Below are 72,089 nucleotides of genomic sequence, written 5' to 3' on the forward strand. Positions count from 1 at the left end.
AAAACAGAGCAGTGGAGTGATCTGCTCACGGGCGAGGGGTATATATAGGCATCTCATTGGTCCCGGTTCGTGGCTGGAACCGGGACTAAAGGACCCTCTTTGGTCCCGGTTCGTGGCTGGAACCGGGACTAAAGGACCCCCTTTGGTCTCGGTTGCAGCCATGAACGGGGACCAATGGTTGTGAGCCCGGAGCGAGGCCCATTGGCCCCGATTCGTGTTTGGAACCGAGACCAAAGGGTCCAGACGAACCGGGACCAATGCCCCACGAGGCCTGCCCGGCCCCCTAGCCTCACGAACCGGGACCGTTGCCCACATGGGGTCCCGGTTCGTGACTGAACCGTGACTAATGGGCTGGCCCGGCCTGGACCAAAACCCTGTTTTCTACTAGAGGATGATGACAGCGACAAATCCCTCTCTTCGGAGCCACGAACGGACTCCTGATTAGGGCTCTCGATGAAGAATAGGAAGTGGCGACGGCTTCATATCATAAAATGTGACGAAACTTAAGAGTGAATTTATAGCCTTGGAATTAGGCCAAGAGGGCGCTTAGGGGGCCCACATGGACACGTGGCATGGCCTAGGGGGTGGTCGCGCCACCTGTCCATGTGGCCACCCCTTGGCCCCTCTTCGTTAGTTTCTTGCTCTAGTATTTTTATTTATTCCAAAATCATTCTTCGCAAAGTTTCTTCCAATTACGAGAACTTTTTATTTTTGCATAAAAAACAACCCAAGGTAGTTCTGCTGAAAACAGCTCCAGCCCGGATTAGTTTCAATCAAATCATGCATATTAAGGGGCAAGACAAGAGCAAAACTGTTTGAAAAGTAGATACGATGGAGACACATCAATTGATACGTTCATTTTGCATCATGTTTTCCTACTATTATTTATTATTTTTGGATTGATATTTCACTTTATGATGCAATTCTAATGCCTTTTCTATCTTATTTGCAAGTTTTACATGAGGAGGGGGATTGCCGACAACTAGAATTCAGGACCTGAAAAAGGCTACATCAGAGATAACTATTATGCACAACTCCAAATGACCTGAAAATTTGTAGAGAATTATTTTGAAACATATAAAAAATACTGGAAGAAGAATTACCGAGGGGGCACCAGGGAGCGACGAGCTTAGGGGGTGCGCCCACCCCCTGGGCACGCCCTGTGAGCTCGTGGGCCCCCTGGCACATAATAATTCAAATTTTGCACTCGGCTATAATTTGTACACATATTGTGTAGTATGTGGGTGCTTACATTATAAAACAATGAATGAATTAACAACATTTCCCTTAAATAAGAAATAAAATGAAACAAAAATTAAAACAAAATCAAAAGAATGAAGTTTTTCTATGGAAGAATGGATTAGTGGCATTGGTATTGCCCTTTAAAAGAAAGGAAATTAAAAGAACCGATAATGAAAACAATGCACACAAATTATGCCGAAATTGCGCTTTTTTCATAATATGCAAGAATAAGTATATAATTGTGAAATTTTCGTGAAACTTTCTAAGGAGGCATGGATTAAGGGCATTGGTATTATCCTTAGAGAATATAGAAAAGAAATGAAAACTATAACAAAATCAAAATAATGAAGTTTTCTAAGAAATAATGAATTAGTGATATTAGTGTTATCCATCCAGATGTAAGAAAATGAAAAGAAAACAAATAAAAAAATTGGAAAATAGTTTTCACAAAAAATATGTTTTTTATAATATGCAGAAATAAACTTATAATAGTGAAATTTTCGCAATAAATAAGTTTCTTAAGAAGGAATTAGTTATTGGTGTTGCTTTTACTCTTAAAGAAGAAGAAAATCAAGTAAAACCAGAAACTAAATAAGAATATTTTTTTGAAGAAAATAGTAGCATTGGTATTGTCTATACATTTATACTCACCAACATCCAAAAATACTCATATAAAAATGACAAAAAGAAAGAAAACTAAAATCAGAAACACATACAAATGTCGAATATTAATGTGGACTATGTCTCATATCGGAGGTCCATCTTTGTCTCACAACGAACGCACACACAACACACACGCATGCATAAAAAGACTAACGCCCACAAAAATGAAAATAAAAGATGCAGCGTATACAGGCATGGCATCGCTTCATACAACGCGCCCAAAGCTAACCAACTGACAATCATCATCACACAATACACACATGCATGTTTGGAGGTAAAAAAACCCGACTAAACCAAAAGAAGAAACTGTTATATTATATATAGCTAAACTGATGAAAGAAACTAGACTTATAGCCAACCTTGCTATATAGCTGACTATAAATGATATGACAATATCATATGGCCAGCTGTTGACTATATTCTTAAGGGCATCTTCAATGCTGACCTGCAAACCGGACATTGCATCCGTCCGCGGATAGGGGGATCAATCCATGAATACGGATGCGGTAGACGGTCATCCAAAGCTATCCGCATACATTTCAAATCGGCTTTAAACAAACCAGACAAATTACATGCAACGCGGATGATTTTCATTCAAACTGGATGAAAACATTTATGTTTCAGGCATATTTTAACTAAACTATATCTGGCTACGGTAAACTACTCTACGTCGGCCGCGGCGGATCTCTACTTCCATGACATGTCTTCCCTATGTCCAGCGGCTTGCTCATCAAACTGTTGGGAACCTTTGAGGGATATGCTTCAGCGAGAGGGGAAGAATAGTCATTCTCCGCTTGCGTGAAGCACTGACCAAGGTTGATTTTTGGGTGGGGGAAGACGGTCGCCGTGGTCTACGCCCGCGCTCATCGGGCAAGACAGCGGCTATGTGATGGCGGTGGCCTTCGTGGGAACTAAACGGCGGTGGCCTCCCATGATCTACTTTTTTTCGCTGTCTGCGGTGGTCGTGGACGTGTAGGCCTCCATCGACATGGCTTCTTTCCCCACCTGCCCGACGCGTTGCCACCATTACTCGTGACGGATTTGACGGGAGACGATGTTGTCTAGCCTGGATGGGCGAGGATGGGTGGTGATGGCGATGGTGGTGGCGCCAGATCCAGAGGGTTTGTTGGCAAGCCAACCAGTATCAGCCTGGCTTGCCGGCAAACCCAGACAACTGCAATGTCGGAGAACTCATTCTTCTGTTCATTGGAGGCCATGACGAGTGTTGTACAACGAGGAGATAGAGAGATCAGACATAAGATGCAGTTCTTGCCCGGCGCCTAGACGCATTTATATAGCGGACAAATGCGAGGAGCCAGACGGAGAGGTGTTTAATGCGGGTCGGTACGATAACAACGTGTGGCGCTCGGAGTGCCGGAGTAGGTTCCTCGGCACACATGTAAGTTTAATGAAGGTAGGCGGGCGGGCGAGCGGATGTCGTTTTAATAGGGAGATAAGGCGTGCGTAGTCGGCGAGTAGCAAGCGGCGCTCTCAACCGGCGATCCGTTTCAATGCTGGCTCCAGTGAGCAGTCGTGTCCATTCTGGACCGACATGAATGTGGGCATTTTGGCTTTTTATGGGAAAACGCATGGATGCGTGAAATAATTTTTTGATGGGCTAGGTTAGTCACACACAGGGTGACAACGCTCCAGACACCGCAAAGTCTCAGCTTGTCTCTAATTTACGAGAATGCATCCGAACAATCAAAGGATCAATACAAAATCATGTTGGATGATAAAACATATCAAAATAGCGTGGTCTAAACGGTTGTGGGTGACCCTAATCATGTTCTTAGGGCATTTCTAGTCGCGCCCCAGGAAAACCTCCTCAGACGTTTTTTTTTGCGCTGGCGCTTAAAAAACGGTCCAGTCGCGTCCCCAAGAGACCGATTTTCGCCGGCCTGGGCCAAAAACAGCGGCGGCGGACCCAGGCTGAACCCGGCGCGCTGGGGGGCGCCCGGAGGCGCCGGGGCGAACTGTTTTGGCGCGAAAAAGCCGCGGGCCAGCCACGTCAGGGACACGGCGGCTCGTCTTCCCCCCAACTACCTCGGTTCCCGCGGGGAATCACTGGCAAGGCTGTTGCCAGTCAGCCTTGCCATTGATTCCTCACGGGCGGCGCGTCTCGGGACGGCGCGCCGACGCCCCCCTCCCTCGCACGCGTACACACGGCGCAGAGCGGCTATAAAAGTCGGCGGTTCTCGCCGGTGCTCACATCAGACTCGCCCCTCGCCGCCGCCCAGCCCCTCTCTCTCCGTCGCCGTCTTCCTCTCCCGAGCGCCACCGGCAGCCCCTCTCTCTCCCTCTCTACCACCACCGAGCCCGTCGCCATGGCAGAGCGCTTCCCCGGAGACGAGGCGGCGGCGAACGGCTTCGGCCGGCGTTCGCTCCGCGAACAGGAGTCCTACCTCCTGTTCCAGGCGAACATCCCGGCGCCGCCGGACATGCGCGCCGGGCCGACGGGGTGGCGGCTCAGCGACGGGGGAGTTCCCGTTCCCCCGTTACCCGACGCCGTGGCGAAGCCCACGTACTTCGCCGAGGAGGTCGAGGTCGCGCGCACCTCCCTGACCGACGACGAGCGCTCCCTCCCCCAGTACGCCGCCGGCAATCACGCGGCTTGGGCGGCGTACTTCCAGCGCCGCCAGCAGCAGCGCCTGGCCTCCACCAATGACGCGCCGGTGGTCGGCGGCGTGAAGAACAGCGTGGGGCGCCACCTGTGGTGGGGCGTCCCGGGCTGCACGCTGGAGGGCGTGCTGACGCACCTCGACGGCGGCAACAACCCGCCGTTGACCTATCCTGCGACGGGGGCCGCCCCGTCGCAACTCCGACGCACATGGGCGCCAAGGAGGTTCGCCTCCTCCTCGTCTTCCTCCTCTCGCTCATCTTCCCACTCCTCCGGTTCTCCGGCGCTTCTCGGCGTCAAGGCCGAGCCCGCGGCGGAGACGCCAATCGATCGGCGCACTCGCAGCATCGGCATCGTCATCAACGAGGGCGGCCGGCGCGCCCCCTCCTCGTTGGCTCCTCCGCACTTCGTCAAGCCGAAGACGGAGCCGGGGCTGGCGCCGGTGGAGGCGGAGTTCGACGACGACGACGCGATCCTAGAATGGGCGCGCCAGGACTCCATTGCGATGGAGAAGGCGCGCCGGGAGAAGGAGAAGGAGCGCCAGCGCGCCGCCCTGCGCCGCTTCGAGGAGTGCCGACGCGGCCGCGTTGAAGACGGGGTCGTCGTCTTATGCGACAGCGACGACGACGACGACGCGCCGCCGCCAGTCCGCCATGGTGACGCCGGACAGGGGTCCAGTAGGGGCGCCCGCGTCAAGGAGGAGAAGGCCAACAACAACGATGGCGGCGACGGCGGCGACGACTTCAGCCCTTTTCTTTTTTAGATTAGGTTAGTGTAATGAAAATGCGCGAATTTCATCGAAATTTGCTATATATGGCCAAAATTTAACTATTTTTTATCATAACTTCGCTGAACAGTCTTTTTCTTTTTAATACGCGCCTGGAGGCGGTCCTGGGGGCCGACGGCTGAGAACCGACTCGCCCCAGAACTATTTTTTACGCCGGCTCACCCCAGGCGGCACTTTTAGACGCCTCTGATGGGCCAACGGCTGAAGATGCCTTTGGGAGAGTGGGACACAGCAGGTCTGTGACGTTCTTCCTGCGCCGGCCCCGGCCACTAACTGCCACGGAGCGCCCTACGTGCTCGCCGCAGCGAGCCGACGCGTGCCCCTGTACTCCGGCTGGACCAAACCCCAAAGCTGTATACGCGGCGGTCGATCCGCGCCCTCGCGAGCGTGCACAAGGCGCCGTACGCGGTGACAGGAGCAAAAAGGACAGCCTCCAGGAGCTCCGGCCAATGGCCCGTCGACACGGCGTTGCTGCTCTTCTGCCGGACCTGTGGTCGGCGGAGGGGCCAAGCATAAAACGCGGCGAAACGCCGAAGCCTGCCTCTCTAGTTGGAGGTAGCGGCCGGGAGGCAGCCAAATGGCGACGCTCGCCTCCACTCCCTTCGTTCGTCCAGGCGTCGCCGGCTATGTGGTAAGCAAAATATCTTCTCCTCCCTGCTGATGTGTTTCCTTCCTGTTTCTTTTTGTCACCTTCCTCCTCCCATGTCTGTTTGCTCTGCTGCTGCCTCGATGCGTTCTGTGTTCAACTTGCTTTGCATCGTTTGGAGAGATCGTGTTTCGTCCCATGGTCCGTCGTTCGTACGTGACTACATGGCCTCGCTGGTCTAGATGTCGGCCAGGTTTTTGCCAACAAAACTGAAGCCGGCTCTCTGCGTCGCGTGTACACGGATTACCCAACACAGATTTGGGTACATGGGCGTCCGATAGGTGGAGGCCCCGGGAGAGGCGCAGGGATGGGCGTCCGTCGTCGTCGGGCGAGCGCTGCCGGCTGGATGGCGGAGCAGACATTGTTGATGTAGTGCCGGCCGGCGCGCCAGTCAGAACCGGGCGCCATGCCAGGGTCGGCAGTGGTGTCCGGTCCGGCCGGCGCCGCACGCGCGTTCCAGCCGCCGAGCCGGACACCAATGCCTCGCCTAGCCTCCGTTCGTCCGTCCGCAGGCGGCAGGTCGCGGTGCATGATGCTTTGCTTGTCCACCAGGTGCGTCGTTTTCTACCGCTCCGAGATTCCTGCAAAACGTATGCATGCCAAAGCTGTTACCGCCCGTTTCTCCCATCCTCTAGACTTTTCCAGCCCGCTTTGACCCCCAGCACATCTCCAAGGGGCGCCCGGCCGCCCGGCCGCCGCCATGGCTCTGCAACGGACTGGCCGAAAAGGCGAGCCATTGACTGGCCCGAGGAGAGGATATGCCCGATATGGGGCGTAGCACAGTGATATTTTTTTCTTTTAGGCAATGACCGCGGGTGATATGACGTAGGCAGCGTGACGTCTCCGTCCGGAGAGAGGGTAGAAGTGGACGGACGACGCCTTCCCCCTTCCTGGTGTTTGTCCGAGCTGTGTACGCCGCCGCTAGCGCCGTGTGGCGGTGGCCCGCTCCGGCGAGCGCCGGCCAACGGCGGATCGATGGGTCGATTTATATTTAGTTGATTCAGACTGATTACATTCATCTCAGGCATGCATCCGCGGCTGGTGACCTCGTGTGCCGCCATTGCCGGAGGCTGGCTGGGCGTCCGCGGCGCCGGTGTTACATCTCAGGTGTGGTTTCTTCCTGCTGTCGTCCCGTACTCGTCCCTCGCTGTTCTAAATTTTCTTGAGGCTTGTGTTTGACATCTCTCGTCGGTGCTGTTTCCATCGCAGGGAAATGTGTGCATGCCAAGATTCCTGCGGTTCCGGACTGATTGGTGAGATTACAGTTATAAGGTGGGTCGATTAGCAAACTCTGCCTACTGAATGCCTGACTGGTTCAGGTCTTTGCTTGCTGTTTTCAACTATGTGCCATGTTCTTACTCCACCCCATGATGGCAACACAGCCAACTTATACCATCACAATATATTTCTATTTTCTCTCAAGATTTTTATTTAGGGCCACAGAATGAAAAATTATACTACTCTGAGAAAGATACGTATAAAAAAATCAGCAGCATGGGATGGAATGAAAAACCAGTCTTAGAGGTAGCATCTGCTCTCGTCAGGTTATATAAGGTGTGTCCACATAAACTGATTTCTCACTCAGCTGCGTATAATCTGTGTGGAGAAGACTGACAACAGACTGATAGGTTAATAAGAACATCAAATAACTTAACATGGACATTGCTGGTGTTAACCCACCACCCTTTTATTGAAATTTCCCTGCTGGACCTTACAAGCAGCAGCCTTCACAACTCTTTCATAACCAATAGCTGGGGAAGAGATTGGCATCAGCAGCAGAGCTTTCCTTGTACCAAATGCATGCACATCATATGGCTGCTCAAGTCCTTCCTTCCTTCTGTCCCCTAGGACGACCGGAGTTCTCGCCGCTTGCACTCGTTCCCGCACCGCTATTTCGTTGCGCCAACATCTGCACTCCAGTGGCAACAAAGCAAAGCTTGTAAATAAGTCTTTCCACATGGACTCAGATAATACAGCAATACCCCGTTTTAATTTACACGCGAAATAGCCTTGCAATAGTCTTTGTGTTGACTGAACTCTCATGCCAGGCTCTATTTCAAAATTTTAATTTCCTGTTTGCAGGTAACTGACAGGATATATTCTGATGTCTCCATTTTGTCTGTCATTTCAGGCAGCCTGCAATACAAACAGGCTTACTAATGCCCTGGAATAAGCTACACAATACTCAGAAAAATGACAACAGAACCAACTTGTCGCTGTCTTATGGTAAACATCAATGGTAGCCTGATTCTTGTATAGCCAGAACATCTTTGACTTCACATCACAGGACAGTTCATCCAAGTACAGTTCTACACAATACAGGTCTATAGCACAGTAGCACATCTACCTTTATTGCTGAATTTAGAAAATGTACTAGCAGCTTACTTCCTCTGAGTTGTGCTGAAACAGTGAAACTATCAAACACAGCCACATGTATTGTGAATTAGCCAATGAGTTCTTTTTTCAATGTATTTTACCTATCATTTACCAAGATATAGGAACTGACACGTTCAGGACCATTAAGAGTCTAGATGCAACTACATCATTGAACTGTCTGTTGTGCTTGAGAATAGTCAATCCAAATGAAAAATATATGCCGTACACCATCAGGTAGGAGATTTTTTTGGTAAGGAACCATGGATTGCTTATGTCTAGTTGGAGTGTCAAGAGCGAGACTGGAGCAACTAAGATCATGCTAAAACTGTGAACTGCCTAATTAATGAAAATGGCTGAAAACAGAGCATTTTCTGATGGTGCAAGGGGGCAACAGGAACCAGAAACTTGATTCCTTGCTACGAAAGTTGGTTACAAATATCAACAGAATCATTTAGGTGTACCTTCTTGGATCTTGTATTCTTCAAAGCATCTGTCAGTAGTTTCTCCAGTTTCTCTAGCTCATTAGCATCTGAGTCATCAGCATTGTTTTGAAGAGACCTTTCAGGATTGCACATCATCAGCATTGCACTAAACGCGGTAAATAACATACTACTGTAGGAGATATGGTGTAAAGCCTCAAGGGCTACCAGGAAGTAATCTCTTTAAGCCTTGACTGTATATTTGAAGGATCTCCATCCTGGTTCAGAATCAACATATCATGTCAGAGATATGTGGGGATACAGACAATCTTGCTTAAAAAGAGTATATAAACAACTATACAATTTGGCTATCCTGGATACAAAATGGCATGATTACAACCTAGACTTAGATTATAAAAATAATCATATTTAACTCATTTTGCTGGTCCTGTGCATAGGCAACATAATTCTTGATAACAAACACTTCATCATGCATAGTGCATTTCCATGATAAATTCAGAAATACAGACTTATAAAATCCACAGTATGATGCTTGGCAGCTGAATGTTCCACACATAAACTAGATCTAAGCTATGCAATAAGAAAAGCTATAGTGATTAATGTACATTGTTGTTACTTGCACCAGGTTCATTCACGTCCTTTCCGGCTCTTGCAAATGCCTGATAGCGGTCATATGTACCTTCTATGCTGAAAATAAATGGATAACATTAACGTTTGGAAACTGCACTTTCAAGCTTTAGGCTATGGCTGGCAATTTTAAACACAGTTCTAAGTACTATGAGAAAACAGTAAAATAGAAATCATATCTCTCTGTCTTACCTGAATATAGGTTATGTCTCTACCTGCAGAAACAATATCTACCTAGTGTAATTTCAGAAGCTTTTGTACCACCTTTTTATTCAGAACTTGCAATAACAATAATTTTGGAGAGCATATGCAAATAGAGATTTTATGAAGATAAGAATTTTAGAAGTGACTTCACCAAGCTTATACAACCTACAAATTAGGGATTACTGAGTTCAATTTCAGGTAGTATGACTTTACCTGCATATAGATTATTTTGTTTCGATCATAGTTTGCACTAATTTTTGGAGAAAGGATGGAGTAATTAGAAAGAAAAGGGCTAGGGGCCTGAACAAGACCGACCTATTAACTGCCTAAGAGGTGGTTGATTTGGGAAGGTTCCCATTGAAAGTTCAAGAAGCCTTTAACTCCTTACTGAATGGAAGAGCCCAATATTTTTGTGTAGACCATGATCATGGCCCAATTCACTTTTCCTAAAAGAAGCATAATGAACAATATATGACATGCAGGAAAGCCCCTACATAGCTCAAGAACACGATGACAATGGCCTCCTGAAATTGATGTTACTACTTCAAGACACATCATATCGATTATCCAGTCGCGAACATTGGCATCTTTCCTCAGTTTTCCTACTTAAGTTGCCTCAGAAGAAATGGGCCACCGAGATGGCCCCAATGACCTTTTAGGCACTTTCATCGCAGGGGAAGCTCATAGAGTCCAACAAACCTTACAAGGTCATGCACACAACATTGCGTGTTGCCCTCTAGAGCTTTAGCATACCCCATCTTCGCTATCCTGAAAGGTCATGTATAGGTTCTTGCAAAAGAAGGCATCCTTCAAAGATCCACAGATGACGTAATCCATAAGTCATTAATTTCGGCACAAAAAGTCCAGCTGCTAATGTTCTCGCCGTTTAACAACTAGAAACAAGAGAACTTCCCTAGCAATTTTTCTTACCTTGCAAAGAGCTCGAGGAAGCAAACATGTAAAGAAAGATGCACATAAGGGTTAGGAGTTCTGCCATTACCGAAGGTACCATACAAGATCTTGTTCAAGGATTTTAGTTTGCTTTTGTGGCACAATTTAAACCCTTTGGGCCATCAATTTGAGCAAGAACATCCTAGAAGGATCAAAGAGGTGGATCTTAAGCCTTAACAAAAGGTGTGGGTCAAAGATAACAAATGATGATATTGTCCATGAAGGTGACGATGATGTAGCTAAGGAGCTTCCCTTCAAGCCCTTGTTCTAAAATGGTATCGTAAAGTTGGGATACTATAAGAACATGGCATCCTAGGGTCTTCTTGCTCGATGGAGCATGCCAGTGTCCTTCAACCTTCGACATATGGAGGCCCTCACTATAATGAACCTTGAAAAGTAGCACACCAACATCCTTCAACCTTCAGCATATGAAGGCTATCACCATGAAGAACCTCAACATAGGAGAATAGTATGGTAGAGCTTGAAGTACCTCCTCATCTGGAGCATACTGGAAACCTTAGGCAAAATAGGAAGGCCTCACTCGATCATGAAGTGAATAAAGGCATACAATATCACTCATGTATATATCCCCCTTCCATCACACATTTAGAAGGCAATATCGAAGAACTACTCACATGAGACCGGGGTATGAGGGAGTATATCTCTTGATCCACAACCTACTAGGATCATCATGAGGGGTTGCACCCTATTTGCTAGCAAAAAAGAAAACATATGATATGGGGGTGCTTTGCACCACGCTTCTTCCTGCAAAGCCGTATGCCCTATTGGTGTTCTTTCAAATCCTCAAACATCTTGTGTCGCCAATAAACAAGAAATCTTACTTAAGTTCTGAGCCTCGACTTAAGGAAACACAAAAGGGTAAGCAAGACTTTTGAGGAAGGTTCATGCCAGAGCTATTCCCTGGATGTGCGCACTCCATCACACAAGCAACTACTACTATTGGGCAACATATGCATTAGATTAGGTCGGTTACAAGATCACGCTATATTATTTAACTGTGCAAATTTCTGATGAAGATGAGCGCAAGAGCAATAGGCCCACGTGAAGGTGCTTTAAGAACGGAAGGAAAGACTCCTATATCTATTGCCACGTAATGGAAGCATCATCAGCGTGATGGTCCATAGTGTTAGAGTTATCTTATGTTATATGTATAGCATGTATATCTTCCCCATTGTATGAGGTTTTTGTCATACTTATCACCTATACATGAATATATATGCTGGTCACTGGCCCTTAGGAAACACAAGTTGCATATTCCTGACACACAAGTTGCATATTCCTGACATGGTATCAGAGCCTAGTTTTTTTTGGCACGTACAACTCATGATATTGATCCACCATCACGCACCATCATTCTCTCTCTAGTCAACCCTGCCTTGTCTCTCTTGCCACCATCAACTCTCTCCCAGTTGCTATCTCCGATCTGAGTTGACCTATAAAGATCCGATCAATTCATTGTTGGTCAACATTGTTGTTCTTATTGGTCCACACACGCCCGACTGCTTCGCAGCACCTGCGTCGCTTTGACCCCGTTCGATCTGGTCAACATTGGGTCAATTCAAACCGCTCGCTGCCTCTCCTAGTCTGCCGTCGCCCGTCGGTTGTATCACCAGCTCGATTTGGCCGCATTGTCGCCTGATTGGCCCGCCTGCCATCAACTCGATTCGGATGTGTGCCTGCATGCCCGCCCCAGACGTCCACCTGGCCGAGCTGCTGACTTCCTACGCCCCGTTGGTCCGTTGCCGGACTGAGTGGTCGATAAGGCCGTGATTTGGTCTACTGGCCTCCTACATGACCGCCGGTCCGGCCCCTCCATGAGCACGTCTACCGCTGAATCAATTTGGTTGCCTGTTGAGTTGGGCATCGGTCCAAAAGAAGAGTAAAAAAGTTCTAAAAAAAGAGGTGCAATGTCTTCATCATCAAGTTATGTCACCATTCCTCGGTGGTTTGTAATTTTTTAGGGTTCTAATTCCACCTAGTTCGTTGCCTTTATGCGCATTCAGATGTGTGGATGTGTCTCTTGGTGTTCTTTCTGGCGCCCTCTGTCTGCCACATACGGTTACTCTTGTGGCTCCTACCTCACCGATGCCACCGTCTCTTCCTGCGAATGCTCCTCGAGCTGCTAAGGGTGCGGTTAAGCTTGCTGACGAGGATGCAGTTTGTGCTTATGATCAAGAGGTTTTGGCCTATGGGGAGGTCTTGCCACTTACCATGAGGTTCACTTTGCTTACACTTAGTAGTTTGATGATGATGTGTATTGTGGCTGTTCTCACTTAGTGTTTTGCCTCGGTTTGCATCTGAGTTTATGGGCCTCGCTATTATATTTGAGATGTGGACCCATCTTGAGCATCGCTATTATATTTGATGTGGACCCATCTTGAGCATCGCTATCATCCCTCTGGTGATGCGTCATACCAGTTTGTGATTCGCCATGAGCATGCTCTTCAGCAGGGTGACTCCAAGGCTGATGAGCTCTGCTACTTGGCACCGGTTTGAGATTTTGGGTGAAATGGCTGGTGCATGCAACTCTACATGGCATCAGAATGCAGCTTGGATTTTATCTCCCCAAACTTAGTGTTGTGGATCCACCCTGTGTTTTAGGGGAGTGTTAGAGTTATATTATGTTTCAAGTATAGCTTGTATATTTTTTCGTCCTATGAGGGGTTTCCTGCATATTTACCACATGTCATGTATATATATACTAGCCATTGGCCCCCCAAAAATATAATTGCATATTTCCTAACACATAGAACATCCTATCAAATGAGTCTCTAAGAATAACCTCAAGGGAGATGTAAAAGGACAAGATTTGTGGGTGGTGACTTCATACTTTAAAGGGGTCAACCAATCTTCAAGGTGGAGCATGTAATTTCTATACATGCAAGGCTGACTTTTTCAATCCTGGAATAGGGTAAGCGGACTTGTGGGAACAATTGCATTAGAGTATTTTCATATTGAACCCTCATTGAGGAAGTTGATCAAGGGCATGTTTCATTCGAGGCACCTTTTGAGATTGGTGGGAGGTAAGGAACCTTAGGAACTATCCTACTACCCCGTTCCAAAACTAAAGACCATCCAGGACAAAGCCCCTCAAGGGATCATTATCCAACCAAGTAATGCTTGAAGATTTCATGGAGAATATTTGAAGAAATTGGAAGCAAAATTTGTTTTGCCCCAAAGTTTATAAGCATGCCATGACAATTTATCTATTTTGCGAGATCAATGTTCATCTAGAATAGAAGTTATCCCCTCCCTATCTCACGTTTTTTTGTCCAACGTTGAACAGACTCTCAAAGTGAGTTGGCAGATTGGTCTTCAAGCATTAACATTTGGCTCCAGCATAAACCTTTATCCTTAGACCATCATCATGGACACACATAGGAAATGTGGGACAAACCTTTGACCAAATGCTTTAGGCTAGATCTTTGATGAGAGCAATAATGGAGCATGCTAGAAAAACTGAACTTATACCTTACATAGATCTCCCATGCAATGGGCTTACTTGATTCTCGAAGCTCAAGTGCCCACATCACAAACCATGACTCAATGGGAAAGACTGGTGAGGAAGACTTTGAATGCCTTTGACAAAGCATTAGCACCTTTCGACTTCGTGCTCGATGGCACCAAGAGGCGCCGTCTTGGTCCCTTTTTCGAGGCATAATTGTGGTGCTTGCATAAATGTGGTGGTGTGCTGGGCTATCCATGTGTTATTAAGGTGCTCCATTATAAAGCTTCGAAGTGGTCCAATTATTTGACATCTGGCAACTATCCATTCTGGTCTTATAGTTAGTGGACTTTCTATATCATATATCCATCTGCGAAAGAGTGTTATGTCTAATAACTTTAATGGTGTCTAAGATGATTCCCCTCAAATGGAATGGTGTGGTTCCTTTTCTTATCCGTGGCAAAGGGGTAAGCGACAAAAACATGTGTTTTCGCCCCTTGGCATGAGGTTTGAAGCAACGCGGCTTATAGAATCTGACAATACATGTATTAGGAAGTTCCTTCAGTAACACCTCTTAAGGAGCAGAATATAGGTTTAATTGCGACATCGAAGGGAAATAATTGGAAATGGGATGTGGTTGATATCTTCTCCATTAAAGCTTACATTGATGTATTTAGGCATGGCATGCCATCCTTGGGTTGGATTCTTATGTCATTAGGTAGATGATGAGTTCAACATTCAACTTGGTGACACCCCCACCCCCGAAGTGGAGGTATTTATATGCCCTTGCAAACTTTTGTGTTCCTTCTTGATCTATGGGATTATGGTGTCATACAATCTTAGGACTTTGCCCAAGTGGTGAACAACATCAATGCAATCCCCATACCTGATATTGAATACCCAAGTACTGCACATGTTATGTTTAGCTCTAGAACTGGGATCACCATGTTTTTCTATGGGAGGGCCATATTAGTGGTAGATAAATCCTAATTATCTTTTACTTGTCTCCAACATGCTATTCTATGGTAGAACACATACAAGAGAATAAATGGCATCAAAATTTGTACAAAGAAAACTTCTATACACCCCAAACATTAATGTTAGTGCTACACAAGCTGTTTGAGTGGAGCAAGGTTTAAGTTGGGAAATGCTCATGAACCAAGGTAGTGTCCATATGTAGCAAAGAAACATAACAAGTTTGATGTACACCGCCAGGTATCTCGTGTATTTGTACATTGAGATGCTAATAGGTAACTTTTTCTTCGGGAAAGGATCAAAGTAGCATTATGTCAATATCCATACCCATTAGGACTTGGGAGTTGGCTTAGCCCTCATAAAGTGGGACCCATGAGGGGATACCATTCTAGGGTAAACCCAAGTACCCTATAGAAGATATATCACTGTCCATGGCCCTCATGTTCTATGAACTTTTGCTTCCCTTGCCCCTTTGGTCCTCACGTGTGCTTTTGGCGAGAAATTTGACTAGTTCCCTTAACTAGATATGCCTTGGTGGTCTAGAACATTTGCGTAAGTAGAATAGCAAACATTTGCATAAGTAATTAGCAAAAGGGTAAAGAAAAACATCAATACAATATACCTTTTTTATCAAATCTCTCATTATCTAGTTTAAAATATACAACACATGAAATCCTCTAGCAACACATCATTCACTCTAATGCTAAAGTTTTTTCTTGAGAAAACGGCCAGGAACGCTACCCTCCCATCAAACTGAAGAGAGTTTTATGTTTATAGGAGCTTGCTTACATCAAGCATGAAGCACAAGAACACTGATTACCGTAGGATAAAAAACAAACTTAACACTAAGACCCCTCCTCAACCATAGCACCCACCACATAGGAAATGTCAAGGAATTATCCATTGATGAACACAAACCACATTGGGTGGAATATTCATGAGCAAGGAGGGCTATACTTGGACAGAGTGTGATATTTGAAAAAATGAGCCGATTATGTTCCTCTAATATATTCTAGAAAGCATAACTGATCAATTAGTTATAACGTCTCCACGACTCTTTGATATTGGCCGCTAAGAGAAGGTCCCACGAAGCCATATAGAGGACACTCATGCTATGGTTGGCAACATGGATGCCATTCCAACTCTTCACTAACAACAACTCCTCATGGCTAAAGTAGCATCTTAATCAAAGGTGATGAATATCTCCGGCCCAAACCACAAAGCACACAAATTTGCTCGTAGGGCCAACCACGCCTTTCAAGGTTGTCAAAGGTAACGACATGATTATGAATAGCTAATTGACGGTGCCATGTACCGGGGGTACCTTAGGCCTCTGGAAGTCGGCCAACCAAGCCGCGATAGGCCCCAGGCTGCTACCCTACCCACGGCCTCCCAAGAAGGAATGAATCAACCTGGCGTCCAAGTCAAGCCTACTAGGAGACCATGCAAGGACTCCTGGCCGCCGTAGTCAACTAGGAAATCATTTAAACCTATGCCTCATCAACCTTTATAAGGCAACACTGGGCTAGTTGATAGAGGCAACACAATCCACTATCAAACCCTCAATATACATACGTGATCCTCGAGATCGCAACCTTTGTACTATGTACACCCCATCCATCAATATGACAGAGTAGGAAGTAGGGTTGACCTTCACCGCGAGGGCCTGAACATGGGTAACTCCTGCCTCCTGTTCCCCATATGTGCCATCCGGCTAGTCACGACACCTTATCGAGGGATATACCGTAACATGAACTAACACTAACCATGGAAAGAATTGATACTTTGGCTCAATCTTGGCCTTCCAAAACTTAGGACCTCAAAAGGAGAAGAGAACTAAAAAAACTACACTAAATAGGTTGATTTTGTCGAATACACCCCATATGAGGAACAAACCAATCAGATAGGGTAAACCTAGTACAACAAAAGGGCTACATCTTGTGGTGCCTCCCAAATATGAAAAAAAATCTTTTCAACTGAGCCACTTTAGTAATCCTGGCAAAGAATGGATCAGGTCATTATTCTTGGATTCTTGCTCAACAGCTCTTCGGTTCCTGTTGGCAATCTTGAACAATCTAGGGGAATAATCATTCAAAAGGCCACTAGGTAACCAGTCCTCGTGCAAAACAAGTGTGTTACGACCATTGTCAGTCATTACCTTTATGCATGTGAATAAAAGACACCAATCTGTCTCATCACACTAGAACAGAGAACCAACCCAAGGCCTACCTGCTATTATCTAATAATTGGAACCCATGCCAATGCAAAAAGAGGGCTCCTAAATCCACTATGCTACAATGACCTGTTAAGTGTGAATGCAACCGTTACGATAAAATCGGCTATTAGACCCTCAACTCTGTGCTCTGGTGTGCTTTAAAATCTTGATTCCCCTTTTCCATTTCGCACCCAAAGTCTATGTTTGGCACCTCAGCTCATTCCTTTGATTCAATTTGCAATCCCAACTCCAGTATCGTCTTAGCATCATTTGCCAAGCAAATTTTTCATTCCCAAAATTCTTAATGCCTTCAGTTTCGGCCTATAAGGCACTCAAGGAACATCATAGGGGATAAACCCTAGAATTTGGTAGTATCCCCATCTATTAGTGGACTCTCCCTCATGTTTCTCTTTTGCTCTTCCATCTCCCTATACTTTTTGACTCCTCCCTCTGTCAAGTAAAACTCTACTCATGGCTCCATCATCACCCTTGCTCCATTGTGTCTTTCCTCACAAGGGAGATGACAAGGAGAACAATCAAATGCAAATAGTGGTGATGTTAGAACTTTAAGATAGAGGGAGAAAAATGAGTCGAAGAATGTTATGGGAGGCTAAACCATGTAATACCGACTATCAAGGATTATTGAGCATTCATATATTCATTTTTATCACTAGTCATGTGGGAGCTTCAACTCCTACCACCAACCTACTACATGTGAAGATAGCACATAAGGCCGGAATGTAAGTGTCAAAATTGTTGTTATCTGAACAAAACAAATTTAGTGGCACATTGTACTCAATGCCATTGTGTGTTGCTTGGATTGAAGAAGACGGGAGGAATGCATAACAACATGGGCAATAGCCACACTAGGCGAGTGGAGAGGAGGAGGACACCACGATGAGGCTAATGGTTGGGACTCATGGACCTTCATAGTGTTTTGACATAGATTTATGGACACCACAAGCATCGACAATTAAAGGTGGTTGTGGTATGGAAGACAAGATAGTGCTAAGAGGCAATGAATAAGAACCAAGAAAGAGATGTGACAACTGGTCCTACTTCTAGATAAAATCATTTCATAGAGGGCGCGAGGTCCAAGATTGAAGTGACCCCATGAGATACGGGTCAAAGAAAAAAAGTCAAGACATGATATAAAGTGACACTACGAGATACAAGTCGAACTAAATAACCTAAATCAATGATCAAAACTGCACCTTCGCAAACATTGCAATGTCTCATCAAATTATCAGTTGAAGTTAATATGAGAGTTTACATGTTGATTATAAGAATATATTCACTAGCATTTGTAAGGTAAACCTTAACATGCCATCACAAGAACACATCCTAGGAGTATATTTTCTCCATATAAAATACAAGTTTAGTTTTGAAGTTGTAGACTTGATGGAAATCCCCAACAAAAAATGAAACAAGAGGAACAATGATTTTAACCTTGAAAATTAATGCATTTAAAATATATTTTTTGGAACACAATTCTTAAAAAAGCACTAAAACTGACTATTGTTGTATTGCGATGAGTGTTGGCTGACTAAAAGACAACATGTTCAACAGTTAGGTGTGTCGGAGATGCACATGTTGAGATGGATGTGTGGCCACACGAGGAAGGATCGAGTACTGAATGATGATATCTGAGATAGAGTTGGGGTAGCACCAATTGAAGAGAAGCTTGTCCAACATTGTCTGAGTTAGTTTGGGCATATTCAGTGCAGGCCTCCAGAAGCTCCAGTGCATAGCGGACGGCTAAAGCGTGCGGATAATGTCAAGAGAGCTCGGGGTAGACCGAATTTAACATGAGAGGAGTCCGTAAAGAGAGATACGAAGGATTGGAGTATAACTAAAGAACTAGCCATGGACAGGGGTGCGTGGAAGCTTGCTATCCATGTGCCAGCACTATGAGTTGGTCGCGAGATCTTATTGGTTTCATCTCTAGTCTACCCCAACTAATTTGGGACTAAAGGCTACTCTTCATAAGAGGAATAATATATGATTTTTTAACTTTCGTTACTAAAGGTACCTTGAAAATTATAAAACTAACTAAATCTTATGACGTTAATACTTAAAATAGGGAAGGAGTTTCGCGGTGAAGTACCAAAACAATATTCATGTGATATACAAGTTTACAAAAACCGAACAATCATACGAACAATAATATTATCAAAATGTAATAATTGTTTATCACTATAGGCACCATCAAAACCATATAAAGGAATATTCTTGCAAATCTTGTTGTTGCAGCAATGCCCACCCGAGAGCATTTTTTATCGAAGTAGAAATTCCTATGCACATCTTCTAAAACCAAGTTAGTCAGAGAATTGCAAATGAATCATCAAACTATAGAAATCACAAGTACCATGGAATGATCATAAATGTGCATAAAAATCACCACTAATGAGCAATAGCCCTAGATACCATATCACAACACAATATTGTCAAAAGCGCAGTTTGCATGACATTGCGAAATTTTCCTTAGGATACTGTGAGAACAAGCACACCAAAGTAGTATATTGTGCAAAAATAAAATGACTGAGGAACTAAAAATATTGAAAGCATAGAAGATAACTCAACAATAAAATGACTAAGAAACAAAGCATTCACAAGCATAGAAGATAGCTTTTTTATATTTGACTTAGTGTAATAGGAAGGAGGATCTAGCAAGAGGTTGCCTTACCTAATTACAGAAAAGAGGTAGTTGGGAAAGCTCATGCATCAACAGAAAAGCACAATCTGTATGGGTAAACAGATAAAGATGGGCGGCCCATCAAAGAATAACTTACTAGTTCGATCGTTACATAAATATAATATTCTACCATGGTCAAATTAGTTTAACTAAGTTGAAATAGCTTTCTTGTAGATTTTCTCATTTCAAATCCATAATGCATTTAGTTCACCCAAAAAATGTATTAAACCAAGTCTGCTTACTTTCAAATAATTTACATAACTATACTAAATTATGTGTGCATCTACATGCCATTTGTTTCACATGTTAGCGTCCAAAATGAACCCCTTATATATTTTAAGCATAGCCGGTTCCAAGCTCGAGTAAAGGAGGAGGGTTGTGTTACGCTTGGTGAGCCTATGTAAAAATCAGCAATGCTTAAGGTTATGAAACCCAATAGAAATTTTTTGGGGCGTAGCCATCTTAGCGACTTCTATTTCGTAACCCATTCCACTCTACGTACGCGAAGGGTAAGGAATCTAATTGAGGAAAAATATGATTCAGGTGAGTAGTTGGAATGTAGGATCCTTGATAGGGAGGCTGCAGGAGTTAGTTGATGCTGTAATTAGGACGCTCATTATAGGTAGACAGGGAGGCGTTTGGGGTGACAGACGGTAAGAAATAAGAACCTAAGAACACGTGGTGGTGGAATGAGGATGTCCAAAAGGAAATCAATGAGGAGTGTTGCAAGAGTTGGCACCATGATAGAAGCACAAGGATCATGCATAAATACAAAGAGGTCAAGAAGAAACCAATGTGAGTTGTAAGTGAAGTATGGAGGCAAGCCTATGATGAGGTATACCAGCGGCTAGCACAAAGGATGGAGAAAATGAAGTTTACAAGATGGCAAAAATTCATGAGAGGTAGACAAGGGACCTCAACCAAGCTATAAGCATCAAGGAGGAGGCAAATCGACCCATAGTGAAAGATGATGAGAACAAGAACAAATGGAGAGAATACATGAACTAGTTGTTCGATGGTGGGAATGAACGTTATGCTTGAGCTAGATGACTCCTTTGATGACACCAATAGGCGGTTTGGGAGGCGGTTCATGACCTCGAGTTTAAGAAGGCACTAAAAATGATGAAATGAGGAAAGGATTTGAGGCCAGATGATTTTCCTATTAAGGTGTGGAGGTGTCTTAGGTATGTGGTAGTAGTATGGCTATTAATCTATTTAACCCTCTTTTTGGTGAAACAATATGCCCCAAGTGTGGAGGAAGAGTACACTACTACCTATTTGTAGAATAAAAGAGACATTCAAAGTTGTACTTATTATAAATGAGTTAAGCTTATCATTCATACCATGAAACTTTGGGAGAGAGTGATTTAGCATCACTTTAGAAGTGAGAGAACTGCCACAAAAAACAAATTTGGCTTTATGCTCGGGAGATCGACTATAGAGGTGATTTTCCTTCTACGTCAACTTATGCAAAGATATAGGAGCATAAGAAGGATCCACACATGGTTTCCATAGACTTGGAGAAGGCATATGACAAGATAGCTCTCAAGGTGTTTTTCGGCAAAATACCAAACAACAACCATAACCACACATAATTTGTACGATAGTGGGACATCACCTTATCCTGATGGACACAGGGCATGAATTTTACCCAGGTTCGGGCCCTCATGCGGTGAGTAATAACCCTATTGCTACTTGTGTGGAATTATATGACAAAAATATTACAATAGTTGAGTACAAAGAGCATTCAAGTCAGGGTCAACTTGCCGAGCTGGGGGTGGATGATATGGGTGGGATGTCTAGATCATATATGTTTGACTAGTCTAATCTGGTGAATTTTGGGCTTCTGGAGATCTTATCGTGGATTGAAGATGTCCTTGCCCCCTTTAGGTGGATCCTATTTATTGGGGTCTTGGTCGGTGGCTGAGCCCATGACCACCTGGGTCTCCTTTGTCTTGTCTTAAGTGCCCTGAACGCCTTGAATCTCCCTTTGAAGGAAACATGGGTTGCCGTACATATGGAAGTCGATGGCTTTGCTTGTCACCACCTTGATCTTCTTCGACCCATTTTTAGAGTCCTAAATGCCTTGAATCCCCCTTTACAAAGGAACATGGGGTAAGACATCGGTGGAAGTTGGTGAGCCAGGCGTGGACCCTCCAGTTGTACCAAAATGGGCTATTACTCCTCGAATAATGGAGGCACGCCACAGAGAAGTGGGGAAATACACTTCCCTCAGACAAGCCCCCATCAGCATATGAAATGAAGTCATGGGTGTGTTCCCTTGATAGTTTGATGTCGTGTTGAAATCGTTCGAACGCATTAGACCGTGGTGTACCATGTTTTGTTGGGTCATCACCTGCCCTAATCCTCGGTGCTCTAGTTTTAACATGTGACATGCCTTGCATGGGATGCTAGCGCGAATTGCAGATGCTGATGTAATATCGCATAGGTATCGTGCCCACTCGGATTCGGGCGACCCATTGGCCGAGGATTGTTTTTCAAATGCCTCCCCATGCCACAATACATGCGACCACGTTGGGACACCTTCTTGATGCCTCGATTCGGGTGATTGCTTGGTGGTTCAACCACTTTTACTACTTTGTTATGGGATGAATAGATCCCTAGTGGATAACACTGAAGGTATCATATCCTCTCCTTTCCCTTTCTTCTTTCATTTCCTTGGGGCTCGCTGCTCTCAACCTCCTTGTGCCTTCTTGTTGGTTTTTGGATCCATGGGCAGACGAAGCTCAGGCAGCCACACCCTTCTTTCTCCTCTAGTCTCGTTGTGGCCCAAATCACGAGTTCATCAAGGTAACATTGGCTTCGTCATTAAGGTTTACTCCCCATGTGGTAGGCCTACCTAATCCTACCGATAATATTGCCCTCCCAATGTCGAGAGAGACGGTGGTGATACTGGAACATTTTGCTGGCGGGCTTGGCTTTCTCCTCTTGGACTTTATGGAGAAATTGCTTTGTTTCTACTAGATTCAGTTGGCGCATGTGATGCCTCCTTTCATAACTGCTTTGCATGGTTTGTTCATATGCGTGAGGCGTTTCTTGACCACCCAATGGAGCTCGGTGTCTTCTGCATTTCTTTAAGCTTTTCCCTAGGAAGTGGGGGAGCCAAATTTGATCCCCGCTTCTGCCTTTTCTCCCATCACCCTAGGGTTTCGGTCTTGCTCCCCCTTGTACTCTTCCTTAGATCTATGATGGGATCATAAAATGTTGGTTTTTCTTCTCAGCAGATGTAGTGGTTCTATCATTTTGCAACCTAGTCGCTAAGAGCAGGAGGAGATGGAGGGCACCTCTATCTATGAATAAGTCATTTTTGTTTATGGCGATGGCCTTTTACTGTCTTGCCATGGATGGGTTGTCTTTACCCCACATTGTCGAAGACTTCATGAGGTGTCTCTTATCATAACTCAAGGGCAGGGCATTTGCTTTGGCAGGATGACGGTTGTGACCCTGACATTCATTCGGGTGTGAGTTTTCCTTGGCTCTTTTCCTGCCCAAGACTTGGTGGTGAATTTTCATCTAGTTCATAAAATTTCCATTCAACTTGCTCAACGCATGTACCTTGATGGAGGACTCTGAGGTGGAATCATACCCCAATCGTCTCTTTCAGGAGGGGAGTTGGAGATTTAGGGTCCAGCTCTACTTATCCTTTATGTTAGATTCATGTTCCCAGTTGAGGACCATGATAATATGGCTCATTTTACTTTCTTAGTAGTGTGGTTACTCTTCCTATCTTTGCTTGGAGTTCAGGGGGTTTCCTTATGTCTTTCTTTGGGTCAGAGTCGTCTTTGTTGATTCTCGACTTTCATGGAGGAGGTGGCCTCTCTCGGAGTGTTTCATACATGACGAGGCAACTTCCTTGATCGAAGCTACCTGTGCTACAGGCATTGGTTCCTTTGCGTGCTCCGAGGTTGATGGCACTTCTATGAGTAGACACTTGGCGTTGTCGAGGTCATTGAGTTCCGAGGAAGTGCAAGCGCTTCGAGGCCCCGTTAATCTTTTCCCCTCTATTTGAACTCCGATGACGTATTTTCAGTTTTGCATAAGATCGCTCTTGCCTTCAGGAAATGGGGTGCCACACTTGTCCTAGGGGGAAGTGAAATCGATGTGGTCTCACCTGGGAGGCACTTTGGAAATGACGACGACATGTTGATGAGCTGAGTTGAGTCGTCGAGCATCTGGAGTTGCTCCTTTCGACATTTATCCTTGGTTTGCTTATGTTGATGTAGTGGCTCCCCCAGGGCCAGAGGACGGAAAGGAGGTGAACCTACTGCAAGTACTTCATTTAAGAACATGTGTTCATGCCACAAAGGTTCACACCATGCTATACCATTCTCATCCTTGCCGGCTGCTGGGATGCCAGTGTAGGGGGATGGTTCTTCCGTTGTGGTGGCGGATATCGGCGCGTAATTGGATACGACTAAGTGATGTCTTTGGGTATGGCAATATTCTCCTTCGGTTGAGCATGTATTGATGCAAGTTATGCCCTTGTGACTCTTATGTTATTTTGCATCAGTCACTTGAGGTCCATCACGCAGCAATGTATGAGGTGAAGGGGGTTAAATACCTCCTTCATCATGGCCCTATGAAGTTTGGGTCGCATGTGCTCGCATCCATGCTGAAACCATTGAGGTGGAAAGGAGGCTTTGGGAGGTGACACAGAAGGCGGAGAAAGCAAAATTCGAGCTCGCCTTGAGCGCGACCTCTCTTCTTCCTATTGGCAAAGGCTCATCATGTGGTCCTTCGCTTCGACGTGTATCACCCGACTGGACTTTGTTTGTGTTGGAGGTTAGGAAGTTGCTTCATCTGGAGCTTCCTAGCATCTTGGAGAGGCTGTCCAAGCTAGTGCTCGAGCTCTTCTTTGGATCTAAAGCCAACTCTGCTTTTCAGGTTCAAGGAATAGCTATAGGCGCAGTTATTGCCGCCATGGCGCGAGTCAATGGTATCGTTGCCGACGTTCCTACACGGGTTATATAGGAAGCTGATGAACGAAGATCCAAAGTTCTTTATGTGGAGTATGTCATTGTTAAGACCTGCCGAGAAAGGGTTGTTATCTTCGTCAAGGCTACCGGTCCTGTCCTCGTGTCATCGATGAACGCTTTGGCCGCCGAGAAGATGATGATTGAGAATGAGCACACGAAGTAGAGGGTCTCATCCTCTCCCTTGTTTTGTGTAAAAGAGTTATGATAATAGTGTTAGAGTTCCTGAGACCAGTAGTGGCGTCGAGCGACGACATATTTGTTTGGAGGGGGCAGCGACAAATCAAGATGGAGGCATGAGAATGCCTTGGATACCCAAGAAGGCCCCTAACTCGCCTTATATACCTGGTTGAGCTATGGTTACATGGCTAGGGTCGTATCATTGGTGGGCTCGTGCCCATTGGTCCCGCCAAACCATGTTGTGTGTGGGTAGCCTTGCACTTCCTAGCCTCCCAAGTCGATGAGCACCTTGCTGGCAATTGGGCTCAAGAGGGTGACTTAATGCCTGGGTAGGGGACGCATCTGGGCATGACCTTGCAAGCATGCTCGGGTATCATATCCTCCCTAGTACCCCCGAGTGTCGCACAACTTATCTGCTGGGAGGCCGTGCGTGAAATCTCTACAAAGAATACAAAGAGAAAACAAGGTCACGTGGCTCTAAAACTGTTCATCACGCGAGGGGATCCGGTAGTCTCCCCAACGATGTCTGGCGGCCCCGAGAGGGTCGCCCCTAACTAATGTTCTATCAAGGGGAGCGTGCGAGCGCTTGTGAGGAGGCAGAGTTTTGGTAGATGACGCTTAAGACAAGAATGTATTTGAAAATTTTGGTTCTTGACTTGTGGCATGCCGGGGGCACGCACGGGTGTCCTTGGTTCGAGTATGTTCGATCACAATGTGATGTATAAGAGAGGGCGAAAACGCCTGCAACTCCAGATGAGTCCTTGGTTGCGCCGCTTTGGTCGGGTGCTAGGGGTGAAGCATCGAGCCATGCTCGATCACAATCTGATGTATGAGATAGGGCGAAAACGCCTATAACTCCGGATGAGTCCTTAGTTGCGTCGCTTTGATCAAGCGCTAGGGGTGAAGCGTCGAGCCATGCTGGTGGTCATTGGTCAAACAACTGTGGGGCAGGAGGGATCTCCACTATCTCCCTCTTGCTCGCTTATTGGCCGATGGTAGGGGAAGCTTATGTTGGTTAAACTCATGCTAGTTCCCTATGAGTCGTAATGATGATGTGTTGTAGCAAGCGATCAGTTGAAAGGAGGGAGGTGTGACTAGCATGGGATGCCACACCGTCGCTCTAGAACGTCGTGTAAGGTCTGACGTGTGACATTCTGTGGGGTGTGACTCCTCGGTCCCTCCTCTTGTTATAAGAGAACTCATGTGAGGGACACAAGGAGAGTTGCATCCTCCTCAAGCTGTCACCACCCTACTTTTCTTTGTCTAGAATTACATGGCAAATGATTACAATGATTGAGTACGGATGGTGTTCGACAGGTTGGGGTCAACACATCGAGTTGGGGTGGATGATCTAGATGGGATGTCTAGATTAGATATTCTTGGCTAGCTAACCTGACGAATCTTGGGCTTATGTAGATCTTGGCGTCAACCGAAGATGTCCTTACTCCCGTTGGGTGGATGCCTATTTACTGGGGTCTTGGTTGGTGGCTTAGTCCGTTGCCGCTTTGGTCTCCTTTGTCCCCCCTTTTGGAGTCATGGATGCTTTGAATCTCCCTTTGCAAGGAAACCTAGGATGCCACGTAGATGGAAGTCGATGGCTCGGGGGTGTGCCCCTCTCGCTCTACCAATGTGGGGCTTTAATGACCTGGATACGGGAGGTGCAACACGTAGAAGTCTAGAAATCCACTTCCCTTGACAATACCAAAGATAGTCATGTGGTGGGTGCTAGAGAAACATTAAGTCCCAACAATATACATTACCCTCATTGATGATATGTACGATAACGATGTGACAAGTGCTCGGGTAGGTGATAGAAAGATGCTACCTTCCCAATTACAATAGGACTACACCAAGGATCAACCTTGAGCCCATATATTGCTTAGTGATCAACAATGTCACAAAGGATATACAAGGACATACCCTTGGTGTATCTTCTCTATTGATGATGTGGTCTTAGTTGAAGTAAGTAGGTTGGTCGTCATCCTGAACTTAGAGTTATGGAGATAGTCTTTTAGAGTCCAAGTGGTTTAAGCTTAGTAGGACCAAGACCAAGTGTATGAGGTGTGACTTTAGGTGTTATGTTCAATGAGGGAGAGCTTATTTTAGAAGGACATGTAGTGCCTGAGAGGGGAACATTTCGATACTTGGGGGTCAATGTTGCAAAACTATGGTGCTATCGATGAGGATGTCAGCCAAAAACAAACCAGGTGGATGAAGTGGTAGCAAACATTTGGCATTCTCTATCATAAGAAGGTCCGAAAAAAGTTAAAAGGTAATTTATTTAGGACATTGAACAAACCTGTGATGCTATATGGAGCACAGTGTTGGGCTACTAAGAGACAAGACATCCAATAAATGTGTCACTAAGATGCACATGCTACGGTGTATGTGTGGCCATACAATAAAGGATTCAATTATGAATGAGTGAATACATGATGACGTAGGGGTGGTGTTGATAAAGAGAAGCTTGTTGAACTCCGACTAAGGTGGTTTGGAAATATCCAACGAAGGCATGCAGAAGCACCACTTGATAGTGGAATTTTGAAGAGTGGCGATACTATAAGGGGTAGGGTGACAAAAGCTGACATGGGAGGAGGATGTAAAAAGAAACTTGAAGGTTTGGACTGTACCTGGGTATTTGACTCTTGACAATACTGCATGGAAGTCAACAATCCATGTATCCGGCCCTTAATTACTTGCCTTCATTTTGTTTACTTGTACTTTCACTATTCTCTTTTGGGTTATCACATGTTTCTAATGGATTTCATCTCTAGTCTATCCCAACTTGCTTGGGACAAAATGCTTTGTTATTGTCGTTGTAGTGTCCAATGTGATACAACCATGATTTCGTATTTCTGAAATTTTAATATCGCATTAATATGGATAGGCATACAATAAATGTTTCCTCTAATCAACAAAGACACACACAGGCTCCGAGAAGGGTTTACATGTAGATGAAAATTTATTGGCTTTAAGTATTGTCATGGATGGGCATGGACCTTGGACTAAGCCCGGTCACACAACACTAGGGTGGATGGCAACAATCGTATTTGTTAGTGACATATATAAGGGATATTAAATAGTATAAATAGCTATCATGTAGTTATGGATTGTATTCAATTAAACAATGAGTACAATATGAGTCTTTTCTACACCCTATGTTCCTAAATATAAGCCTTTTTGGCAGTTCAATTAAAGTACCGAAATGTCTTATACAATAAATGTCTTATACTTAGGCCCGAATTTTCTAAGTGGTTTAGTTTTATTGAAGTGGTTCTATGGAGTGGTTTTGTTTTACTGAAGTGGTTTGAATCCACGGAGTACAGTAAGTGTTTTCTACTTAGGTACATCTAGTTATTTGCGGCTAGCTAAGTAAAAGGAATTTGCTCACGTAAAAGGAATTTTCTAACACATTATGATGCACTAATTTTCTTAATTGTTCTTCTACTTAAGGACATGAATGTGTGCGAGTTTTGCTAATGATGAATAGAATAAGTAATATGAAGCTAAGGGAAAGGCAGGAGGTGTACGACATAAATAGAAAGGTAGTGGTTCTCAGGAGGCGGATAGAGGGCGAACCCAATCACACTTTTAGCCGTAGGCAAGCTTGTGAGCTCCTTCCCATCCATCTGATGCTTTGCCTGCAGGAAGGGGTGGGAACTCTGCCTCCCCACATCAAGCAAATACATAGTTTTACGCAATGTTTGTAAGGTGGTAAGCTGAGGCAAGGTGCTAGGGGCGCTTCACCACCTAAGCACTAAGCCATAAGGCCATACGACGCCTTAGAGAGTTCTAATCAGCAGAATAGAGTAGAATTTGGTAGGCAACTAGGCATACACACCTTGCAATTGATGTTGGTTGCAGAGAGGCCGTGAGCAACCAACAAAGCAGCAAGCAGTGAACAACTAGACATGGACGAAAGAGAGCAAAGGAGGGTGGAGGGGAAGGGGTTGGAGAGGGTAGAGGATGGGTGAGGCATACGCTGGCAGTTGGCACTTTGTATCCTTGGTTCCTTGCCATTGCCTATTGTTGGTTGCTATTGTACTAGAGAGGAGGAGTTGTCGAAGAGGATCTGCTTGAGAGGAGAGGCAACAGATCTGCTGGAGAGCAGCCACTTGAGAGGAGGGGGGAGTGTGTGGATTGAAGATTATCTCTCCCTCTATCTCCCCCCTCTTACATGTTGGCACCGACATCCTCCTCTGTTTCTAGCAAAGACTCAATTTCCTACCTGGGAAAATTGCTCTCTTGTCTAGCAAGCTCAAGGAGTCCAATATGTACGAGAGTACAAACCTGGACGCCTAAGAGGGTGCATCAAACACTCTAAAGGTTAAGGTGGACATCTTATGCAGCTATCTGAGGCAAGCTCGATGCTTTGAGCTTGGAGGGCGCCCTGACGCCTAACCGTCGCCTACGCAATGCCTTATGGGCGCCTTAAAAACACGATTTTAGGTTAGTCTAGTCAGAGATTGTGCCGATGGTGTTGTGTTAAGAAAAGCTTCCCCACCCCGACACCATCTCAGTTGCATCCTATGCGGGAGTGCTAAGGGGCTCGTGGGTCTTTGTCCTCATCAATTTTCTTAGTCGGTGTCTAGGGTTTCTAGGCGACAACTTTATTATAATAATTAATTCCACCTATGGGTCATACTTAGTCCGTCAAAGACGCTTAGCATGACAATAAAATTGAAATAAACCTAACATGGTCAATAAGTCAACAGAGTGAAAAAGATAAGAAGACCAATTCAAAGGAGCAGTTAAGAGTAAACAGGCACACATCAAGAAGGGAGCCCGAGAAGAGAATCCCCCCACGATGGAGGAGTGAGAGGGAATGACCCACCATGGTGTGACACCCTAGGTTAATAGGAACGATACTCATATCAACAAGGAATTCCTTGTTTCCTGGGAGCCCATTCACAAGGAACCTCAAAGTTAAGCGAGCTTGGCTTGGAGCAATTTGAGGATGGGTGAACGACTAGGAAGTTAATCTTGGGCGCACATGAGTGAGGAAAAGTGCGCAAGAAAGAGTAGTGTTGGTATGTGGCGCCGGTCTAGACCCCGCTAGGCATAACGATCGAGAACCAGTGGTTGTGGTCAAGGTGTTACACATGGGATATGAACTGATCCTCTCCCCTTCTCCACCATTGAGCAAACATCACCTCCACTAACCCCCCTTCCATTGTCTCAAGGGTAGCCTTGGTCATTTGTCAAAGAACCCCTAGCACATATAAGCACCCCATAGGATGTACCCACTTCACTCTCACTTGAATAGGATCAAGCAAAACGCATCAGAGTTCCATGACTCGCCAGGAGCCTAGTGTCCAATCCAAGGAGTCTCATATAACTTGGAGCAACATCAAGACATATGAGTTTGGAGAGGGTGCCAAGGAATCTCGAACGACTCCAATCTACGACCAAGCCTCCCTTGAAACCTTTGTAACATAGTACTAGACTATGCTAGGTTGAGGGGATTGGACATATTCAATTTGTTGATGCAAATCTCTGTTGCGATCATGTTACTCAGATACCCCCTAATCTTTTGATGTTTCCACAACAACAACATGAATGATACCATGCTTCGTTTTATTTTGATATGAGTAAGACACAAGCATGGCCTAGTTAATTGCATGAACCGCTTGATTAACGTTTGATAATGATGTTGCACATTGAGGGATGTGCTAGTTGTCCGTATGACGATATGTTGACACAAACAACAATGGGTGTTGACTTGAAAAATCCCGATGTTAGAACATTTGTGCATTCCACTGACATTTTGTTTGCAATTGTTGCCAGTACTCATAACATCTACATGGAGGACATACATGGTTCACTCGTATTTCCATGTTATATATGAAATGACTTCCGTGTGGTTCTTATATTTGTTAAATTAGAACCATAACTAAACTAAAAGACACTTTAATGATATTATGACGCGAGGAATGAATAAGGATAACTCAGTTGATGTAACATAATTGTGATATATTGATGGGATGGTTGGAGATATTGTATCTAGAAAAATAGTCTAGCACGTTGTTCGAACAAGTGGTCATGCTTGAATACATGTATGCTTGATTATACATGAAGCCTTATCTATTCCTCCTTTAGAACCATTAATTCTTTTAGTTCTTTAAATAATAATAATTCCTTTTAGAGATAAGAGGTAAGGCACCACTCACGATCTCCTCAAAAGTGTGCCCCGCCCGCTTAGTTTTCTTATCCCACTTCTACCTCTTGAAGCCGTTGGATCCGGCTTCGTTGGTGGCTACTACGAGGTCGGCTCGGCCTCCCTCGTCTTGCGGCCTTTGTTTCGGATGTGATTCTTGTTTCTTCTGGCTTTTGCATTAGGTGACTTGTGGCTATCTGGAGCTGCCATCTGACGACGGCCTACGCGAACTGTCTCATCATCAGTTGCTTAGTCATCTGCAACCTTCATGAGTCACCCCATGGTGGTGAGCCTTACATATGCTTGCTTTTTGTCAAGTTCGTAACGTGAGAATGGGTCCTGCACCATTGATAAACATTTGGATAGTTGGCTTCTCTGAAATGTTGGATAACGAGTTACATTTCTTGAGCCGACAAGCGATGAAATCATGGACGAACTCTTTTGTCACCTTGGATGCAGTTATGGAGGTTGTACGCACTATCGATGATATGTCCCTTCAAAGTTGTTGATGAAGGCATGCTCGAAGTGCGACTGCTGGCAACTTGTGTTTGGGGGATGCCTGATGAGCCATGTCCTCACTGACCCCGCCAGACAGAGAGGCATGTATCCGAGGGGTTGCAAATATCACCTCTTGCCATGTCCACCATCGTCAGGTAACCACTAAGGCAATGATCCAGCTTTAGTCCCCGGAGTATTTGTCGACGCGCACGATGAACGACTTTGGGAAGGGATGCTTAATTACTTCATAGGCAAGCATGGTGGGGCGATGGCTATGGTGAGGGGAGTTGATATCACTGCTACTAGTTCATAGTTCTAGCCATATCTCTCCTTTCCCAGGCCCGCGTGTGATCACGGAGCTCGGGTTGATGTCTGAGACATCCATGCACAGGGGAGGCCGGGGTGGGGGTAGTGGATTTTGGTCGGTAATGGCCGATATTGGCTTACGCAGGTTACCAAGCTGGGAGCCATGGTGACTAAGAGCATCTCCAGCCGCGCCCCCAACAGGCCCCCAAGGCCACTTTTTCGGCGCCGGCGCCAAAAAAACGCCCCAATCGCGCCCACAGGACGCCGAAAAACGCCGGTTCGGCCCTTTTTTCCGCCCAGCGGTCACAGGCCAAACCCGACGCATTGGGGGGCAGTTGGGGGCTCCGGCGCAAGGAAAAAGCGCGGCTGGCCCACGCCGTCAAGGGAAAAGTCAAGGTTTTCTTCCCCGACTCGCCTCCCACCCCCCGCGCTCTCGGCCGCTAGTAGCTATATCCCGGCGCCGCCCGCCGCCTTTCACCACTAGATAGCCATTCCACGCCGAAAAAATAGCAGAGCTTCGCCGCGGCAGCCCCTCCAACAGCAGCTGGGCGTTTTTGGCCGCCGTTTCCGCCCGCAGAGGGGCAGTTTAGCGGCGGGTACACGCCCACCAGGCACAAGGTGTTCGGCGATTTGCCTGCCTCGGCGATGGACTCGGATGACGAGGAAGCGCTCGCCGCGCTGCTGGAGGAGGAAGCCGAGGCCGACGTCCAGGAAGAAGAGCATCTCATGGTGCTCGCCGCCCTCGCCCAGCTGTTGGCGAGCAATGAAAAGCCGCGGCGAGGTGGCTCGGCGTCGGGGCGGGTGAAAGAAAAGAACCGGCATCGTCTCGAAGGCTAATGCATGCTCTACTCCGACTACTTCGCCGATGCTCCACTTCACGGCGAGAAAACATTTCGGCGCCGTTATCGGATGAGCCGAAAGCTCTTTCTCAGGATTGTGAATTCCATCCGGGAGTTCGACAACTACTTCAAGTGCAAGATGGATTGCACCGGCGCCCTTGGATTCACCTCCATCCAGAAGTGCACGACAGCGATGAGGATGCTTGCATACGGAGCTCCCGGTGATTCACTCGACGACTATGGGCGCATGGCCGAGTCCACCAGCATAGAGTGTTTCTACAAGTTCTGTCGGGTAGTGGTGGCCGTGTTTGGACCGTAATACTTGAGAACACCCAATGCGGAAGACACTGCTCGGATCCTAGCACAGAATGCAGCAAGAGGATTTCCTGCGATGCTTGGAAGCATCGACTGCATGCATTGGAAATGGAAGAATTGCCCATTTGCTTGGCAGGGGATGTACAAAGGCGCCAAAGGCGGTGGCCACACAGGACCTCTGGATTTGGCACTCCTTCTTTGGTATCCCAGGAACTCACAATGACATCAACATGCTGTAGTGCTCTCCCTGTCTTTGCCAAGCTTGTTGAAGGTCATTCTCCTCCGGTGAACTTCGAGATCAATGGGCGGCACTACAACAAGGGGTACTATCTAGCTGATGGCATCTATCCGAGATGGTCGACATTTGTGAAGACGATCTCAAACCCTGTGCCAGGAGGCAAGAACGCCTGGTTTGCGAAGGTTCAGGAGGCTTGCAGGAAGGATGTCGAGCGGGCATTTGGTGTGCTCCAATCTCGATTTGCTGTTGTCCGGTACCCCGCTCAGACCTGGTCGAAAGATCAAATGTGGGAGATTATGACTTGCTGTGTCATCTTGCACAACATGATCATCGAGAGCGAGTAAGAAGACCCAGTGTTTGACACTGAACCATACTACAGGCAGGGTCCTCTAGCCGAAGTTGATCACCAGCTACCGGCAACCTAGACTGCCTATCTCAGTATGCGTCAGGAGATTCGAGACCCACAGGTGCATCATCAACTGCAGCAAGATCTGATAGAGCATCTATGGAGGCTCAAGGGCGACGCCGGGCGCGACATGTGATGAAATATGAGTTTTTATTTGTTGAAATATATAAGTTGTATTGAACTATTTGTTGTTGTACTATTTTGTTGAAGTATTTGATATTTCTGTGATGAAATATGTGATAAAAAAATTATGCGCATAATTGAACGCCGAACAACGGCGAACCACGCTGAATATGGGCCTATTGTCGCCCATATGGGCCCTCTATTCGTCGAAATGGGGCTAAAAAGTGGGCCAATATCGGCGCATGGGGGCGAGCTGGGGGCGACGACTGGGCGTGAAACCGCCCCCAGCGCCGATTGTATCGCCGGCTCGCCCCCAGGAGGCGATTTTTATGCATCCTGGGGGGTGGGGGGGCGAACGGCTGGAGATGCTCTAAGCTTCCGAGGGGTGACCTGCAGTGAAAGTACATTATCCGTGTTGCTGAGGCGAAGCCTCGATCTGCTTATGTTCTCTAGGAGGTCAACGGTGATGTGCAGCAGGGTTTGGAGAGGAACGATGATGTCCGCACCCGACAGACCCGGCGTGACCCGCAGTCAATCTGCAAGGGCTGGCGTTGCCAGTAAGTTGCAAGCTGGAGTCTGGATGACCTCGGGCTCGCCGTCGTTGTCCATCTTGTGTCCGCACGCTGCGATGCCGGCCATCATGGCGAGGGACTGGTGTCACGCTCGTCGAGGATGTTCCTTCATCATGGTTTCCATCATTTGGGCCTGCCATGCAGTGGCCTCGAATTTTTTGTAGTTGCAAGTGAGCGGCTATAGTAGCTTTCCTGATGGCCTCCATGGTCCTCGTAGTTGGGTCTTCCCCAACTAGAGACATGGAGGAGGTGGAGTGCGGTTTCCGTAAACACTAGTGCGGATGGTGCCATGAAGCCCAAGGGTCCGGTACCGCTGTCAAGTATAGGGTGCCGGTGCCCAAGGCTATGAAGCCGGGAGGTCCAGACCCCAAAGGAGTGGTGGACGGAGGGACCGTGCCCTAAGGAGTGGAGCCTGATGGGATCGTACCCTTAGGGCTCATTTGGTTATGATAAACCATGGGCAGGAAACCCCAAAGGGAGGATTTCCCTGCTCAATTGGAATCCCCATACCACCACAGGTAAATTCCCCATTGTAGTTTGGACACCAAAAAATGGGAGAGGGGCAGGGGAGGGAAAGAGGAGGAGGAGGAGGAGGAGGGGGCTTACCTTGGTCGAAGGAAGAGGAACACGAACGCCAGTCATTGTCGTTGCCGGACGGGACAAAGATTTGAATGTAGTTTATCTTGTGAGAAGGAGAAACACTAACGCCAAGCCGGAGTCGAAAGTGCCACCATCGCCGGAGAGCAGAGGAGCATGCAAGTGTAGAGATTAGGGGCCGATGCGGAGGGAAGTGGGGCATGTTGGTCTGGTCGTTAGAGAGAGAAACTCGAGAGGCGCCGCCGATGCGCCGTTGCCTTTCGATCGCAAGAGCAACTGAGCGAGGGTTTTCCTATCCAATGTACAAAGGTCTGGAACTCTCTCCCGGGGAAAGTACGTCAAAAGGGTCAGGGTCCCTCCCCCACATGGGTGCCCAAATGGCATGATGGATTTTTTCAGGGCTGCTCCGACCCGTGGTTTCTCGGGCCAGGGAATAAGTGGGGATCCCCCCGGATCCCAGGCTACCAAATTAGCCCTTAGTGGTGGAGCCCGGTGGGATAGATCCTGGGTTACTTATAGCTGGAGGGATGGTGCTCGTGGGAACGGGCCTGCTGAGGTTTCTGATGAGAGGCGTACCGACTGGGCTAGGTGGCACAGGATGGGGGGGGGTGGGGGTATTGCTAGTGTTGCCTGTGCCCAACTATCATGAGGACCTGCTCCAAGGTAATGGATTGGAGAGGTTTCTCATCTTCAGTTTCTGGTGTTGAGCGGCAGCTTGTGGAGTTGTCCTTGTCGTCCCAAAACTACCTATCTCGGATGCAATCTTCAGGCTTGTGGTCGTCTAACAGTGGGCAACTGGAGCACAACATTGCAATCAGATGGGGTGACTTGGCCGGTTGTAGGGTTGTCGCAACATCGGTGTAGCGCCTCACCCCTGTGGCCATGGTGTCGATTTCTTTCATGGAGGTTCCCAGGGCAACATTCCATGGTTGTGCGGAGGCAGCGTTCGCCTCCATGGCCCGCAGGAGCCCGGGTGTTCTCTGGTGATGGAAGGCGCGACGATGGCCGTGGATCTGGTCTCCGCCAAGAACCGTCGTCGGTGGAGGGGTCGACAAGGGATGCTGGTTCCCTGCCGGTGTTTCGGTAGCTGCACGCGGACTAGGGCAGCTACTGGTTCGGAGTGGCACAAATGCGGGTGAAAACCATGTCGACCTCGGCCATGGCTGACGTTGGCGACATCTTGGCCATCATCTCCTTGTTGAAGGCATCGTCGGTTGCAATCGTCGCCACCTCGTTCCGACTGCTCCGGGGGAAACCTAGGGTTTCTCGAATCGGACGATGAAGATGCCTTCGGGACTGGCAAGGTGAACACGTTGATCGCCCTTGAAGGTGGGATGGCGGAAGATGGTTGCGGCCTATTCTAGAGCGTGTGCATGCAGTACGCGCAGAGGGTCCACTTGACCAATTGATGCTCTCGGCTTGCCGGTGGGCGGCTTGATGAGGCCGGATTAGATGATGTGTGTTGAATCAAGGTCAAGGCACATCATCAAGCTTATAGGTGTAGCAACTATTGGTTTCATAAAGGTGGCATTAAGTTGATCCATGTATTTGTTTTGTTGAACTCCGTTGAATAATATTATAATAAAAATGACTTTGTGCATCGCTTGATGTAGACGCCGAGGGCGAAAGAAACCCCAAAATAATTTCCATGTTTGTCATAATTCTTAGCTCACAACATCTTTCTCAGAATCCACAACTCAACTAGACACATCCTTAATTTCTTTTACTTGTGCAAGTTACTTATCTTAATCTCATATGCCGATTGAGTAGACTCAATGTAGCGAAAGAGTATTGTTGTCGTTTTAGTAGAACGTATAGTTGGTTCTTTTACTCAGCACAGACAATCAAATATGCACCGGTCCAAATATTAAGTACAGTATATTATTTTTCTGAAAAGTCAAACTTCTTAGTTTTGTCCATAGAGAGAAAATATACTATGATCGCGAGATTCGTCAATATTTTTTACAGTACTTATTTAGGACTGTAGATGTTAACATATTTTATTATGAACTTAGTCGAACATAAAAATGTTGACTTTAAGAAAACGAACATATATTATTAGAACAGAGGCAGCGCGGTGGAGCAAGTGCCGATGCGAAAGCCAACGGGCTCAAGCGTCCTTGCCGTCTCCTATGCTACGCGGAACAATACGGACACAGGGTCAACGCCACTAGAGAAGCTTCCATGGAGCAGTACAAGACCACGCTTAGTTTTCTCCCGAACGAACCAAAAACACTACTTCTATTGCTTTCTAGAAAAACACTACTGCTATCATGGACTAGTACTTAAAAAGCAGAGCTCCTGCTCATGTGCAACTGCAAGGTGGTGGTGCCGATACTAGCAGTGTGAGAAACCAACCCAGAGATCCTAAGCAGGTTCGTGCAAGGCGGTAGGCGTGCAGCCTTGGTTCACTAATTACGAGAAGCCAAGGGGGGGAAAGGATTCAAACATTTGAATCGGAGCGAATCTAGCGATCCTAATTACTGGGCGGAATTGCGGAGGAGTAAGTACTTGGAGCAGGTAACCAAAACAGAGTGCGGGGGTCGGCGAGCGGCATGCACCTGGAGGAGGCGTACTCGTAGAGCCTGCCGGCGGGGGAGAAGACGAGCAGCGAGACCTCGGCGTCGCAGAGGACCGCGAGCTCGAAGGCCTTCTTGAAGAGCCCCGCGCGGCGCTTGGAGAAGCGCACCTGCCGGCTCGTCCGGTCCTCGATCCGCCGCAGCTCCACACGCCCGCGCCGCGCCATCCCCACCAGCCTTCTCCTCTCCTCCGCTTCTGTCGTGTCTCTCTTCTCACCGTTTATCTCGGTGGACGGAAAGGGGTCAGGGTGTCAGGGAGAGAGAGTGTGGCCGGAGCGAGGGGACTCCACTGCTCAGGGGAGCGGGGGAAAGAGATGGACGGGTCCGTCGGGGAGACGAATCACCGTACACCTCCCCCGTGGCCGCCAATGGTCGTAAAGAAAACGTGGAGACGGCGACCCAGAGAATCCATGAGGCCACTGATTTACTTATATAATTCGTTGATCTTGGACCGCACCCCCGCTCAAACTTGGTAAATCCCAGATGAGGAATGCCGGGGGTGAACCTGGCCCCCACTAGCCTTTTCAAACAAACAGGGGCGGGCGCCAGTGCACCACACTACTATTCCTGCACGACCACTGCACCCATCCTTATCCACGCTGTGAAAAACCAGGGCCGAGTCGGATTGGAACGTGTGTGTGGAAGCGGAGGGCTCCAGCTAGGACGTACGGCACCTGGGCCGCCGAAATATCTGCCCGGGCCCCGGTGAGAACCAATGAGCCGAAAGTGGTTAAATTTCTCGAGGATAAGGATGCCGTGTAAGGCAAGGGCCGCTGTGGCGAGGCTTGCATGCCGGACAGCGCGATGGGATCACAAAAATGGTCCCGCGCTCTCCTTGGATGCATCTGTGGTGTGAGGCTGTCCGTAATGGGAGTATCATATGTAGTATCATATATGCCAACTACGCAATTTTGATGAGGTGGCATAGAATTAAATAAAGAAAAAGATGATTGAGTATCATATCATGATACCGTATCATATTAAATGATGTGCTACTTTGTGTCATGCATGACAATAAATGTAGTTCTCTATAATACCAACATATGATACTATGCATTACAGATGTAGTATCATACACTAGTATCATATGCATGATATTAGTATATGATACTTTCCATTACTGATGGTGACCTCTGAAAGCAGGAGAATTTTGCTAGTGCTGCCGATATTAACGGCTCTATCATCACCAATCACACTACACCTAGGGTCTCTTTCATTTGAAGATTCCAAAACGCATAAATAGAAAGGCTGCAGGGTTTTAATTTCCAGCATTTTCGATATAGTACCATCATATTTTTGGTCTGATTGGTTCCAGGGCCGGGCCCATAGTGGTACAGAGTGTGCAGCCCGCACAGGGCCCATACAATTTGGGGCCCCAAATTTTTATAGGCCTAGTATGTATATTTCTCAGAAAAAATGTTATTCCTGGGCCTGGGCCGTTGGCGTCCACGACTCCGCGTGAGTCTACGCGCGAACCAGGTCGCTGCTCGATCTCAGGCGATCCCACGCTGCTCGTTCATAACCTTGTCCCACCTTCAAAAGAAAAAGAAAAACGGGATCTTCACGACAGGAGTCTATCGCCGTCTGATTGCTTCAATTCTGATCGCTAACACAAACCCTCGCGCACAACAACTGGTACATATCGGCGCCGCCGTCACCTGGCAGTTGCCACATTGCCATCTGCCGGTCTCTCCGCGCCACCGGCAGCGACGCAGCGTCTCGCCGATCCATCACGCAATCACAAGTAAGCTCCATTGATCCATCCTCTTTGCTCTTATTTTGTACCCCATCCATGCTGCTAGTGCTGGGGATTTATGTGAGAGAAACTATTGAGGAGAATTTGCATTCAGATTTCTTCCATACGAACACTCAGATCCATCAACAGAAAAAACATAAACAAACTAGTACTCCCTCCGTCCAGAAATACTTGTCATCAAAATGAATAAAAAGGGATGTATTTAGATGTATTTTAGTTCTAGATACATCCCTTTTTGTCTACTTTGATGACAAGTATTTTCGAACGGAGGGAGTATGCAACTACACAGGACTTACGGGAAACTACAGTCTATAAGGGAAGTTGTTCGTACTTTCAGTGCTCCTGAAAATTTATAAGACATAAGTAATTTATTAATTTAGTTTCTAATGCACTGTTGAACCATTTTATTTATCCTCTACCCATAAATATACCTACCGTATCCGTTTAACATAGGTAGTCAGATCGATCGCAAAACATCGATCACGTCGCCGTTGCTACAGCCTATAGGAAGATCGATCGGCGATTTGGCGACAGTCCTCTGGCAGCCCCTCGATTGGAAACATTATATTATATACAATTATATATTATAAATATATTTTGCGAGATACATATATACATTATAACTGCTCGTGAGTTCATTTTTTTTAGTGTGATAGGGCCCTGTTCCGTAGTTTCGCACAGGGCCCCGGATTTTGCCGGCCGACCCTAATTGGTTCATTGGTTGTATCTTAGGAAAAGCAAAGAATATTTTCCTAAAGGTATTTTTATACTATAAGTATGAAGTGTGCGACGCTTCCGCGAGCGACCAGGAGGGAAAAACCTAGCGCCGCGGAGCCATCGGCCTCCGTCCCCTTCCCTCTCCACGTCGCCTCCGGGCGAAGCCCGGCCGGCATCAGCCACACCGGGTTCTCCTTTCCCCGTGCTCGGTGATGACTCATGTGGGTTGGCGGTGTCAGGTGGTGGCCGCGCACAGGCGTGGTACGCAATGGCATGATCGCGAATGGTAGTCTGTACGCGGTGGACTGCGTGGTGTGGTCGCCCATAGCGATAGCGGTTTCGATCTGGATGGGCTAGATCCGGTTGTCCGGGGCTTACGGGTGGCATGGGTGTCGCTGGTGGGACCTTCATGTCATTTCATGGAAGTTCGTGGCCCCCGGTGGTGGTGCTCGTGGCTAGGATGATCGGGATGCACCGCGCCTTACATGGGAGCTCGCCAACAGGCTGCTCAATGCAGTTCAGATCTGGGACCAACGGGGCTCTCTAGGCCGATTCGAGGGCACAACTGGGGGTGCTGCTGTCGATGTCCTCCTCGTGATGGTGTCAGGGCCAATTGTGCTAGTGGCTACCTCGCCCAGCCTTGAGCCGGGAGCGTAATGCTTGACGAGCTAGCGCCTGCCCAGTTCTGGGGTTAGGGGGTGATACGCCCCCGATGTATATATAATTTTTATTGTCTCATGTTATTATCATACCGTTTTTACATAATGCTGGCAAAAATTTATATTATTTTTATTTGGACTAATCTCTTAATCCAGTGTCAAATGTTAGTTTCTATTTTCTACTGTTTTGGTGCTTTACGGGAATTTTTTAGGACAGAAAGTACAAATTTGTTTACCTACCTTACGCGCCCAATGATTCACAAATTTATTTGAGTATCTTGGATGCAAAGTTGGAGAACTGTATGATCGAAAATAGGTCTAGAGGGGGTGATTAGACTACTTGACCAAATAAAAGTCTAACATTTTCCCAATTTTAGTTGTGGACAAATTTTAGCAATTAACACAAATCAAGCAATCAACCTACACATGCAATTCTAAGAGTGTAGCAGCGGAAAATAAAACATTGCATATGAAGGTAAAGGGAAGGGTTTGGAGAGTGCAAATGCAATGGAGACACGGAGACTTTTTGCGTGGTTCTGATAGGTGGTGCTATCATATGTCCACGTTGATGGAGACTTCAACCCACAAAGGGTAACAGTTGCGCGAGTCCACGGAGGGCTCCACCCACAAAGGGTTCATGAAGAAGCAACATTGTCTATCCCACCATGGCCATCGTCCATGAAGGACTTGCCTCACCCGGGTAGATCTTCACGAAGTAGGCGATCTCCTTGCCCTTACAAACTTCTTGGTTCAACTCCACAATCTTGACGAAGACTCCCAAGCGACACCTAACCAATCTAGGAGACACCACTCTCCAAAAGGTAATAGATGGTGTGTTGATGATGAACTCCTTGCTCTTGTGCTTCAAATGATAGTCTCCCCAACACTCAACTCTCTCACACAGATTTGGATATGGTGGAAAGATGATTTGAGTGGAAAGCAACTTGGGGAAGGCTAGAAACCAGGAATCCTATGGTAGGATTGGGATATCTTGATCTCAACACATGAGTAGGTAGTTCTCTCTCAAAAAATGTATGCTGTAAGTGTAAGCATGTTCTGATGGCTCTCTCACATATGGAGAAGGGGATGGAGGGGTATATATAGCCTCCACACAAAATCCAACCGTTACACACATTTGACCCAACTCGATCAGACCGAATAGAAGAACTCGACGAGACCAATTTAGTTCAAAATGTGAACGTTAGGAATCTCGGTGGGACCGATGTGCTATGGCTTAGGGCAAACATCAACTGGTGGCACCGATTGCATCAACTCGGTGAGACCGAAGTGAAGCAATAAGGCATCAGAGAAAATGTCAAGCCAACTCAGTGAGACCGATTGCATAACTCGGTGAGACCGAAATAAATGCAACAAGTCACAGAGCATTGGCAAGACCATCTCGGTGAGACCAAGATCCGTATCGGTGTGACCGAACTGCTAGGGTTTCTGGTAGTGGCTATGTCATATGAACTTGGTGGCTCTAGATGGAATGAATCGGTGGGGCTGAGTTGGAGTTTGGGATTTTGTCATATTTGGAATGAGAAAGTGGTTGAGGAATTTGGAGCAATATCACTGAGCTATTAAGCAACACCTCATCCCCTTTTAATAGTATTAGCTTTCCAATGGACTCAATGTGATCTTGGATCACTAAAATAGAAATGAAGAGTCTTGAGCTTTTGCCAATATGTGTCCTTAGCATTTTGAGGGGTCCACATCTCTTCCCCATGCCATGCCATTCATTGAACTTTCTAAAATATTAAACTTGAATGGATATTAGTTCAATGAGCTATATGTTGTTATGAATTACCAAAACCACCCGGGGATTAGTTGCACTTTCAAGAACCAACCCTATTTTTCAGAATTTTCCTGACATCAGAGATATAAGAAAACAAATATGATTGTGACGGGACTCAGATTCTTTGTGCTCAGAAAAAAGGCTAAAAGAAAAATACAAAAGGATAGTTCTTCAACTTCGATTGAGGTGTGCTTTCGAGGGCATCTTGGGACGAAACTTGTGGAACCGGCATAAAACTTTTGCGATTTTGTGAAGACCTCTCGTGGCCTATTTAAAGGTTAAGGGGATCTGATTTCCAGCGCCCAAAAGAACTGCCCACCAAAACCAAGATCCAGTTTAGCGAGTTCTCGCCCCTTGGAGGCCATGAAGGCCAAGCAAAGAAGAAGAAGGATGGTGCCTCTCTCCCGGTGGCGCCAAAGCACTGTTGAGGGAATCATCGTCACGACAATCATCTCCGTCAATTCCATCATCTTCATCAACACCTTCATCAACTTTATCCCTCTATATATAGTGGTCCACTCTCCCGCAAACCTCTGTGATCCTCTACTCGAACCTGGTTTTTGATGCTATAAATTATTACCGAGTGATTTTTCTCATCGCTATTATATTTGAGTAGTGTTAACTAGTGATCGTGATTGGTTTGAATTGCATGTTTTTTGTCCTTTGGTGCCCATCATATGAGCGCGCACGTATATGGATCGCACTTTAGGGTTAGTTGTATGTTGAAGAGAACTATGCATAGGCCGATGATACATCCATTTTGCATCATGTTTCCTATTGTTATTTATATTGTTTTAAAGTTATATTCCATATTATTATGCAATTATAATGCCTTTTCTCTCTTAAAATGCAAGATACATCAAAAGAGAGAGATTTTCTGGAGTTGGAATTCTGATATGAAAAGGCTAGAACAGAGATAGCAATTCACCAAAGCTCAAAATGACGTGAAAATTTATGGGATTTATTTTGGAATATAAAAAAATACTAGAATAAATAAGTACCGGAGAAGACCCTCGGTGAGCCCATAAACGAATGGGGCGCGTCCTACCCCTTGGGCACGCCCTAGTGGTCCGCGGGGCCAATAGAGGCCCACTATTGACAGGCTTCTCCAATATGAAGCCATTTACCCTAGAAACAAAATAAGAGAACACTTTCGGGACCAGCGGCCGCCGTCTTGAGGCGGAACCAGAGGCGGAGCACTTTTGCTCTCTGACGGAGAGATTCCGCCGATGATATTTCCCTCTGGGAGGGGGAAATCGAAGCCATCGTCATCACCAGCGCCCCTCTCATCGTGGGAGGCCTCATCTTCATGAACATCTTCGCCTACACCATCTCATCTCCAAACCCTAGTTCATCTCTTGTGCTTAACCTTTGTATCAAACCTCATATTGGTACCTAGGGGTGCTAGTAGTGTTGATTACATCTTGTAGTTGGCGCTAGTTGGTTCACTTGGTGGAAGATTGATACGCCCATTTTGCATCATGCTTTTATATCGATATTTATTGCATTATTGTCTGTTATTACACATTATGTCACAATACTTATGCCTATTCTCTTTTATTTTACAAGGTTTACATGAAGAGGGGGAATGGCGACAACTGGAATTCTGGGCTGGAAAAGAAGCAAATATTAGAGACCCATTATGCACAACTCCAAAAGTCCCGAAACTTCACGGGAGCACGTTTCAGAATATATAAAAATATTGAGTGAAAGAAGTACCAGAGGGGGGCCACCCACCGTCCATGAGGGTGGGGGCGCGCCCTACCCCCTGGGCGCGCCCCCTGCCTCATGGGCCCCTGGCAGCCCTCTGATGCCCATCTTTGGCTATATGGAGTCTTTCGTCCTGGAAAAAATCATAAGCAAGCTTACGGGACGAAACTCCGCCGCCATGAGGCGGAACCTTGGCGGAACCAATCTAGGGCTCCGGCGGAGCTGTTCTGCCGGGGAAACTTCCCTCCGGGAGGGGGAAATCATCACCATCGTCATCACCATCGATCCTCTCATCGGGAGGGGGTCAATCTCCATCAACATCTTCACCAGCACCATCTCATCTCAAACCCTAGTTCATATCTTGTATCCAATCTTTGTCCCAATGCCTCAGATTGGTACCTGTGGGTTGCTACTAGTGTTGATTACTCCTTGTAGTTGATGCTAGTTGGTTTATTCGGTGGAAGATCATATGTTCAGATCATTTATTCATATTAATACCCCTCTTATTATGAACATGAATATGATTTGTGAGTAGTTACGTTTGTTCCCGAGGACATGGGAGAAGTCTTGCTATAAGTAGTCATGTGAATTTGGTATTCGTTCGATATTTTGATGAGACGTATGTTGTCTTTCCTCTAGTGGTGTCATGTGAACGTCGACTACATGACACTTCACCATTGTTTGGGCCTAGAGGAAGGCATTGGGAAGTAATAAGTAGATGATGGGTAGCTAGAGTGACAGAAGCTTAAACCCTAGTTTATGAGTTGCTTCGTAAGGGGCTGATTTGGATCCATATGTTTCATGCTATGGTTAGGTTTACCTTAATACTTTTTGTGTAGTTGTAGATGCTTGCAATAGGGGTTAATCATAAGTGGGATGCTTGTCCAAGGAAGGGCAGTACCCAAGCACCGGTCCACCCACATAGCAAATTATCAAAGTACCGAATGCGAATCATATGAACGTGATGAAAACTAGCTTGATGATAATTCCCATGTGTCCTCGGGAGCGCTTTCCTTTATATAAGAGTTTGTCCAGGCTTGTCCTTTGCTACAAAAAGGATTGGGCCATCTTGATGCACCTTATTTAATTTTATTACTTGTTACTCGTTACAAATTACCTTATCACAAAACTATCTGCTACCGATAATTTTAGTGCTTGTAGAGAATACCTTACTGAAAACTGCTTATCATTTCCTTCTGCTCCTCGTTGGGTTCGACACTCTTACTTATCGAAAGGACTACGATAGATCCCCTATACTTGTGGTCATCAAGACTCTTTTCTGGCACCGTTGCCGGGGAGTGAAGCGCCTTTGGTAGGTGGAATTTGGTAAGGAAAAATTTATATAGTGTGCTGAAATTTACTGTCACTTGTTACTATGGAACATAATCCTTTGAGGGGCTTGTTCGGGGTATCTTTACCACAACCAGTAGAGCAAATAGTTGCTCCTCAACCTACTGAACCTACTGAAAATGTTTACTTTGAAATTCCTTCGGATATGATAGAGAAACTGCTAGCTAATCCTTTTACAGGAGATGGAACATTGCATCCCGATTTGCACCTAATCTATGTGGATGAAGTTTGTGGATTATTTAAGCTTGTAGGTATGCCCGAGGATGTTATCAAGAAGAAGTTCTTCCCTTTATCTTTGAAGGGAAAGGCATTGACATGGTTTAGGCTACGTGATGATACGGGATCATGGAACTACAACCGATTGAAACTAGAATTTCATCAGAAGTTTTATCCTATGCATCTTGTACATCGTGATCGTAATTATATATATAATTTTTGGCCTCGCGAAGGAGAAAGCATTGCTCAAGCTTTGGGAGGCTTAAGTCAATGTTATATTCATGCACCAATCATGAGCTCTCAAGAGAAATTATTATTCAAAAAATTTATGCTCGGCTTTCTCTCGATAATCGCTCCATGCTTGATACTTCTTGTACTGGCTCTTTTATGATGAAGAATATTGAATTCAAATGGGATCTATTGGAAAGAATTAAATGCAACTCTGAAGATTAGGATCTTGAGAAGGTAAGGAGTCAGGTATAACACCTAAGTTTGATTGTGTTAAATCTTTTATGGATACCGATGCTTTCTGTGAATTCAACACTAAATATGGAATGGACTCTGAGATAGTAGCTTCTTTCTGTGAATCCTTTGCTACTCATGTTGATCTCCCTAAGGAGAAGTGGTTTAAATATAATCCTCCCATTGAAGTAAAAGTAGTTGCACCTATTGAAGTTGAAGAAAAGACTATCACTTACAATGATCATATTGTTCCTACTACTTATATTGAGACACCACCTTTCCCTGTTAGAATAAAGGATCATGCTAAAGCTTCAACTGTAGTTCGTAAGAGTAACACTAGAACACCTACACCCTCTGAGCAAATTAAAGTTGAACCTAGTATTGCTATGGTTAAAGATCTCTTGGCTGATAATATTGATGGGCATGTTATTTACTTCTGTGATGAAGCTGCTAGAATTGCTAGACCTAATACTAAAAATAAGCATAGACCTGTTGTGGGCATGCCGGTTATTTTTGTTAAAATAGGAGATCATTGCTATCATGGCTTATGTGATATGGGTGCTAGTGCAAGTGCAATACCTCATTCCTTATATAAAGAAATTATGCATGATATTGCACCCGCTGAGATAGAGGAAATTGATGTTACAATTAAGCTTGCCAATAGAGACACTATTTCACCAGTTGGGATTGTTAGAGATATTGAAGTCTTGTGTGGGAAAGTTAAATATCCTGCCGAGTTTCTTGTTCTTGGTTCCCCACAAGATGACTTTTGTCCCATTATATTTGGTAAACCCTTCTTGAATACTGTTAATGCTAGGATAGATTGCTGATACGTCTCCAACGTATCTATAATTTTTGATTGTTCCATGCTATTATATTATCTGTTTTGGATGTTAATGGGCTTTATTTTACACTTTTATATTATTTTTAGGACTAACCTATTAACCCAAGGCCCAGTGAAAATTGCTGTTTTTTGCCTATTTCGGTGTTTCGCAGAAAAGGAATATCAAACGGAGTCCAAACGGAATGAAACCTTCAAGAGCGTGATTTTTGGAACAAACGTTATCCAGTGGACTTGGAGTGGACGTGAAGAAACGGACGAGGTGTCCACGAGGCAGGGGGCGCGCCCTCCCCCCCTCGTGGGCCCCTCGTGGCTCAACCGACCTACTTCTTCCTCCTATTTATGTTCACATACCCCCAAAACATCTGGGAGCACCACAAAACCCTATTTCCACCGCCGCAACCTTCTGTACCCAAGAGATCCCATCTTGGGGCCTTTTTCAGAGCTCCGTCGGAGGGGGCATTGATCACGGAGGGCCTCTACTTCAACTCCATGGTCCCTCCGATGATGTGTGAGTAGTTTACTTCAGACCTTCGACTCCATAGCTATTAGCTAGATGGCTTCTTCTCTCTCTTTGGATCTCAATACAAAGTTCTCCTCGATCTTCTTGGAGATCTATTCGATGTAACTCTTTTTGCGGTGTGTTTGTCGAGATCCGATGAATTGTGGGTTTATGATCAAGTCTATCTATGAACAATATTTGATTCTTCTCTGGAATCTTTTATGCATGATTGGTTATCTTTGCAAGTCTCTTCGAATTATCAGTTTGGTTTGGCCTACTAGATTGATCTTTCTTGCAATGGGAGAAGTGCTTAGCTTTGGGTTCAATCTTGCGGTGCTCGATCCCAGTGTCAGAAAGGGAAACGACACGTATTGTATTGTTTCCATCGAGGATAAAAAAAGATGGGGTTTATATCATATTTCTTGAGTTTATCCCTCTACATCATGTCATCTTACCTAAGGCGTTACTCTGTTCTTATGAACTTAATACTCTAGATGCATGCTGGATAGCGGTCGATGTGTGGAGTAATAGTAGTAGATGCAGGCAGGAGTCGGTCTACTTGTCGCGGACGTGATGCCTATATACATGATCATGCCTAGATATTCTCATAATTATTCGCTTTTCTATCAATTGCTCGACAGTAATTTGTTCACCCACCATAATACTTATGCTATCTTGAGAGAAGCCACTAGTGAAACATATGCCCCCGGGTCTATTTTCCATCATATAAGTTTCCAATCTATTTTATTTTGCAATCTTTACTTTCAATCTATATTATAAAAATAACAAAAATATTTATCTTACCATTATTATCTCTATTAGATCTCACTCTCGTAAGTGACCGTGAAGGGATTGACAACCCCTTTATCGCGTTGGTTGCGAGGTTCTTATTTGTTTGTGTAGGTACGAGGGACTTGCGTGTGGCCTCCTACTGGATTGATACCTTGGTTCTCAAAAACTGAGGGAAATACTTACGCTACTTTGCCGCATCACCCTTTCCTCTTCAAGGGAAACCAACCCAGTGCTCAAGAGGTAGCAAGAAGGATTTCTGGCGCTGTTGCCGGGGACTCTACGCACAAGTCAAGACATACCAAATACCATCACAAACTCTTATCCCTCGCATTACATTATTTTCCATTTTCCTCTCGTTTTCCTCTCCCCCACTTCACCCTTGCCGTTTTATTCACCCTCTTTTCCGTTCATCTTCTCTTTTCTAGTTCGTCTCTTTTTGCTTGTTTCTTGTTTGCTTGTGTGTTGGATTGCTTGCTTGTCACGACGGATCAAGATAATACTAAATTGTGTGACTTTTCCAATACCAACAATAAGGATTTTATTAGCACCCTGATTGCTCCTCTTACCGATGTTGAATCTTGTGAAATTAATGCCGCCTTGCTAAATCTTGTCATGAAAGATCCGTTTTCTGGCCTTCCTAGTGAAGATGCCGCTACCCATCTAAACAACTTTGTTGATTTGTGTGATATGCAAAAGAAGAAAGATGTGGATAATGATATTGTTAAACTGAAGCTATTCCCGTTTTCCCTTAGAGATCGTGCTAAAACTTGGTTTTCATCTTTGCCTAAAAATAGTATTGATTCATGGAATAAGTGCAAAGATGCTTTTATCTCTAAGTATTTTCCTCCCGCTAAGATCATCACTCTTAGAAACGATATTATAAATTTTAAGCAACTTGATCATGAACATGTTGCACAAGCTTGGGAGAGGATGAAATTAATGATACGTAATTACCCTACACATGGTTTGAATCTTTGGATGATTATACAAAAAATTTATGCCGGATTGAACTCTGCTTCTAGAAATCTTTTAGATTCGGCCGCAGGAGGCACTTTTATGGAAATCACTTTATGAGAAGCTAACTAAACCCCTAGATAATATTATGGTTACCTTCTTCTCAATGGCATACTGAAAGATCTACTAATAAAAAGGTGCATGCTATAGAAGAAATCAATGTTTGGAGTGGAAAGATGGATGAACTTATGAAATTGTTTGCTAATAAAAGTGTTTCTTCTGATCCTAATGATATGCCTTTGTCTACTTTGATTGAGAATAATAATCAATCTATGGATGTGAATTTTGTTGGTAGGAACAATTTTGTTAATAACGCGTATAGAGGTAATTTTAATCCTAGGCCGTTTCCTAGTAATTCCTCTAATAATTATGGTAATTCCTACAAAAATTCAAAAGGAAATTTTAATAAGATGCCCTCTGACTTTGAATCTAATATTTAAGAGTTTATTAGTTCGCGAAAGAGTTTCAATGCTTTGATTGAAGAAAAATTGTCTAAGATTGATGAGTTGGCTATGAAAGTGGATAGAATTTCTCTTGATGTTGATTCTTTAAAACTTAGATCTATTCCACCTAAGAATGATATCAATGAGTCTCTCAAAGCTATGAGAATTTTCATTGACGAGTGCAAAGAAAGAACCGCTAGGATGCGTGCTAAAAAAGATTGCTTTGTGAAAGCGTGTTCTTCTAGTTTCCATGATAATAAAGATGAAGATCTAAAAGTTATTGATGTGTCCCCTATTAAATATTTGTTTCACAATATGAATCTTGATAATTATGGGACCGGAGATGAGTCAAATTTAGTTAGAAGGCATCCCAATGATTTGGAGTTTTTAGATCTTGATGCAAAAATTGATAAAAGTGGGATTGGGGAGGTTAAAACTTTAAATAGCAATGAACCCACTATCTTGGATTTCAAGGAATTTAATTATGATAATTGCTCTTTGATAGATTGTATTTCCTTGTTGCAATCCGTGCTAAATTATCCGCATGCTTATAGTCAAAATAAAGCTTTTACTAAACATATCGTTGATGCTTTAATGCAATCTTATGAAGAAAAGCTTGAATTGGAAGTTTCTATCCCTAGAAAACTTCATGATGAGTGGGAACCTACTATTAAAATTAAGATTAAAGATCATGAATGCTTTGCTTTATGTGATGAGCTTGATGTCTACTACACATCCTTCTTCTTGTAGACGTTGTTGGGCCTCCAAGTGCAGAGGTTTGTAGGACAGTAGCAAATTTCCCTCAAGTGGATGACCTAAGGTTTATCAACCCATAGGAGGCGTAGGATGAAGATGGTCTCTCTCAAGCAACCCTGCAACGAAATAACAAAGAGTCTCTTGTGTCCCCAACACACCCAATACAATGGTAAATTGTATAGGTGCACTAGTTCGGCGAAGAGATGGTGATACAAGTGGTATATGGATGGTAGATAAAGGTTTTTGTAATATGAGAATATAAAAACAGCAAGGTAACTAATGATAAAAGTGAGCACAAACGGTATTGCAATGCTAGAAAACTAGGCCTAGGGTTCATACTTTCACTAGTGCAAGTTCTCTCAACAATAATAACATAATTGGATCACATAACTATCTCTCAACATGCATCAAAGAGTCACTCCAAAGTCACTAATAGCGGAGAACAAACGAAGAGATTATCGTAGGGTACGAAACCACCTCAAAGTTATTCTTTCCAATCAATCCGTTGGGCTATTCCTATAAGTGTCACAAACAGCCCTAGAGTTCATACTAGAATAACACCTTAAGACACAAATCAACCAAAACCCTAATGTCACCTAGATACTCCAATGTCACCTCAAGTATCCGTGGGTACGATTATACGATATGCATCACACAATCTCAGATTCATCTATTCAACCAACACATAGAACCTCAAAGAGTGCCCCAAAGTTTCTACCGGAGAGTCAAGACGAAAATGTGTGCCAACCCCTATGCATAGATTCCCAAGGTCATGGAACCCGCAAGTTGATCACCAAAACATACATCAAGTGGATCATAGAATACCCCATTGTCACCACAGGTATCCCACGCAAGACATACATCAAGTGTTCTCAAATCCTTAAAGACTCAATCTGATAAGATAACTTCAAAGGGAAAACTCAATCCATTACAAGAGAGTAGAGGGGGAGAAACATCATAAGATCCAACTATAATAGCAAAGCTCGCGATACGTCAAGATCCTAACACCTCAAGAACACGAGAGAGAGAGAGAGAGAGATCAAACACATAGCTACTGGTACATACCCTCAGCCCCGAGGGTGAACTACTCCCTCCTCGTCATGGAGAGCACCGGGATGATGTAGATGGCCACCGGAGAGGGATTGCCCCCTCCGGTAGGGTGCCGGAACAGGTCTAGATTGGTTTTCGGTGGTTATGGAGGCTTCTGGCGGTGGAACTCCTGATCTATTGTGCTCCCCGATAGTTTTAGGGTATATGGATATATATTGGCGGAAGAAATACGTCAGGGGAGCCACGAGGGGCCCACGAGGGTGGAGGGCGCGCCCAGGGCGGTGGGCGCGTCCCCTACCTCGTGGCTTCCTCGAAGCTTCCTTGACGTGGACTCCAAGTCTCCCGGGTTGCTTTCCTTCCTGTCGGTGTCAAAAACGGCGGATCTCGGGTAGGGGGTCTCGAACTGTGCGTCTAAGGCGGATGGTAACAGGAGGCAGGGGACACAATGTTTACCCAGGTTCGGGCCCTCTCGATGGAGGTAATACCCTACGTCATGCTCGATCGATCTTGATGATATGAGTATTACAAGAGTTGATCTACCACGAGATCGTAGAGGCTAAATCCTAGAAGCTAGCCTATGGTATGATTGTATCTTGTCCTACGGACTAAACCCTCCGGTTTATATAGACACCGGAGGGGGCTAGGGTTACACAAAGTCGGTTACAAGGGAGGAGATCTACATATCTGTATTGCCAAGCTTGCCTTCCACGCCAAAGAGAGTCCCATCCGGACACGGGACGAAGTCTTCAATCTTGTATCTTCATAGTCCAACAGTCCGGCCAAAGGATATAGTCAGGCTGTCCGGAGACCCCCTAATCTAGGACTCCCTCAGTAGCCCCTGAACCAGGCTTCAATGACGATGAGTCCGGCGCGCAGATTTGTCTTCGGCATTGCAAGGCGGGTTCCTCCTCCGAATACTCCATAGAAGATTTTGAACACAAGGATAGTGTCCGGCTCTGCAAAACAAGTTCCACATACCACCGTAGAGAGAATAATATTTCCACAAATCTAATCTGCTGACACATTTGGCAGCATGACATCACACCACGGCCCGGTCATTATTCGAACCGCTTTTCTCAACCAGCACTGCACATATCGCGAGGCAGTTTTTTCGACACATCTTGTCGAAGTAGAGATCTTGTCCCCCTTATTATGGGATTCTCATTAATACGGACGTGGGTAGCCCAATCGTGCCCGTTGGTATGACTCCTCGATTTTAGGCAAGTCCCAAACGGCCACGAGGAGGACGCTTGATATTCACCCTCTTTATAAAGAGGCCAAGGCCCGTCCTTTTTTCCCTCTCGTACTCAATCGAATCCTTCCCCCACCTCGAGTTCCAACACCCAAGGCTCAGGTCAGGCGCTTTGGACCTTCAACCATGTCCGGATCCAACCTTCAAGGTCGATGGATGCCTTCCTCTGTCACAGAGGAAGACATCAAGAAGCTAAGAGAGGCCAGGTATCTGACCGCCGAAATCTCACACAGGCTGCCTGCCCGAGGGCAGGTCATCCCCACTCCCAAACAAAACGAGAGTGTTGTGTTCATCTCTCACTTCCTCTGAGGGCTAGGCCTTGCTCTGGATCCCTTTGTTAGGGGCTCATTTTCTATTATGGGCTGGATTTCCATGATCTGGCCCCGGATTCCCTCCTTCACATCTCGTCGTTCATCGTCGTGTATGAGGCCTTCCTCCGCATTATCCCACACTTCGGCCTGTGGCTCAAGACTTTCAATGTGAAGCCGAATATGATCGAGGGGCGACACACAGAGTGCGGAGGTGCCGTAATAAGCAAAAGCGCTGATGTTCCATGGCCAGAGGGTTCCTTCCCTGAGGTGTCCAGTTTATGGCAACATGAGTGGTTTTATATCACAGCTCCCCGGAGTACCAAGTGGGTAGCCGCCCCAGCCTTTCGCTCGGGCCCCCACCACAACTGACGTCATGGATCAACAAGGGGCTGGACTGGGGGCCAGTAAATGATGTGTCAATATTGCAGAGTCGCATCCGAGATCTCTTAGAGAGAGACGCCAGCCTGGCCACGGTAATGCAAGTCATGCTAGTTCATCAAGTCCCGCCTTGCAAACGTCGACCCCTCCGCATGTGGGAATTCAACCCGGAAGGACCGCGAACTATTCAGCACTTCCTTGGCATGACGCTCGAAGAGATGTACAAATTGTTCTTCGGACCACAAATAAAGTGTCCGGACACCGCTGAGGATGCAGGTCTGAGCTGTAATCGCCCAGATACCCAAGTAAGTAATCCCGTGGCCGAACACGCTGTCTTTTTATTTATCACAACATCATTCTGAAAAGTCGCTCTTTGACCAGGACTGGGTAACAAAGGCGAAGATGATCAGGTGTTCAGCCCCCCTTCCTGAAGGCTCGGCCAATCCAGTACTAGCCAGAATGCTCGAGCCAGCGCCTTATCAGGCGCCGTCAGGGGAAGATAAAGGGGGGAATAAAGAGGCTGAAAGCATGCCTCCCTCACCATTCATCCAAACCTGGGGAATTAGCGCCTCCGCGAAGGAGGATAACCAGGGAGAGGAATCTGAAATTCCCTCTCCACAAGGAAGGAAGAGGACCACCTCTGAAGACCCGAAAACAAAGGTTTCCAAACAGGGGAAGAAATCTTCGCCAGAGGGTCCTGCCTCGGAGGGTACTCTTGCCGCACAGTGCCCACAAGGGGGTCAGGCCTCTACCGAGCTGTAAGTAAACAAAAAGTGCTTTAATAGTAAAAATATCCTGCATTACTTCTGAAGACAATAACCTAAGCATATATCTTGTAGTTCGGATCATAGCCCTTCTCGACAGAGTTCGTCTTCGGGGGATCTTCTTACGGAGATGATGGAGAGTGAAACACCTCCCCATGCCACCCCGCCTCATGAGGTGGGCGACCCTGAAGTGTCGTCGCGGAGGGTTTCTCCTGATCCGCCAAGGACAGAGGGTAATCCTTCGGCCACCCGAAGTCCTCAGTATTCGGCTCCTAAAGAGATCAACAGAAAGAGTCCGGAACTGTCCGGTGTGCGATCAGACGCACTGAAGGATCTTCTGGAGAAAGCGGCCATCTCAGAGGCGCATCGTACGCTAATGGGTATGGTGATTGAGAGGATTTCATCCGCCGAAAGTGGGTTGCATGAAGCTTTTATGAGTCTGCTGAAAGGCTTTGAGGTACGTGGAATAGTGTATGTTTCTGACAGTACCGCACACGTTAGGTGTGCCCTATGCAGATAGTAGCCCCTGAGACTCTGGTTGCCGTCGAGAACGGCGGCGAACAGAGGATCATAGTCCCAGGTAATAATCAAGCTGCCTTTATGTGCAGATGGCTGAAGGTCCAGTGGCTAGCCGGACTGGTGAGTTTGCCGAGCTGAAGCGGCAACTTGATGCGGTGATACGTCTCCAACGTATCTATAATTTTTGATTGCTCCATGCTATATTATCTACTAATTTGGGCAATATTGGGCTTTATTATCCACTTTTATCTTATTTTTGGGACTAACCTATTAACCGGAGGCCCAGCCCAGATTTGCTGTTTTATGCCTATTTCAGAGTTTTGAAGAAAAGGAATATCAGACGGAGTCGAAACTAAATGAAATCAACTAGAGAAGTTATTTTTGGAAGGAAACACACCCGATGGACTTGGACCCCACGTCAGAAGATACGGAAGCTGCCCACGAGGGTGGGGGGCGCGCCCACCCCCCTAGGGCGCGCCCCCTATCTCGTGGGGCCCCCGTGGCTCCCCTGATGTGCTTCTTCTGCCTATATAACTCCATATACCCTAAAACATCCAGAAAAAACAATAGATCGGGAGTTCCGCCACCAGAAGCCTCCGTAGCCACCGAAAACCAATCTAAACCTGTTCCGGCACCCTGCCGGAGGGGGCAATCCCTCTCCGGTGGCCATCTTCATCATCCCGGTGCTCTCCATGACGAGGAGGGAGTAGTTCTCCCTCGGGGCTGAGGGTATGTACCAGTAGCTATGTGTTTGATCTCTCTCTCTCTCTCTCTCTCTCTTGTGTTCTTGAGGTGTTAGGATCTTGACGTATCGCGAGCTTTGCTATTATAGTTGGATCTTATGATGTTTCTCCCCCTCTACTCTCTTGTAATGGATTGAGTTTTCCCTTTGAAGTTATCTTATCAGATTGAGTCTTTAAGGATTTGAGAACACTTGATGTATGTCTTGCGTGGGATACCTGTGGTGACAATGGGGTATTCTATGATCCACTTGATGTATGTTTTGGTGATCAACTTGCGGGTTTCGTGACATTGGGAACCTATGCATAGGGGTTGGCACACGTTTTCGTCGTGATTCTCCGGTAGAACTTTGGGGCACTCTTTGAGGTCCTTTGTGTTGGTTGAATAGATGAATCTGAGATTGTGTGATGCATATCGTATAATCATACCCACGGATACTTGAGGTGACATTGGAGTATCTAGGTGACATTAAGGTTTTGGTTGATTTGTGTCTTAAGGTGTTATTCTAGTACGAACTCCAGGGCTGCTTGTGACACTTATAGGAATAGCCCAACGGATTGATTGGAAAGAATAACTTTGAGGTGGTTTCGTACGCTACCATAATCTCTTCGTTTGTTCTCCGCTATTAGTGACTTCGGAGTGATTCTTTGTTGCATGTTGAGGGATAGTTATGTGATCCAATTATGTTAGTATTGTTGAGGGAACTTACACTAGCGAAAGTATGAACCCTAGGCCTTATTTCCACACATTGCAATACCGTTTACGCTCACTTTTATCACTTGTTACCTTGCTGTTTTTATAATTTCAGATTACAAATACCTTTATCTACCATCCATATACCACTTGTATCACCATCTCTTCGCCGAACTAGTGCACCTATACAATTTGCCATTGTATTGGGTGTGTTGGGGACACAAGAGACTCTTTGTTATTTGGTTGCAGGGTTGCTTGAGAGAGACCATCTTCATCCTACGCCTCCTACGGATTGATAAACCTTAGGTCATCCACTCGAGGGAAATTTGCTACTGTCCTACAAACCTCTGCACTTGGAGGCCCAACAACGTCTACAAGAAGAAGTTTGTGTAGTAGACATCAAGCTCTTTTCTGGCGCCGTTGCCGGGGAGGTTAGCACTTGAAGGTATATCTTTAGATCTTGCAATCGAGTCTTTTAGTTTCTTGTTTTATCACTAGTTTAGTTTATAAAAGAAAATTACAAAAAAATGGAATTGAGTTTGTCTCATACGCTTCACCTTTTTAATATCTTTCGTGAGTATGATGGAAAGGATAATGATGCTCAAGTGCTAGAAGAAGAAATTTATAAAATGTTTGGCACTAAATATTTGAATGATGAGCATGATTGCAATGTTGTTAGTATGAATTCCTTGAATATCCATGATGCTAATGATATGCAAAGCCACAAGCTTGGGGAAGCTATGTTTGATGAAGATGATATTTTTTGTCCCCCAAGTTTTGATGAGCAAATTTATTATGATGAAAGCATGCCACCTATTTATGATGATTATATTGATAAAAGTGGATTTCGAGAGGTCATGACTTTATTTTGTGATGAATCCACTATTCCGGAAGAGGTTCCAATTGATTATGAGAACAAAGTTGCTATCTATGATGATTATTGTGATGACTTGTATGCTATTAAGAATAATGATAACCATGAAACTTGTCATCTTGATCTTAATTTTCAATCACATGATAATTATTTTGTTGAGTTTGCTCCCACTACTATTCATGAGAAGAAATTTGCTTGTGTGGAGAGTAATAAAATTTCTATGCTTATAGATCATGAAGAGAATGCTTTAGATGCTGGTTATATTGTTGAATTCATTCATGATGCTACTGAAAATTATTATGAGGGAGGAATATATGCTTGTAGGAATTGCAATAATATCAAGTTTCCTCTCTATGTGCTTAAAATTTTGAAGTTATGCTTGTTTTGCTTTCCTATGCTAGTTTATTATTGTTCCCATAAATTGTTTGCTCACAAAATCCCTATGCATAGGAAGTATGTTATACTTAAATGTGCTAGTCATATTGTTCATGATTCTCTCTTTATGTTACAATTCTTATCTTTTATGTGACCATCATTGAAATCATGATGCCTAGCTAGGGGCGTTAAACGATAGCGCTTGTTGGGAGGAAACCAAATTTTATTTTAGTTCCTTGCTTTTTTCTCCTGATTAGTAATAAATAATCCATCTAGCCTCTTTTTAGATGTGGTTTTATGCTTTTAATTAGTGTTTGCGCCAAGTAGAACCATTGGGAAGACTTGGGGAAAGTCTTGTTAAGCTTGCTGTAAAAAACAGAAACTTTAGCGATCACGAGAATTGCTGCCATTTTTATTTGGAGAGTGATATTTAGTTAATTCTTTTTGAAGATGATTAATAGATAAATTACTCAGGTCCAGAAATTTATTTGAGAATTTTATGAGATCCATAAGTATACGTTTGATTCAGATTACTACAGACTGTTCGGTTTTTGACAGATTCTGTTTTTCATTGTGTTGTTTACTTATTTTGATGAATCTATGGCTAGTAAAATAGTTTATAATCCATAGAGAAGTTGGAATATAGTAGGTTTAACACCAATATAAATAAAGAATGAGTTCATTACAGTACCTTGAAGTGGTGATGTATTTTCTTATACTAACGGAGCTTACGAGTTTTCTGTTAAGTTTTGTGTTCTGAAGTTTTAAGTTTTGGGTAAGGATTCGATGGACTATGGAATAAGGAGTGGGAAGAGCCTAAGCTTGGGGATGCCCAAGGCACCACAAGGTAATATCCAAGGATATCCAAGAGCCTAAGCTTGGGGATGCCCCGGAAGGCATCCCCTCTTTCGTCTTCCTTCATCGGTAACTTTACTTGGAGCTATATTTTTATTCGCCACATGATATGTGTTTTGCTTGGAGCGTCAATTTATTTTGTTAGGATTTGCTTTCTGTTATTTAGAACAATGTTTTGCATCTTTTATTTCAATAAAAGTGTCATTGATAGCCTTTACTATGCCTATGTTACAAGTCTTCATGTTGCTGTTTGAAAACAGAAAGTTTACCTCTGTTGCAATAATTCCCTAGAAAAGTCAGAATGTGATAAAATGTTGAAACCTTTTGCATATTAAGATCTGATAAATTTACTACAGTGGGAATTTTCTTTCATAATTTTTGGAGCTAGGAAGTATGGATGTTGCTGCATTCTTTACAGACTATCCTGTTTAGGCAGATTGCTGTTATGTTTGCATTGTTTGCTTCTCTAATGATTCTATTTGAGGATAGGACTATTAAATATGCAGAGGCATTTAGTATGCAATGTTGAATAATAATTTTAGTGATTTTCTACAGTAGAATATGATAAGGTTTTGGCAATGGTTTATACTAACTTATCTCACGAGTCCTTGTTGAGTTTTGTGTGGATGGAGCTTTTGAGATTTAGGGAGACCTTGATATGAGAGGAATTAAGGAGACACAAAAGCTCAAGATTGGGGATGCCCAAGGCACCCCAAGATAATATTTCAATAAGTCTCAAGCATCTAAGCTTGGGGATGCCCCGGTTGGCATCCCACCTTTCTTCTTCAACAACTATCGGTTAGTATCGGTTGATCCTAAGTTTTTGCTTCTTCACATGATGTTTGCTATTCTTAGATGTCATTTTATTTTGCTTTGCTTGCTGTTTGAATAAAATACCAAGATCTGAAATTATTAAATGTTAGAGAGTCTTCACATAGTTGCATAATTATTCGACTACTCATTGATCTTCACTTATATCTTTCGGAGTAGTTTGTCATTTGCTCTCATGCTTCACTTATATTATTTTGAGAGTCTTAAATAGCATGGTAATTTGCTTAAAGTCCTAATATGCTAGGTATACAAGATTAGTAATAAAATTCTCTTATGAGTGTGTTGAATACTAAGAGAAGTTTGATACTTGATGATTGTTTTGAGATATGAGGATGGTAATATTAGAGTCATGCTAGTTGAGTAGTTGTGAATTTGAGAAATACTTGTGTTGAAGTTTGTGATTCCCGTAGCATGCACATATGGTGAACCGTTATGTGATGAAGCCGGAGCATGATTTATTTATTGATTGCCTTCCTTATGAGTGGCGGTCGGGGACGAGCGATGGTCTTTTCCTACCAATCTATCCCCCTAGGAGCATGTGCGTAGTACTTTGTTTCGATAACTAATAGATTTTTGCAATAAGTATATGAGTTCTTTATGACTAATGTTGAGTCCATGGATTATACACACTCTCACCCTTCCACCTTTGCTATCCTCTCTAGTACCGCGCAACTTTCGCCGGTACCATAAACCCACCATATACCTTCCTCAAAACAGCCACCATACCTACCTATTATGGCATTTCCATAGCCAATCTGAGATATATTGCCATGCAACTTTCCACCGTTCCATTATTATGACACACTCCATCATTGTCATATCGCTTAGCATGATCATGTAGTTGACATAGTATTTGTGGCAAAGCCACCATTCATAATTCTTTCATACCTGTCACTCATGCATCATTGCACATCCCGGTACACCGCCGGAGGCATTCATATAGAGTCATACTTTGTTCTAGTATCGAGTTGTAATCATTGAGTTGTAAATAAATAGAAGTGTGATGATCATCATTCAATAGAGCATTGTCCCAATAAAAAAGTCCAAAAAAAGAAAGGCCAAAAAAGGGGACAATGCTACTATCCTTTTACCAGACTTGTGCTTCAAAGTAGCACCATGATCTTTATGATAGAAAGTCTCTTGTTCTGTCACTTTCATATACTAGTGGGAATTTTTCATTATAGAACTTGGCTTGTATATTCCAATGATGGGCTTCCTCAAAATGCCCTAGGTCTTCGTGAGCAAGCAAGTGGGATGCACACCCACTTGTTTCTTTTGTTGAGCTTTCATACATTTATAGCTCTAGTGCATCCGTTGCATGGCAATCCCTACTCACTCACATTGATATCTATTGATGGGCATCTCCATAGCCCGTTGATACGCCTAGTCGATGTGAGACTATCTTCTCCCTTTTTGTCCTCTCCACAACCACCACTCTATTCCACCTATAGTGCTATGTCCATGGCTCACGCTCATGTATTGTGTGAAGATTGAAAAAGTTTGAGAACATCAAAAGTATGAAACAATTGCTTGGCTTGTCATCGGGGTTGTGCATGATTTAAATACTTTGTGTGGTGAATATGGGCATAGCCAGACTATATGATTTTGTAGGGATAGCTTTCTTTAACCATGTTATTTTGAGAAGACATAATTGCTTAGTTAGTATGCTTGAAGTATTATTATTTTTATGTCAATATGAACTTTTGTCTTGAATCTTTATGATCTGAATATTCATATCACAAGTAAGAAGAATTACATTGAAATTATGCCAACTAGCATTCCACATCAAAAATTATCTTTTTTATCATTTACCTACTCGAGGACGAGCAGGAATTAAGCTTGGGGATGCTTGATACGTCTCCAACGTATCTATAATTTTTGATTGCTCCATGCTATATTATCTACTGTTTTGGGCAATATTGGGCTTTATTGTCCACTTTTATATTATTTTTGGGACTAACCTATTAACCGGAGGCCCAGCCCAGATTTGCTGTTTTATGCCTATTTAAGTGTTTTGAAGAAAATGAATATCAGACAGAGTCGAAACGGAACAAAATCAACTAGAGAAGTTATTTTTAGAAGGAAACACACCTGATGAACTTGGACCCCACGTCAGAAGATACGGGAGCTGCCCACGAGGGTGGGGGCCGCGCCCACCCCCTAGGGCGCGCCCCCTGTCTCGTGGGGCCCCCGTGGCTCCCCTGACGTTCTTCTTCTGCCTATATAACTCCATATACCCTAAAACTTCCAGAAAAAACAATAGATCGGGAGTTCCACCGCCAGAAGCCTCTGTAGCCACCGAAAACCAATCTAGACCCGTTCCGGCACCCTGCCGGAGGGGGCAATCCCTCTCCGGTGGCCATCTTCATCATCCCGGTGCTCTCCATGATGAGGAGGGAGTAGTTCTCCCTCGGGGCTGAGGGTATGTACCAGTAGCTATGTGTTTGATCTCTCTCTCTCTCTCTCGTGTTCTTGAGATGATACGATCTTGATGTATCGCGAGCTTTGCTATTATAGTTGGATCTTATGTTTCTCCTCCCCTCTTCTCTCTTGTAATGAATTGAGTTTCCCCTTTGAAGTAGTCTTATCGGATTGAGTCTTTAAAGATTTGAGAACACTTGATGTATGTCTTGCCGTGAATATCTGTGGTGACAATGGGATACCCCGTGCCACTTGATGTATGTTAAGGTGATCAACTTGCGGGTTTCGTGACATTGGGAACCTATGCATAGGGGTTGGCACACGTTTTCGTCGTGATTCTCCGGTAGAACTTTGGGGCACTCTTTGAGGTCCTTTGTGTTGGTTGAATAGATGAATCTGAGATTGTGTGATGCATATCGTATAATCATACCCACAGATACTTGAGGTGACATTGGAGTATCTAGGTGACATTAGGGTTTTGGTTGATTTGTGTCTTAAGGTGTTATTCTAGTACGAACTTCCGGGCTGCTTGTGACACTTATAGGAATAGCCCAACGGATTGATTGGAAAGAATAACTTTGAGGTGGTTTCGTACCCTACCATAATCTCTTCGTTTGTTCTCCGCTATTAGTGGCTTCGGAGTGATTCTTTGTTGCATGTTGAGGGATAGTTATGTGATCCAATTATGTTAGTATTGTTGAGGGAACTTACACTAGCGAAAGTATGAACCCTAGGCCTTATTTCCACACATTGCAATACCGTTTACGCTCACTTTTATCACTTGTTACCTTGCTGTTTTTATAATTTCAGAGTACAAATACCTTTATCTACCATCCATATACCACTTGTATCACCATCTCTTCGCCGAACTAGTGCACCTATACAATTTGCCATTGTATTGGGTGTGTTGGGGACACAAGAGACTCTTTGTTATTTGGTTGCAGGGTTTCTTTAGAGAGACCATCTTCATCCTACGCCTCCTACAGATTGATAAACCTTAGGTCATCCACTTGAGGGAAATTTGCTACTGTCCTACAAACCTCTGCACTTGGAGGCCCAACAACGTCTACAAGAAGAAGGTTGTGTAGTAGACATCATGCGGCAGATGCCGACATCGTGCTTGTCAACAAGCGGCTCGACGAGGCACATGGTATGTGATTTCTCCGGTGATCAACATGCAGTAAGAGGAGCATGATGCTAGTATCTTTAAGATGTTGTGACTGCAGATGGAGCCGCCATCGTGGAGACCCTTCGGGCGGAACTTTCCCGAGCCAAGGGACAAGCCAGGAATAGTGATGCGGCCGCTCGAAAAGCAGTCGAAGAGCCGAGGGCCGAACAGGCTGCGCATTGCCAAAGCAAGGAAAAAATAGCCAAGATGGCCGTTGAGTTGAAAGATGCCGCCAGCCGTTACCAGCTTCTTGAAGAAGAAAGCCGGGCGAAGGCAGTGGACCTGGAGAAGGCCATGGTAGCAGCCAATGAAGCCCGCTCTAAAATCAGAGCGGCGAAGGAGGAGCTGCGTCAAGCTGGGGATATCGCGACTGGGAAGCCATTTTTGTTGTGGACGAAGTTCGGAGATCCGAAGTATGCCCCTCTTGATCAACTATGGAGTTCTGCAGACGCATACGTGGATTTGGCTGCCAGTGCTGCTGATGCGGCCGAGTACTTCAAAGATAAAAAAGATCGTGAAGTGGAAAGGCTATTCTGGTCACAGTTCCATGTTCCAGTGCGTCCGCTACTATTGAATGAGCGAATGACCGAGTGGGCCGAGCTCCATAGGTTATCCGGGCTTGCCATGAGGTCTGTTGTGCATCATCTGTGGCTGGAGGGGCCAAGGCCGAATAGTTATTTTAGTCTAGTGTAACAGTTCCTTGGTGCTGTGCCGCACATCGATGCTATGAAGAGGTCGGCGTGCATAGAGGGTGCGCGTATGGCACTTGCCCGTGCCAAGACATACTGGGCAGAGATGGAGGCCACCGCTATTGCAACCCAGAGTGTGGCAGTAGGCCGAGTACCTGCCAAGCACTACTTTGAAGAAGTCCTTGAAGGCGCTCGTTCAATAGAGGCTCAATGCTCGAAGAATATTATGTTCTAGTGACATGTATTCCCACTGTAAAAACAATGTTTTATTGAGTTATAAAGGCTGTGTTTATACTTTTGCCTGAAAGTATTATGATGCCTCCTGTGCGGCCGTTTATGTATATATGTATATAACCTGAAAGTTTGCAGTTGTTGGCTTCACCCCCCACGCATATAATGCGTGGGTGTTCGCAAAAAACGCGTATTCACACTTGATCCAACGTCTTGGTCCATTAAGGAGGTGGTAGCGCAGCGAACGAGGCAATCGAAATATGGTGCGTGTACGTACAGTTGGGTAACGTAGTAATTTCAAAATTTTCCTACGCACACGCAAGATCATGGTGATGCATAGCAACGAGAGGGGAGAGTGTGATCTACGTACCCTCGTAGACCGACAGCGGAAGCGTTAGCACAATGTGGTTGATGTAGTCGTACGTCTTCACGGCCCGACCGATCAAGCACCCAAACTACGTCACCTCCGAGTTTTAGCACACGTTCAGCTCGATGACGATCCCCGGACTCCGATCCAGCAAAGTGTCGGGGAAGAGTTCCGTCAGCACGACGGCGTGGTGACGATCTTGATGTTCTACTGTCGCAGGGCTTCGCCTAAGCACCGCTACAATATTATCGAGGATTATGGTGGAAGGGGGCACCGCACACAGCTAAGACTATGATCACGTGGATCAACTTGTGTCTATGGGGTGCCCCCTGCCTCCGTATATAAAGCATCAAGGGGGGGGGGTGCGGCCGGCCAGGAGGAGGGCGCGCCAGGAGGAGTCCTACTCCCACCGGGAGTAGGATTCCCCCTTTCCTAGTTGGAATAGGATTCGGGAAGGGGGAAAGGAGAGAGAGAGAAGGAAGGGGGGTGCCGGCCCCCTCTCCTTGTCCTATTCGGACTAGGGGGGGAGGGGTGCGCGGCCCAGCCCTGGCAACTTCTCCTCTCTTCCACTAAAGCCCACTAAAGCCCATATACCTCCCGGGGGGTTCCGGTAACCTCCCGGTACTCCAGTAAAATCCTGATTTCACCCGGAACACTTCCGATATCCAAATATAGGCTTCCAATATATCAATCTTTATGTCTCGACCATTTCGAGACTCCTCGTCATGTCCGTGATCACATCCGGGACTCCGAACAAACTTCGGTACATCAAAATGCATAAACTCATAATATAACTGTCATCAAAACCTTAAGCGTGCGGACCCTACGGGTTCGAGAACAATGTAGACATGACCGAGACACGTCTCCGGTAAATAACCAATAGCAGAACCTGGATGCTCATATTGGCTCCCACATATTCTACGAAGATCTTTATCGGTCAGACCACATAACAACATACGTTGTTCCCTTTGTCATCGGTATGTTACTTGCCCGAGATTCGATCATCGGTATCTCAATACCTAGTTCAATCTCGTTACCGGCAAGTCTCTTTACTCGTTCCGTAATACATCATCCGCAACTAACTCATTAGTTGCAATGCTTGCAAGGCTTATGTGATGTGCATTACCGAGAGGGCCCGGAGATACCTCTCCGACAATCGGAGTGACAAAACCTAATCTCGAAATACGCCAACCCAACATGTACCTTTGGAGACACCTGTAGTACTCCTTTATAATCACCCAGTTACGTTGTGACGTTTGGTAGTACCCAAAGTGTTCCTCCGCTAAACGGGAGTTGCATAATCTCATAGTTATAGGAACATGTATAAGTCATGAAGAAAGCAATAGCAACATACTAAACGATCGGGTGCTAAGCTAATGTAATGGGTCATGTCAATCAGATCATTCTCTTAATGATGTGATCCCGTTAATCAAATAACAACTCATTGTTCATGGTTAGGAAACATAACCATCTTTGATTAACGAGCTAGTCAAGTAGAGGCATACTAGTGACACTCTGTTTGTCTATGTATTCACACATGTATTATGTTTCCGGTTAATACAATTCTAGCATGAATAATAAACATTTATCATGATTATAAGGAAATAAATAATAACTTTATTATTGCCTCTAGGGCATATTTCCTTCAGTCTCCCACCTGCACTAGAGTCAATAATATAGATTACACCGTAATGATTCTAACACCCATGGGCCTTGGTGCTGATCATGTTTTGCTCGTGGTAGAGGCTTAGTCAACGGGTTTGCAACATTCAGATCCATATGTATCTTGCAAATCTCTATGTCTCCCACCTGGACTAGATCCCGTATGGAATTGAAGCGTCTCTTTATGTGCTTGGTTCTCTTGTGAAATATGGATTCCTTTGCCAAGGCAATTGCACCAGTATTGTCACAAAAGATTTTCATTTGACCCGATGCACTAGGTATGACACCTAGATCGGATAGGAACTCCTTCATCCAGACTCCTTCATTTGCTGCTTCCGAAGCAGCTATGTATTCCGCTTCACACGTAGATCCCTCCATGATGCTTTGTTTAGAACTGCACCAACTGACAGCTCCACCGTTTAATGTAAACACATATCCGGTTTGCGATTTAGAATTGTCCGGATCAGTGTCAAAGCTTGCATCAACGTAACCATTTACGATGAGCTCTTTGTCACCTCCATAAATGAGAAACATATCCTTAGTCCTTTTCAGGTATTTCAGGATGTTCTTGACCGCTGTCCAGTGATCCACTCCTGGATCACTTTGGTACCTCCCTGCTAGACTTATAGCAAGGCACACATCAGGTCTGGTACACAGCATTGCATACATGATAGAGCCTATGGCTGAAGCATAGGGAACATCTTTCATTTTCTCTCTATCTTCTGCAGTGGTCGGGCATTGAGTCTTACTCAACTTCACACCTTGTAACACAGGCAAGAACCCTTTCTTTGCTTGATCCATTTTGAACTTCTTCAAAACTTTGTCAAGGTATGTGCTTTGTTAAAGTCCAATTAAGCGTCTTGATCTATCTCTATAGATCTTAATGCCTAATATGTAAGCAGCTTCACCGAGGTCTTTCATTGAAAAACTTTTATTCAAGTATCCCTTTATGCTATCCAGAAATTCTATATCATTTCCAATCAGTAATATGTCATCCACATATAATATCAGAAATGCTACACAGCTCCCACTCACTTTCTTGTAAATATAGGCTTCTCCAAATGCTTTGATCACACTATCAAAGCATTTATTCCAACTCCGAGAGGCTTGCACCAGTCCATAAATGGATCGCTAGAGCTTGCACACTTTGTTAGCTCCCTTTGGATCGACAAAACCTTCCGGTTGCATCATATACAACTCTTCTTCCAGAAATCCATTCAGGAATGCAGTCTTGACATCCATCTGCCAAATTTCATAATCATAAAATGCGGCAATTGCTAACATGATTCGGACAGACTTAAGCATCGCTACAAGTGAGAAGGTCTCATCGTAGTCAACCCCTTGAACTTGCCGAAAACCTTTCGCGACAAGTCGAGCTTTGTAGACAGTAATATTACCGTCAGCGTCAGTCTTCTTCTTGAAGATCCATTTATTCTCAATTGCTTGCCGATCATCGGGCAAGTCAACCAAAGTCCATACTTTGTTCTCATACATGGATCCCATCTCAGATTTCATGGCTTCAAGCCATTTTGCGGAATCTAGGCTTACCATTGCTTCTTCATAGTTCGTAGGTTCATCATGATCTAGTAGCATGACTTCCAGAACAGGATTACCGTACCACTCTGGCGTGGATCTCACTCTGGTTGATCTATGAGGTTCAGTAGTATCTTGATCTAAAGTTTCATGATCATTATCATTAGCTTCCTCACTAACTGGTGTAGGTGTCACTGGAACAGTTTTCTGTGATGTACTACTTTCCAGTAAGGGAGCAGGTACAGTTACCTCGTCAAGTTCTACTTTCCTCCCACTCACTTCTTTCGAGAGAAACTCCTTCTCTAGAAAGTTTCCGAATTTAGCAACAAAAGTCTTGCCTTCGGATCTGTGATAGAAGGTGTATCCAATAGTTTCCTTTGGATATCCTATGAAGACACATTTCTCCGATTTGGGTTCGAGCTTATCAGGTTGAAGCTTTTTCACATAAGCATCGCAGCCCCAAACTTTCAGAAATGACAACTTTGGTTTCTTGCCAAACCATAGTTCATAAGGCGTCGTCTCAACGGATTTTGATGGTGCCCTATTTAACGTGAATGCGGCCGTCTCTAGAGCGTATCCCCAAAACGATAGTGGTAAATCAGTAAGAGTGTCGAGGGACTGATCCACGAACACCTATGGGACCGGCGGGCCGAGTCCCTTTCGGTTCGGCGGGTCGGAGGTCGCACGAAGGGCAGATCAAGGCGAAACACACGAGCAGTTTACCCAGGTTCGGGCCGCACGGATGCGTAAAACCCTACTCCTGCTTTGTGGTTTGTATTGAGTTCTTGCTCGGGAGCGCGGAGTGCTACAGTACACTCCAGCAGCTAACGAGACCGAGCATGAATGTTCTGTTCCCCTCCCCCTTCTACGTTGCCCACGGGCCTCCTTTTATATGCTCAAGGGGTCACCAACAGGTGGCAACGGAGACAAAGGGTAAAAATGGAAAGTTGATGCGATAGGTACAGCTACCTGCTACAGTGTATCATACCTAACCCTGACGGCAGGGGACAAGGGCATTAAATGCCCATCTGTGTCGCCTAAACAGTGCAAAAGGGGCCGTCAGGGACGCCACCGCTCGCCACGATGGCAAACTTTGTCAGCGCTGCTTGCCACCGCGCACCGCTGGCTGCACAGCCTCCCACCACGCACGCCTGGAAGGGTCCCAGAGCGACACGTTGGTGGATGTGCTGGAGCGCGGGCACAGAGTGCTGGCTTGTCGCGGCAAGCGCCTTGCCGCGGTCGTTGTCTTGTCACGTCCGGGAGCTTGTCGCTCACCGGGCCTTGCCGGGACGCGCGGCGCGTCGCAGCAAGTTCCTTGAGATGCCTTGGGTGGCCTTCCCGGCAAGCTCCTCTTGCCGGGGTCTTGTCTCCTTGGCTTGGATACTTTGTTCTTGTATGGCTCCAAAGGAACCACGGAGGACCTTGGCGGTCACCCAGCAAGCCTTGCCGCGGGATGCTGCGACTGCCCGTGCACAAGTTCGGGATACTAGGGTACCCCTACTCTAGTACACCAACAGGAGCCCCCGGGCCTGGGCCATACACGGTGCTGAGCGCTGTTGGGCCAGGCCCAAAACAGGGCACGGGCACGCGCGGCCTAGGTTACGCCGTATCTCTCTCCGTATCCACCGCGCCCTCCCCGAACGACACGCGTTGAATGCGGCGTCGTGGGAGAGATATTGGGTGGTTTCTACCAGGAAGCCCTCCGGTCCCTGGCGGAGGAGCGGGAGCGGCTCGCCGAAGCGCAGAAGGCCTTCCTCCTCGAGAAGGCTGAAGTCGAAGAGCAACAGCGACTTGCCGCTGTGAAGCTATCTGCGAAGGAGGGCGAGCTGGCGCAGCGGAAGGTCAATCTTGACGCCCACGAGGAGGAGCTTGCCGTGCGCGAGGAAAAACTCGGCGGAGCCCTTAAGCAAGCAGAGGATGCTGCCACAGTTGCTAAGGCCGCCAAGAAGGAGTTGGAGATGAAGGTGGTGTAGCTGGAGGCCGATCTTGCCGAGAAGGGCAAAGAGCTCAGCGCCGCCAAGGACTCCAACGCGGATCTTGAGTTGAAGCTGACCACTTTGACCAAGACGCTGGACGGTGCCAAGGAGCAGGAGGCGGCCTTGAAAGAAGAGATCAAGGCCGACAAGGCGCTGCTGGAGAGTGTTGCCGCCACCCAGAATGCTTTTAGGGAAAATGTGGAGCACTGGACGGAGAGCCTCGTGCGCGCTGTCGCAGATATTGACGGGGAGTTGGCGCAGCTGGGGATGGAGGATCTCGGGTATCCCTCTGACGAGAACCTCCAACCCAGCGCCAAGCTCGTCTTGTTCTTCAAGGGCGTGGCGACGGCCCTCCAGCGACTCCGGGAGAGGATCCCAAAGCAGCTGGCCGACGAGTCGCGCAAGATCTGCGCGGGAGCTCTTCAGAAAGTGTTGGTGAATGTGGCCTTCCGCAATTCGGGCCTCAACCTCACCAATGTCCTCAAGACCCTGCCGCCGGATGCTGATCTGGAGGCGCTCAAGGCCCTTGTCGCACCCATTGTGGACAAGGTGAGCGGGATCAGGAGGATCGAGGGCGATCGCGTAGATTAGGCCGCCCATTTCTTCTTTTCTTGTCGCTGTTTGTCATGTTATGAAAACAATCTGTTAGAGCCGCGACAAGCTATCTTTGTAATATAACTCTATTCTGGGTAATGATTGCAATGCTATTCCCTTTACTTGATTCCTCCCTTTGTATGTTTTTGCCCTACGCTTTTAGGGAACTTGTCGGTGCAGGCACCTGAGCCGCGAGCGCTGAGTGCGGGACGTCAGCAGCCTGCTGGCGGTGCCGCTACCGACAAGAAACCTTGTCGCAACTAGTTGCAGCTCACTTAAGTTGTTGAGCGGACTCGAAACAAAGTAAGGGCGCAACTAGCTACGAGTTGGTTCCTCCGCGCACAGGTTTTCCATACAAAGTGTGGTCGTTCAAGGGAGATAACTTAAAAATTTAAAAAATCTGATTGCTCAAACTTTGTCAACTTAGCTTTTCTGTTGTTTGCTTCCCGGCAAGGCAACACTTTCTTGAACGACGCCTGGTCCATACCATTATCTTCTCCGTGGAGTAGGTGCGGAATGCCGTCTTCGGTCTCAAGGCGGACAGCGCCAGGCCTAGTGACTCGTTTCACCCGGTAAGGGCCTTCCCACTTCGGTGTCAACTTGTTGGAATTCTTGGCGGACTGAACACGCCAAAGAACAAGGTCGCCTTCCTCGAGACTTCTGGCGTTAACTTTGCGGCTATGGTAGCGGCGCAAAGCTTGCTGGTAGCGAGCAGCTCGCACAGCAGCCTGAAGACGGTCTTCCTCAAGGAGCAGCGCGTCATCTTGTCGCAGCTGCTCTTTCTCGAGCTCATCATAAGCGAGCACTCAAGGTGACCCGTATACGAGTTCCGTGGGGAGAACTGCCTCTGCTCCATAGACTAGAGCGAAAGGTGTCTGGCCAGTGGCTCGATTTGGCGTCGTCCTGATCGACCAAAGAACCACCGGCAGCTCCTCGATCCAGTTTCTTCCGCACTTGTGCAGCCCGTCGAAAGTCCTGGTCTTGAGCCCGCGCAGCACTTCAGCATTTGCCCTCTCCGCTTGACCGTTGCTTCTCGGGTGAGCAACAGAAGCGAAGAGACCTTGGCGCCAAGATCTTGGACGTACTGCATGAAGGTGCGGCTCGTAAATTGCGTACCGTTATCGGTGATTATCCTCTTAGGGATCCCGAAGCGGCAAACAATCGACCTGAAGAACTTGACTGCTGACTGTGCTGTCACCTTCCTCACTGGTTCCACTTCCGGCCACTTTGTGAACTTGTCGATTGCAACATACAAGTACTCAAAGCCCCCGACTGCTCGGGGAAAGGGGCCGAGGATGTCGAGCCCCCAGACCGAAAATGGCCAGGATAAAGGGATCGTTTGGAGAGCTTGAGCTGGTTGGTGTATCTGCTTGGAATGGAACTGACACGCTTCACACTTGGTTACTTGTGCAGTTGCATCCTGGAGGGCTGTCAGCCAAAAGAAACCTTGCCGAAATGCTTTGCCGACAAGTGCTCTTGCGCCAATGTGGTGACCACATATGCCTCCATGTATCTCTGCCAACAGCTTTTGTCCGTCTTCCCGGTGAATACACTTCAATTTCACACCGTTCAGTCTTCTTCTGTACAGTGTCTTGTCGACAAACTGGTACATACTTGACTGCCGGGCTACTCTTTCCGCTTCTTCTTGCTCTTCGGGAAGTTCTCCTGTCTGAAGGAAAGGGACAATCTGCTGTGCCCATGCTGGAGCTTGTGGCTCGACAACAAGGACTAAAGGAAAATCTGCGGCTGCGGGAACGTCCGCTTCTATGGCAAGAACCTGCGGGTCTGCCGGAGCTTGACGTTCCCCGGCAAGCTTGCCGGAGCAAAACTTGTCGGGAGCTTCTGCTTCAACGGAACAAACCCTAGGGCTTGCCGGAGCAGACTGCTCCTCAGCGCTCTTGGCTTTGATCTTGGGGACCTTCTTGGCGGCGGCTTCGGGAAGCTCAGCCGGCAAATAGTCACCAGAAATCAACTTCCTCTTCTTGCTCTGTCCAGTTGATGGCGTTACAGACGGTTGAGTCAGCTTGAGCACAAAGATCCCTGGTTCCACAGGTAACTTAAGTGCGGCGCACTTTGATAGG

At 45.7% G+C, this 72,089-nt stretch overlaps 2 protein-coding genes across 3 annotated transcripts; one reads left to right on the forward strand and one right to left on the reverse strand.

Moving 5' to 3' along the window:
* The first annotated feature begins 5,557 nt into the window (after positions 1-5,557).
* On the forward strand, positions 5,558-8,788 carry LOC125545788. 2 transcript variants are annotated; one of them, XR_007300229.1, is made up of 4 exons: positions 5,558-5,943; positions 6,983-7,065; positions 7,168-7,230; positions 8,090-8,788. XR_007300229.1 is itself a non-coding variant. In XM_048709823.1 (3 exons), the coding sequence occupies exons 1-3, from the start codon at positions 5,762-5,764 to the stop codon at positions 7,206-7,208; spliced, it is 306 nt and encodes a 101-aa protein (XP_048565780.1). In that variant the 5' UTR covers positions 5,558-5,761; the 3' UTR covers positions 7,209-7,585. The 2 variants fall into 2 exon arrangements, 1 of the variants encoding a protein (XP_048565780.1); XM_048709823.1 differs by lacking the exon at positions 8,090-8,788 and having other exon boundaries at positions 7,168-7,585.
* On the reverse strand, positions 7,459-38,115 carry LOC125545787 (MADS-box transcription factor 51-like). The gene is made up of 5 exons (XM_048709822.1): positions 37,694-38,115; positions 9,380-9,461; positions 8,982-9,031; positions 8,796-8,892; positions 7,459-7,867 (listed from the first exon to the last, which is right to left on the reverse strand). The coding sequence occupies exons 1-5, from the start codon at positions 37,876-37,878 to the stop codon at positions 7,778-7,780; spliced, it is 504 nt and encodes a 167-aa protein (XP_048565779.1). The 5' UTR covers positions 37,879-38,115; the 3' UTR covers positions 7,459-7,777.
* Positions 38,116-72,089: the final 33,974 nt, after the last annotated feature.

Source organism: Triticum urartu, chromosome 3 (genome assembly GCF_003073215.2).
Source record: "Triticum urartu cultivar G1812 chromosome 3, Tu2.1, whole genome shotgun sequence".
Lineage (NCBI taxonomy): Eukaryota > Viridiplantae > Streptophyta > Magnoliopsida > Poales > Poaceae > Triticum > Triticum urartu.

Bases quoted from the DNA above. Each gene is read 5' to 3' on its own strand.
- LOC125545788 (XM_048709823.1), top strand. From the start codon at position 5,762: ATGGCCCGTCGACACGGCGTTGCTGCTCTTCTGCCGGACCTGTGGTCG. The intron at 5,944-6,982 runs GTAAGCAAAATA...CATTCATCTCAG, and splicing joins CAGGCGTCGCCGGCTATGTG to GCATGCATCCGCGGCTGGTG. The intron at 7,066-7,167 runs GTGTGGTTTCTT...TTTCCATCGCAG, and splicing joins GCGCCGGTGTTACATCTCAG to GGAAATGTGTGCATGCCAAG.
- LOC125545787 (XM_048709822.1), bottom strand. From the start codon at position 37,878: ATGGCGCGGCGCGGGCGTGTGGAGCTGCGGCGGATCGAGGACCGGACG. The intron at 9,032-9,379 runs GTACATTAATCA...ATTCTGAACCAG, and splicing joins CTGGTGCAAGTAACAACAAT to GATGGAGATCCTTCAAATAT. The intron at 7,868-8,795 runs GTACACCTAAAT...ACTGGAGTGCAG, and splicing joins AGAATACAAGATCCAAGAAG to ATGTTGGCGCAACGAAATAG.